At 36.9% G+C, this 72,089-nt stretch overlaps 2 long non-coding RNA genes across 2 annotated transcripts in view; one reads left to right on the top strand and one right to left on the bottom strand.

Moving 5' to 3' along the window:
- LOC141574869 (uncharacterized) overlaps nucleotides 1–3,713 on the top strand; it is a 7,368-nt gene extending 3,655 nt beyond the window's left edge. Inside the window, exons 2-3 of the long non-coding RNA XR_012501997.1 lie at nucleotides 208–316; nucleotides 3,160–3,713. This is a non-coding gene — a long non-coding RNA (uncharacterized LOC141574869). The remainder of the gene's footprint in view (nucleotides 1–207; nucleotides 317–3,159) is intronic.
- A 27,218-nt stretch (nucleotides 3,714–30,931) lies between these two features.
- LOC141574793 (uncharacterized) lies at nucleotides 30,932–33,829 on the bottom strand. Its single transcript, XR_012501942.1, has 2 exons — nucleotides 33,447–33,829; nucleotides 30,932–31,607 (listed from the first exon to the last, which is right to left on the bottom strand). It is a non-coding gene; the product is annotated as an uncharacterized LOC141574793 (long non-coding RNA).
- Between the last annotated feature and the right edge of the window lie 38,260 nt (nucleotides 33,830–72,089).

Genomic DNA, 72,089 nt, shown 5'->3' on the forward strand with positions numbered 1-72,089 from the left:
ATTCCAAATCAATATCCTTTCCTCCGTTAAAAACATATGTCTAATTTCCAGCTCACTTTACAAATTTTTTCCAAATCTTTCAAACCTCTATGGCATTCTTCTCTGGTGTTTCTATATGAAAAGCTTCCTGGATGTCTGTTTTATATTGTTCTAGTACTTATCCAAATATTCATTTTTAATTAACATTTCCTATCTCTATTTCCTAAGGCTGTTATGTAACTGTGTCTATGATACCAGAGAGATCACGGACTTTGCTTCTGTAAGTCACAAAACCCTTCAATTAATTGTCCTGCAATTAGCAATGCACAATGAAGAAGTAAGTTCTTAATATTTGCTTGTGGTTGACAAGTATAATGACAATGCAATTTTCTGAAAAGGTTATCAGCTCACTGGGAGTGTTTAACAACCTGGGGCCTGACATAATAGACCATATTGCATTCATATCTAACATCATGAGGCCCACTATAATATAAATGATGAAACTAAGCAAATAGCTAAACTGGTAGAGACTTTATGCATGGATTAATGTCTTTGAAAAATGTTTATTAGTGTATTTGTACCTCCAGTATGTCTGAAAAATGTAGGTAAAAATCTACCTTCTGGAACAGAACTGAATATATATATGTATATGTGTGTATATAAATATATATATGTATATGTGTATATATATGTATGTGTATATATATATATGTATATGAATACATTTACTTAGTTTCACATCCACACACCCACAAGCAAACATACAAAATATCCATTATATATATTTGTAAACTTATATAGAGGACTTCCTTTTTTATGTGTGAACTATGCACTTGGTATCTTATTTTTAAAACACAGTATGCGTATAAGAAACACTGCATTACACATATCCATATGTAGGAGCCTAAGCGATTGTTGATCTTTTTTTTAAATAGGACTATTACTCCATGATCTCTTATTTCTAAATCCAGAACTCTCTTCCCTACTGTCCTATGAAGGGGAAAGTGGCATGTGTGTTGAAGAGCAGAAGTAGATGAGAGGCCTTTGTAAATCAAGAATGAAAACTCATCATTTTGTCCTTAGATATGTGACATACAATTTAACCACATTCATCAAAGGAAAAACATTCAGGAAAAACTTTAAGTCCCCTAGTTCCATTTGTTAAAGGTGATATAAGTTGATCTTTTTTATTGCTTTATGCTTTTTTTTTTTTGAAAAATGAATTTTCCTCATTGAAGAAGTTTGCCCTGCCTTGGAAAACAACTTGCCATCAAACAAGTTCACAAGATATTTACAAGCTTGATGCATTAAAGGGAAGAATTTTTGTATACAAGTCTTTGCAAATTTTCTTGGATGAAATGCAAGAAGGGTTTGATTTGTATGAGATTCTACTTGATGGCAAACAGGGCAGAGCTATCACATGGTTCCCAGGAGGCTTAAACCCAACAGCATGAAAACTTGGAGGTCTGCCTGTATTACCTTATGTGATGACTGCAGAGCTCAATCGCATTTAAGATTTAATATCATTGGCAAAATGCCTCCAGCAGCCACTGAATAATATGGAGTAAAAATGTCTTAATCTCCAAAAGATTGCTGCCTTGTGAAGTAAATTACTCTAGTTACATTAACAAGTTAACTAGGTACAAGGTGAGAATATAAAATCTTAGAACTAAACTCTGGTTCATATATATTCAAAAGGTAGCAGGATAAAAGCAATGTATAGACTAAGAAGAAGCAGGGAGAAATTTGTGATGTTTGGACACCAAAGATGTCTGAAATTTATGAGAAAGAAGTATCAACCTAGTGTAAAAAGCCGGGTCTCCTTTCGCTCTAATACTAAGTTTGTCATTTCTAAGTAGTGTGATCTTGGACAAGTAACTTAAATTCTTAATATCTGTTTTCTTGATTGTAAAATTGGATTAATAATGAAACCTAGCTCATGGAATTATCAGGGAGGCTTTAAAGGATAAAATACATTAAATTATTAGAACATCTAGACTTTTATACTATAGTTTTATGTTATTATCATTATCAAAGTCATTAAAATTAGGAATTAAAAGTGATCATTTTCTTTACTTTTCTATATGTAACTTCTATTGTTACCACAATTTCTTTATTTCTTAATGCCTATATTCAGTTCAAGCTCTAAAGAGAAAAGACTGAAATTTTTCTATTATTTTAAAGGGTTAGTAACACATTCTTTAGAATGGAACAAAGTCTCTTATTCTTTATCCTAAAATGACCCACTAAAATAGTAACCTGTAAGTTACAGAGAATTTGGTAAATCTAAAAACTCACCTTGCTATTTATTTTAACATTAAATTAAGATGAATGCAAAGATTCTTTAATCTGGAAATAAAGATGAGAGATGCATCAGTACATATTTGGTGATTGAAGCCAAAAAATTAGTAATTTTGGACATTAGGAAATTTAAATCCTAGGACATTATTTAAGAATGTACAACTGCTAGACTGGCACCAAAACACAAACACTGGATTGGAGGCTACCAATTGTAAAGCTAGTATTCATAAACACTAAGGACTTCTCTCAAAATACTTTGATATTTTTTCCCCAAAATGTGACCAAGGATAGAGCATTTATCGAGACTTAATTGTGATAAGTATTAGGATTATGTGTTTGTCTGAAATACATCAATGAAACATAATGAAATAGTCTATAACCACGGATTTAATATTTCCCCTGTTATTTGATTGTGAATATGGGGGGTGGAGAATAAACTTTAATAAAATTTCAATCACATAGATGCAATAGCATTCAATCTCAATATCCCAAACAAGTGGTTCAAAACAGAATGTCATATATCAAATCACTGATATGCTCATCCAGGACAATGACATTAGCATTTGTCATCTTGTCACCCGTAAAAATCCTGAAGACCTCAAGAGGCTGAAATATCCATTTTCCTGCCCCCAAAGGCCAGTCTCAGATATGTTGATGTAAATTCTCATGTATTTAGAATCAATTGGAGACTTTTCAATAAAACTAAAATTTTATAGCAGTTTTAAAAAGAATTTTACTCTCAGAGGAAACACAGCAGTAATTAGAGAGAGAAAAAAAATAAAAAAAAAACCCTTGCATTTACTTGGCATTAGTTTTGGCTATTTAGATTCTGCTTTCAAAGGATGTCCGTGATAATTATTTTTCTTTATTTTCCTTCAGATTGGCCCTTCATTTGACAATGACTGTGTAAGCTCTATGTTTTGAATATGTGGCTGATTGACAACAGCAAAAGAGGAAGAAATGGTCACTTAACTTGAAACTCCACAGGAAAACAGGACACTCATATAAAGATGATTTTAAGAGCTGAATATACGTTATTCTGTTTGAAAATCATTGTACTGAGAGAATTTTAATAATAATATTGTAATTAATGTGTGATGAGAAGGAAGTCTGCATTTATGGTACTTGTACAATATTCACTTTGATTTCATGTCTTTTAAAAATATATTTTCTACAGTAACATATCTGGTTCATTGACAGTCATTTATACTACTCATTAGATGATAATACATGAATGAAATTGTAGTTAAATGCATAAACTATCACTACAGGAGGCAAAGATTCTAAAACAAATGCATTAAAGCTGTCTGCCATTCTGCCTGATGCTCCAGTTGATCGCTGATATTTAGGTTGCCACGACAACATGAAATGTGTGTACTACTTAGCATTTAAGAATTTATTTTAATTTTTATCCTTATTTGATTTTTTAATATATTAAATGATAATTTCTCACATATTTCTCTTATATATCAAAATAATAAAACACTTGAGCACCTTAAACTGTTCTAATGTTATTATAAATATTATTGTAATAAATTATATAGTTACTGTTTATGAAGTTACAATAAATTATATAATTAATAAAAATATATAGGTATATAGTTTTCTGACAAATTATTAAAATACTATAATAAAGGACACAAAAAATTATGGCAAATGCTTTGCCCTTATGGAATACTTCTTTATTCCTAGTAATACAAATAATTCTAAGAATTAACAACAGCCCTGATATTTAATAATTTAGTCCATACACACACATGCAGACACACATACACTGACACTAACACACAAAAATCATATACTGGCCAATGTTAAGGGCACCTTCTTAAGAAGGAAGTGTCATATCTAACACTTGTTTTGTTGTTTTGGTGGTTGAAACTCTCCCAGTAGGGACTTAGCTTTATTGGTAACCCTCTCTTCCCAAAATGCCATCACAAGGAAATGACTGATTCAACTGTGGCTAAAGAGTTTATGAGTGATTTGTTCACCACTTATTTCTATTTTTCATTTTGTGAAGATCAATGGAAGTCAGCAGTTATGATACTTACAAATCTAAAAAGCATTAAGTGCATCACCACATAGTAGGTCCAGGAATGTTCCCATGTGTGTTTATCAGCTTTACTTATACAAAAGCCTACAGCAAAACTCCAAAGAAGGACTCCATCTTTTCACCTCCTGCTCCTGGGAAGGCGGTGGGGATATTCAGCCTGAGGGGCCAATCATATTAAAATAAAAGGTAAAGAAATGGAGCACAACCTTATACAAGGCCAAAAATAATATAGACCTTGTTTAGAACTATTACCTATTAAAGGACGTGTGAAAAGCAAGAACAACTACAGATAAACAAACACCCTTTCATCCCAAAAGCCTGTCTTTCCTTCCCACTTCTCTGTTAAAAACCACAAATAAACTTAATAAGGTTATCAGTGTTTTCAGATGACACCTTAAACTCAGGAAATGACCAATATTCAGCCCAATTGGCTTAGTTTGTCAGGGATTGTCTTCAAAGAGAACATAAGAGAAAATACTTGGTGTTTCAGGGAACATTATTTCTTCCTGATGAAAAGGGAGAGTAGTAAGAAAGATCTCCTCCACACACTTCTTCCTTGCTGCTTTCAGATGTTGTTAACTGAGGATGTGATACTGAAACCTCAGCACCATCTGATGAATGGGGGAGTAGCCCGAATACTCAGCAGAATGCTTGAAAAGGATTCCATCATTCCATCACTGGAACACCGTTTTTGATATTCTCTTTTTCTAGAATTTCTATTAAAGGAAAGCACACAAGTGCCTACAGTAGAAGCCAAAATTATTCAGATTTTCTGCAACTTGAAGACAACACATCCTCACTGAATCAGATGCCCACTTGGAAATCAGATTCAGGATTACACATATTTGTTGATTTTCTCCATTCTCTTATTCCACTAGGAAGCAGTTTTGGTTAATTTGTGAAACCAGAAAGAATTTGAAGCCATAGGAAATATATAAATTATGATGGCTATAGAATCTGCTTGCCCTCATTTTGTCCACTTGTAATTTTATCTGGTATCCTTCTTTTCTCTATTTCACTTACTTTTACTGCTTCATTTTCATGTGCTTTATCCTATCAATTGACATCAATTCATATTACCATATTTGGTTGGGCAAGATAAGAAATTATTACCCATGCTAATCCAAATAGCATAACATTCAACTATCAGTGAGTACACATGTATAGCATATAATTTTGTGCCTTATGTTTATCTTTGCAATTATGCTCTGTTTACCATGATATCCAATTGAGGACAGAGAGAGGGCAAAGATAGAAAACATTCAGGAAAAAGTCAGAGCATACCACAAAAATGCAACAAATTAGAAAGCTAGAAGGTTAATAGTAACTACTTAATCCAGTTCCATTCATGATAAAACTAAGATGAGAGACACAAAGCAGTATCAATCCCTTGTGGTGGTATAGTCAAGAAATGAATCCAGGTTCCTATTTACTGACATGATCCTCTCTTAATTGCATTACATGGCATGCTTTCAAATGGAGCATCTTGGATGTCACATGATTTGCCCTGTTGATAAGCCAAGGCAAGTTAGCCTTACCTATGTAAAATATTAAATGAAGGATGGATGCAGAAATGAGCTAACAAGAGTGAAGCTAAAAGAACAATTTAATTTAATTCAAAACAGTACAGATAGATTTTCTTTTTAATCCTCTCTTCTCCCAATTCCCCTGTTTGAATATTTCTTCTGGGCATTATCTTATTTAATTATAATTATTTGTTGATATCTTCTTGCATCTGTATGTATATTTTTTAACTCTGGTCTTTCTATTCATGTATAGACCAGGCATTTTTTCTAGGATCTAGGAAGATTGTGTAAATAAACTGACAAATTGCCCCTTCTCACGTATCTTTCACTCTAATGTGAGAAATAAATAATAACAAATAAATATATAACCTAACATTGGGTATTTTCCATGTGCCAGGCACTGTTTTTAGCCCCTTAGATAAAGTAACATTATCACTATCAAGGTACTATTATTAGCCTCATTTTTAGGGTTATGGAAACCAGAGCACAGAGTGGTAGGTAAAATTGCTCAAGGTCACATAACTACTAAGAAGTAAAACCAAGGAATTATGGCTCCAAAATCTGTACTCTTAATCACTATGCTATGACAGTTCTCCATGTAAGAAGAGTTCTGAAAACAAATTAGAGTGTAACTTGTTAAGAGAAAATAGCATGAATGTGTGAAAGATGAGAGAGTTTTTAGTTAAGGAAATAGATACATGCACCCCAATGTACATAGCAGCAATATATACAACAGCCAAGACATGGAAACAACCTAAATGTCCATTGATAGATGACTAGATAAAGAAGTTGTGGTATATTTACACAATGGAATGCTACTCAGTGATTTAAAAAAAAGAATAAAATAATACCATTTGCAGCAACATGGATGGATCTGGAGGTTGTCATTCTAAGTGAAGTAAGCCAGAAAGAGAAAGAAAAATACCATATGATATTACTCATATGAGGAATCTAAAAAAAAAAAAGAAAAGAAAAGAAAAGAAAAGAAAAAGAGGGCACTAATGGACTCATCTACAAAACAGAAACAGATTCTCAGACATAGTAAACAATCTTATGATTACTGGGGGAAATGGGTTAGGAAGGGATATATTTGGAAGTTTGAGACTTGCAAATGTTAACAATTATATATAAAGATAGATTAAAAACAAATTTCTTCTATATAGCACAAGGAACTTTAGTCAATATTTTGCAATAACCTTTAATGGAAAAGAATATGAAAATGAATATAGGTATGTATATATGCATGACTGGGACATGATGCTGTACACCAGAAACTGATACATTGTAACTGACTATACTTCAATTAAAAAAATGAAATAAAATAAAAAAAAATAGGAGAGCCTCAATGAGAAGATAAGGGAGTTAGCCAAGTAACTAGATGAGAAGGAACTTCAAAGGGGTCTGCAAAGGTAAAGCCTTACTGTGGGATGTGCTTCCTGTGGTCAGGGCATAATCAAGAAAACACCTTGGATGATCTGCAGATGGCGGATGAGTCAACAGAGCGAGAAATGACCAGATCATGTCAGACTTTTGATTGCAGTATGTTTTTTATGATTAATGAAAACATTTTGAGGAACTCTGAGCAACTAAGCAGCACATTCAGATGAAAAGGATTAGTTAGCCTGGGAAATACCATATAGGCACTAAAAGTGAAAGAAGAAGAATCAATAAATATTTGAGCTTTAACAGCAAAGGTGGTGAATGGTGGTCAGTTTTTTTTTTTTTTTTTACATTTGTATCACAATTTCCTGGACACTGGATATGAGGGGTGGAAATAGCCTAGAGTTAAGTCTGACTTCAAGTTTTGACCTTAGCCCACAGGCAAATGACAGTGCCAGGTACTGTAGTCGGGAAGCCTAGGAGAGAAGCAGATTTGAGGGTAGGGTAAACATGCAATTTGTGAATCTGTAACTTTGAGACACCTGTTTTTCCTACATTGTTTTATATGGTAGCCTCTGGTACTTAGCAGAGACCAAATTTTACATTTTATTTAATCTACTGAAGTTAAACTTAAATTTAAAGCTGCTACTCAACTCACTGAAAAATTTTCCTTGTATTTGGATCAACTTAGCTTGTGACTCTACTTTCTGAATTGCAAATTTTATAAAATCCAAATACAGATCAAGTAATTGATGAAAATCTAGTATCTGAATTGGGATATCTTTTAAGTGTAAAATACATGCTAGTTTTCAAAGATTTGAGGTGAGTACCCCATTAAATATATTGTCTTCCATTCATTAGAGATATTGAGATTGGAGATACGCATTTTGAAAGCATCAGTAAAAACATGGTGTTGAAGCTTTGGAAATTAATGATTTGATTAAAGAGTGTGTTTGGTTAGCAAGGAGTAACATCTTCCTATGGGTTGACAATGTGACCATGGTGAGCACCTGGCTTCTTCAGAGGAGGTCTGGTTTGCTTATTTGTGTTCAGGAGTTGGAGGATGGGTGAGGAAGGAAGGGAGAGGAAGGAGAGCTTTTATCCTCTTTGTTTTCATACAATCATAGAAAAATAGCTAGATGCTTAGATTTCAGTCATTTTCACCCACAATTTTCAGTACATCTAGACCAATTTTGGCAAGATAAAACTAACCATCAAATCATTTAGCTAATTTTCAAAAATTTTCCCAGAAAAGTAGTGATTATTTAAGATTAGGATTTAAATACATTTCATTGTATAATTCAGCAATGATTCCATTATCCTCAGGGTGACCAGATGCCCAGGTTTTCACAGCCTGCTTTAGTTAGAAGTTTCTTGTTTGATTTAATTATCAATAGTGCTCCTTTTCACCCTAAACTCTTTCCTGATTCAGATGATAAATTATATATTCACCCAAATTATTCTACTGTTTTTCTTTAGTCTGATGAATCAAGGGTTTTTTTTTATTAGTTTATTTCATCTGGTTTTCTGTTTTTGCTTTTATCTTGTTTTTTGGTTTTGTGCTTTACTTTGTTTAATTTCATATTTTTATTTTATATTTCCTAATACCTGTCTTATTGTTTTCCGTTCATCTCCACCACATTATTTTATATCAGGTCAGCATCAATTCTTACTTGGATTATGCAATCAGATTTTTAACTAGAGTTCCTGAATCCTCATTTCATTACTCTAATCCTATCAACACTGCAGGACTGATCTTTCTAAACTACTATAAAGGAAGTAAATGTGAAGGATTCAGAATGGCAGAAAAGGAAGAGATTGATAAAAGAAAGACAGAACTGGAGGTGAGACCAGCCTCACAATGTGCTGACATTTAAATTTGACCTTGATAAAGAGACAGACATTTCCCCATGTGGGTAAAAAATGAAAAGAAAAGGCAGAGACTTTGATAAGAAGAAAAGAAGGTAAAACCAGGAGAAGGTTGTAGACCTCCCTGACATAGGACTGTTCAGCTTATGCTTTCCTGCTACAAAGCTCTTAAACATTTTTTATCTCTTCTCAGAAAACATTTTTTGCAGAATAATGTTTATTTTTTACATAAATGCATACTGAATGCACTATAAAATGTGATAACTCAACAATATGATTCCAAACAAAGACACACCCAAAAATGAAAAGAGGTTTCTAGTGACAAATTGTCTAGCTTGTACAATGTCACATGGGGCATTTTGAGTCACCTGCCATGTTTTGATGGACCCCAAGCAATTTACATTCCCCTACCTATGCCAATCAAGACAAGTAAAAATGTAGCATTTTCTGCAACTCCTCTATCTGTTTTGCACATGCAATATTTCCAAGTATTTTTAAATCCTCTCTAATATAGCCTTTATCTTTTCCTAAGCATGTTTTCTGTGTTGTAACAATATTTAAGGGCTGCTTGTTTGTTTGCCAGAATAACTGGCACACTAAAAGCCTGGAAACATAAACAAAGAATAAAGTAACTTTCTAAGAATGATCCCTTTGCTGTTTTTATCTACCAACAACAAGTCATTTATTCTTTTTTTAGTGAGACCAGCACACATTCAGTAGAATACATGTTATGGAAATAATTTTCTAATTAATAATTTGGTGTTTTAAATAATTACTTTTAGGACCAGAGATTCTTAGCATGTTAAAATGCTAAATGTAGCCAGTTCTTCCAAAAATACACACCAGGCTCATGGCATCAGTGAGGTCACTTTCATTAGGGCATGGGTGAAATGAGGTAGGCAGAGTAATTAGGAATTGGGAAATCGGAACAAGAACTTTAATTCTGCTAAGAAAATCCCCAGACTTTCTTTTATTTACTGCAGTGTTCTAGCATCTAGAACAAAGCCTGACTTTCATTAGCACTAAATAAACACTGATGAATGAACTCAAGGATACCAAGCACAGCAGTTCTTCAGTTTTCTCATCTGATGTTAAAGGGTCATATCAAAGAATTCTGATGTTTCTATTGCATCCTATATTCTATAGTTTAGCTAACAAAACAATGTTAAATGTTATTTTTGTTGCCTATCATTTTCCATATATCATTCTTCCTTCCTTCCTTTCCTTTCCTTTCCTTCCTTTTCTTCTCTTTGCTTATTTCTCTTTTGTCCTCTCCATCTTTGTCTTTTTTCTTTTTTTTTCTTTCTTATTAACATCTTAAAGATAGTAGAACTGAATCTTTTCAAGTTTAAATAGCATGAGTTATCTTTGCTTAGAAGCAGATGATAAGTAGTGGTCCAGAAAAAAGGAAACAAGAAGCCCTTCTCTGCCTTTCAGAGAATGCACAGAACATAGGAAACACTTCTTTTCACATAGAAAAGGAAAAGCTGTCAGCCCTGAGACACAGGGAGGTGCTGAGGTACAGGTAGAAATCACTGATTATTAACTCAATTTTTGGCCTATCTCTCCTCCCTGGAGAACAGGGGATGAGGCTGAAAGTTCCAAACTTCTGATAATGGCTTGGTCTGGTGACCAGCTCTGATGATGAAGCTATCCAAAAGCCCACCAAGAATTTACTCATTAGAACAAAAGATATTCTCATCATTCAGGAAGTTACAAGAGATTTAGAAGCTCTGTGTCAGAAATTGGTGGCAGAGACCAAATACATATCCTATGTTTCACATATATTCATATATTCAAGATAAGAAAATATATTTAATAATTAAAATAATATGCCTTCAATGAGCATTTTACTTATATTGTAGTATCAATTGCCATAATCACTCATTTGGAAAGTACTATTTTAATCCTTAGTTTTACAGATAAGGAAACTAAAGCATAAAGGCTTTAAGTTACTTGATTATATCTAGAACATGCCTGAGCCAGAATTCCAATCCACGCAGTTTACTCTAGAGTTTACTATTTTAAACATTTGTACATTTATGTAGTGATAGCTGCAATTGTTTGGATAAAATAATTTAGAAATATTTTAAATAAGATTCTTTAGATAAGTGGCTGTTCATGGTTCTACTGCACATAATCATATAGTGATGTCTGAGTTTAACATATTGAATGGAAAATGATATTGTTTTTTAAAATCATAAGTAGAAGGTTTGCCAGAAGTGTTAATAATTTCCTGAAAGTGCTATAACACTTGAGTAAAGAAATTGTTTTGATCTATATTCTATGTTTATTACTTTACAAGAAAGAACAATTCTGAGAATATCAGAGAGTGACAATTTAATATGGATATACCACAAAACCATAAATGAGTTTGTAGATTGAAACAAATTTATGTCTGGGAGACTCATTAAACTAATTTGTTATCTTTTCCTGTTAATGAATTATATGAATAGCAATAATTTCCTATCCTATAGTACTGCCATCAATGACAGTTCATTTTTTTCTATAAAGTAATTTAAGATAAAACAGCTGATCAAAATGTTCATAATGATGCAAAATATTTTTAATGTATTAATGTCCATATGCATAAAATAGAAACGCTCACATGGTATCATGTAAAGATTAAAACATATTGAAATCGGATGTGTTTCCCCCCCCCACAAGATTAGTCTCCAACATTTCTAATGAAATCATCAAGACATATAAAATAAGAAAATTTTCTATCAGCAAAATAGATTAAAATTTACTCACAGATTTGACATTTGAAAAATTACTCCCAGACAAAAACAAGTAAAGCCAGCTTCAAAAATTTGCCAACCAAAAAATCTGTAAAGCAGAATTGAACACATAAGAATCAAAGAATGACCACATTCATGGCCTCCAGTATCACACTAGATGAGAAATCTTATTATTCTTATTCAGATTTGTTAAGAAAATTCTCAAATCTGTAGGAATCCCTGTTGGGGAAAAAAAAAATGCATCCATTCAAGACACAAATCTCATTGAAATTCTTAGTCTAGCCCAGTCTTTCATATGCTTATTTGGCTGTGAAATGCACTATGGGATCATTTTCATGAGTTTTTGATAATGCAGGCCACTGGGCTATTAATCCCAGCTTGTGGACTTTGTTCTAGGTAAATTCATTGACTTTGTCTTCAGAAAAAGAAATTCTTACTGCAGGATGAATTTACCCACCTTGGCTACATCAGTATGCACCAACTTCCTTCCTGTTCATCAGCCATTAGCCTCATCTGAGGGCTGGACAAATCAAACACTCTGAGAATGGCAGAGAAGAAAGATGAGAAGAACTGGGTCTTTGTTGATGTCACTGCATGTCAACAAATACAGTTTCATAATGTCCTGTCTCTAAATGTCTTGTATACAAATAATATACATACAGTTAAATGCAAGTTGTTTTGGAGTCTTCTGTTATTTGAAATCTAACAATATGTACCAGCCTGTTGTGCTTGATTCTCTAGAAAATTTCCTGATGGACTTTATTGCCTTACAATGTTGTTTCTGGGATGTAGAAGGTTTGTATCTAACACTTGAATTTTATAAACTATGGCCTAAGGCTTAAAATCTGTACCTTAATATATTCTAACTTTTATTTTCAAATAGCAAAATTTTCAGTACTGAGAAATGCTCCTCTTATTTTTGTACCTTCTTTATTTATTAAATACTTAGTGAAAGGAGCAAAACAAGCTGAGTTAGTGATTTTCATGTTACACGTTGCAACATCAAGTAAAATATTCATTTGCAGCTTAGACTAATCATGAAAAAAAATCCAAGTAACCTTGGATAAAATATAATCCTTGCCATTCAGTGGTCAGAGATAAATTTATTATGGTTATTTTTGTTGTTATGTTTTATTTTATCTAAACAATCTTTCAATCCCCCAAATGTGAGGTTTTTTGCTTGTGTTTTTTCTGCAATCTGACACCTATAGGTGAGAGAGAAAAGCCCTACACTCATTTCTTTCTTTATACACATTCTCTGAAAGCATTCTCAAATATATATCATGTCTCTAAAGAAAAGCATAGTACATCCTCTGAAATTTTCCTGGCTCCCTCACTAGGCACATCTCCAGCATCATGTTGATGGGCCTTTTCAGAGTGTCAGCATCTGTGATTTTATGCTTGCACTGTAGGGAAAACTGAATATGTAGTTAGATGATGCAACCAACCTATATCCTTTAGCTTGACCATGATAATTTCAGTTAGACTTCATCAAAATACACGCACTTGGATTTGTTCATCTAAAGCTAAAGAATAACAAAGAAATACAACATTGAATATCTTTGTAGGACAATTTTTTTTTTCAGGAAAATATATGTGCTGCTTCTTCTTTTTTTGCCTTTTACAGCAGAGCCTTTAAATACTCCACAAACAATATGAACAAATGAAACCAATGGATTTGTCAATATCTGAAATGTTGTCATAAGGAGAAGCCAAGAACTTAGATATATTGGGAAAGTCTTTAAAAACATGAGGAAAATAGATTAAATGGAGACACACATCTTGAATAATCCTTTATAATAAGAAAAAAAAAAAAGAAAAAAAAGACTCTAGAGGGAATGTATGGAACTATTGTGTATACATTTTAAATGTTCTATTTGTTGGTTCTTTCCTTAAGACTCACTCCCTAGAATTCTAACTAGAGCACTCAGTTTTTCTTTTGTGAAATGGCATTCCCATTCCACTCTCTCCTTGAGTTCGATGGGAATGATTAATCTTAAGCTCCGTGAAGGACTCCTATTCTCCTAGCCACAGAATTCAGTTCTGAGATGACCACAAGACCTAATCCAGGTCATGTGACATTGAGAACACTTAGGTAAGGCAGTAAGGAAAGAAGCTTTGTCTAACTCCTTGAGAACAACAGAATTTTGGACTGGTTGGAGTAGCATAGGGATTTTAGGAACTCCTATATATATTTTACTCATCAGATGAGCTGTCCTAATGGTGAAAGTGACTCACAGAGGAAAAAAATGCCCAAAACATCACAGAATACACAGAAATAAAGCAAAATTTCTGAGGATGTGTGAATGTGGAAATTAACATTCAAAAGAATCCAGGGCTCTTTTTAAGTTTTCTGCTCTATGATCTAAACAGTTACCTTTTTATTTAAATGAGTATATATACATTTATTTACAAATATTTCATATATTAAATATATTATGTATATAGTTATATTTAACCATAAAACTCTTAAATTTTTCAAAGACCAAGTTCAAAATTGAGACTACCAATAAGCCTTAGAAGTAAGTGAAACAATGCTGAATTCAGATTTCTAATCACTTAATAATGAAGAAATAACATTGCAATATCATTTATTCTAAAAATTGTACATATTATAGCATACATATATTTTTATTTATTTTAAAATTTTTTTATATATATATAAACAATCAAATATTTCAAGAAGGCAATTTTGCTGAGCATTTAATATGTCTCAAACATTGTTCTAAATATTTTCACATATTAATTCATGTAATCTTTAAACAACACCATGAATTAGGTTTCTGTATTATCTTGATATTATAGGAAAACACATCCAAGATATTGGGCATCAGCATCCAGGAACTTAACGTTTATTTATTATATAAATAATAGGTTGATTGTGAAAAGAGATTGTAGGAGGTAAAGTATAAAACCAGTGTATCACAGGTTAAGATTTAAGTTTCACCCATTAGGTTAGAATAGCTCTATTTTTGTTTTTCCTCTCACTATTGCAGACTTGTAGTACAAGAATTAAGTACATATTTCCCCATTCTACTTTCTACATGCTTTCAATATCCCCAGTTCCCCCAACAGAGATATTCTAATGCTTTGGGCATGAATAATTGAATATATGTGTCTACACACATATGTTGAATATATATGTATGCTTTTAAGTATAATGTATTTTTCTTGCATATCTTCATTGTTTACATGCATAAATGTGATTGAGAAATGATAATACAATGACATTTTATTTTTCTTCTTGTTTGTGCTCAACTTCATGTTTTAAGATCCATCAAAATGCTCTGAGGGCCTCTAGTTTATACATATTTGTTTTGCTACCTATTATGGCATCATATGTATTACACATATCCTACATTTGCTACCTATTATGGCATCGTATGTATTACACATATCCTACATTTACATTGTTATTTTTAGTAATCAGTAACAAGGATGGTTCCAATTGTTTGCTTCCACATAGAATGCTGTAATAAACATCTTGAAAATATACACTAAAGGACATATCATGTACAGAGGCCCCTCTTTCCTTTGCTTATTAGTGAGCTTTGTCCTCTTCGCATTTGGTCTCTACTGTTTTTTATTATGTTGATATAAACTTGTACAGTGTAGATGTGAAATATTTTTCAGATACTAATTTTGCAAATACCTTCATATCTCTATTATCTCAGCTTATTTTTCAGTTGTGCCTTTGATTGAACAACAATATTAAATTTGCCAATACTGAACCAGAATTTTTAATTTTTGGCCTTGTATATGTGCTTTCAAATGCTTTATTAAAATCCCTTACTGAACACAATGGTGAATATAGTTTCCTTGGTTTTATTCTATTACCTTTACAATTTTACTATTCCCATATAGTTCTTTGTGTATATTGATATGTAGAGATCCAAAGTTATAATCTTCTCCATGATTCAGTTTTTCCAATACCTTCCTTTAAACAAGCTTCACTTTGTCCAATTTTTGTGATACTTTTACCATAGAATAGATTCATTCATATGTCTTTTATTTCTATTTTAAAAATTTCCAATTTATTCCAAGAAGCTGATTTGTTTACTGTGATATTTATACTACATTGTTTTGTTTCTTTAAAATATGACATATTCTCAGGTAGGAAAAGTCTTCCAGGATCTTTTTTTTTTTTTTTGAAATGATTGAACTATTATTAAATTGATGCTCTTGTGTATGTATGTTGAGTATTTACTAAAAATAATTTGTCAGGAATTATAATTTAAACTTCACTGAAGTTATGATGGTTTGGGTAGTGATAGTGGGTGACCTGGTCTTATTGTCAATCTTAAGAAAATATGGAATGATCAAATGCAAATTACAATATATAAAATAGATGAGCAATAAGGATTTACTGTATAACATGGAGAATTACACCTAATATCTTATAATAACAAATACTGGAATAAAATCTGCAAAAATACTGAATCACGATGCTGCATACCTGAAACTAATACCAAAAAAACCCATATAAATTTTTCTAGTACATTTAACTTTTACAGAAAGTTATATATCATTTACAATCTTAAAATAGCTACCCTCTGTTCATTGCATTAATAGGATAATATTCTTTAAATACTTTTATGTATCTATTTAAATATAAACAAATATAATCACTTCCTGAAGTTGGTGTCCCAATAGGATAGAATAGATTTGGACTACCCCATAGAGCCTTATTCCTACAGATATCTTTTATTATTATTTGGCATGGCAGCCCCCTGTAAAACCAAATTCAACAGCTGCTTTTTATTTGATACGAGTCAGCATGTAGAGTGGAAATTTTTACCCCAGGACACGTGTTAAAATCCATCAGCCATAATTGTTTAGTACCACAACTGCTTGAGCCAATAACAACACCTGGAGCAAATGGGAAGATGACCAAAAGACTTAAAAGGAAAAATTGGAAAATAGGACATCCATAGGGGGTTTTAAATAGCTCTGATATATTCCTGAGAATGTGGAAGGTCATGTATAGGGCAGTTTTTAAGCCCAGGAGGAACTAAGAAGGTCTTAATATCTCACTTCTGGCTGATATTGAAACTTCAAAGTGAGAGAAGAAGCATAGTGTAAACTGAAGGAGCATTAAAGATGTGTCTAACATGCACATAAAACCCCTCAGCAATATCCAGGAGACTTATTGGAACATCGCATTTAAGTAAAATATGTGCACTTATTAGGTGACCGCTAAGCTAATAAAAGAGGTAGTTCTGGTGACAAGTGATATAGAACACAGGCTTTACAGGTTTGTTCAGGAAATGTACCAAAAAAAAAAAAAAAGCAGTAAGAACAAAAATCTTATTTCCACAATTGCCACATTATATTACTTTAAATGTTCAGTTTTCAAAAAAAAAAAAAAAACAAACAAATTTATGAGACATGCAAAGAATCACAAAACTATGCTACACAATAGGGAAAAAAGAGTAAAGAAACTGTCCCTAAGAAAACTTAGATGTGGGATACACTTTACAAAGACTTTATATCAACTTCTACAAATATCTCCCAAGAATCAAATTAAATCATGTTTAATGAACTAAAGGAAAACATAAGAGTTATGCCTTGCTAAATATAAAAATGTTTCCATATACTTACAGATGACATGTGAGTGGATACAGAAATTACAAAGTATTTCACACACACTCAAACACAATTACAAGTAACAAATGAGTTTAGCAAGATTGTTGGATATCAAATCAGTATAAAATATTAGTTGTAATTCTATACAATAGCAGTGGACAAATTTCATACATTTATGATCTTGCATATAAAAGAATAAAATGTTTAAAATCTATTTATCAAAAGAACTATAAGACTTGTACACTGAAAACTGTAAAACCTCTTTTAAAGAAATTAAGATAAACTTACATAAGTGGAAAGGAATCTTGTATTCATACATTGGCAAACAATATTTTGGGGGGATCAGTAGTTCCCAGACTGATTTAGATTCAGTGAATTCCCTATTGAAATTTTACCTAACTTTTTCACAGAAATTGATAAGCTGACTGTAAAATTTATATGGAAATTCAAGGGTCCAGGATACCACAAAAATGGAAAAGAAAAACAAAGGTAGAAGACTCACATTTCCCAATTTCAAAACTTTCTATAAATTACATTATTCAAGATGGTGTGGCACTGTCAGAAGGATAGAGATCAAGTTAACATAACCCACCTCTTGATAAACAATGTTGGAGGGATTACAATTCAAATGATATTAAAAGAAAAACATAGTTACTAACAACTTGTGAGCCATGAAAGTATAGTGCAGAATCAAATATATTGAACAAAATACAAAACACTTAAAGGAGGGTATTAATTCTGAAAATGATCTGTTCCATATTTTGGAAAATGTTTGGGAAATTGATTTGAATTCTCAGAAGAATATTATTGATTAAGTGACATGGGGAACAATTTGAAAAGGTTTCCCTGAATTCACAGGACAAGATGAAAATTAACAGAAAAAATATGCAAGTATCTATAGAACCTGTAAACTGGTGATTCTAAAATGCAGATTACTGGTGATTACTGATAGAACAGAACAAAAAGGGAAGAAGTGGTAGCCAAAATTGTAGTGTGGATATGTTTTCTAGACAAATGAAAATTTTTAAAAATCATTGCATGTGCAATGAAATGCTCCCTATGTTACATGTAATATAATTCTTAAGACACCTACATGTAAACACAGAGGAGAGAGGAAGGAAATTCATCCCATAAAATATATAACAGAAAAGTCAAAGATAAAGGTTAGCTTCATACTAAAAATAGCAAATAAACAAACTCATATTCCTCACATTTTCTTTTGAAACACAAAATGATAGAAGAAAAAATAAACTCACAGCATCATCCATAGTTTAATATTGAAAATAAAAGCTCATGATCAGATATTCCTTTTTAAGATAAAATCCACTTAAATTAAACAGGACTCAAGAATAATTTAAACCTGTTTACTTTGCCTAAAAATAAATAAATAAATAAAGATCTATTTTAACCAATTGATAGAAAAAAAAATTAATACTCTTAAATAGAAAGATTCATTAAAATGTCTAACAATGAACAAGGCTTAATGGTAATTCAGAGATGATATAAATAATCGTTAACTTTATTACAACTGTAACAGCAAATTATAATTAATAACATAATATCTATAGCATATTGGACCATTAAAACTAAAACTGATTGTGATTATTATGTATTTATTTCTTACATGGTTGTAACAAATACATACACCCCCTTTTTTTGGTTATCTATTCTTCTACTTTGTGGAAATTTCTACCAAAATATGTCATTTACCATTCCCAAAATTAGGCACATTGAGGTTGTTTCAAACATGTTCTCAAATTCTCACAAGATATATGAGTCTTTGGAATATGGACTGGTTTATTGACTCATTTCTAATGAATATAATGTGTCAGAAGTTACATTGTATAACTTGTGACTCAAAGAAAAAGGAAATGCAACTTCCTTCCACCTGGATCTCTTGTTCTGGAACTTTTGAGCTGACACATTAAAAGCCTGGTTACCCTAAGCTTCATACTGAGGTCAGGTGATGAGATCACATGGAGTAAGGAAGAGATGCCATAAGATTCCTGTCTATTCTGTCCCTAAGCTGTCCAACTCCCTCTAACTTCAACCTGCAGACATATGAGTGAGAGAGACTTCAGATTACTTCAGACCCCTGCCTCTGAGATGCCCTGGCAGATGTCAAGTGAAGCAGACAAGGCTTCCCCTCCATTCCCTGTCTGAAACACTGACCCACAGAACCAACCAGTAAAATGAATTTTCACAACAAAAGTTTTGATAATTTGTCAAGAAGCAGTCACTGCAAAACACAGAGACCAACATTTCAGTTCGAATGAATCTTCCACAGATTGCAATTGGTTTAAGGATGATTATGTGGTTTAAGCTAAGCAAGACAGAATTGGGATTGCTTCCTTGCCTGATTGCTTGATTAATTTGATTTATCTTGATTGATTCTTTTTTCTGGGTGGTAGAAGTAGACATATGTGGAGTTTTCAACGTGAAATTTGGAAAGGAGGATATCTCTGCATGTGAGGTCCTGAAAAATAAGTTCTTTGTTAAACTGGAACTCTGAGCAGCATTCATAATGATGAAGAGAGGGTGTCTCAGAAAGAAGTCAGAAATGAGATGCAGAAAATGATACAGGTTGCTAGTTACATATTTGAAGCCTGGAATCCATTCTCACCTGAAATAAGCATTTTTCCCCTCGGTTGTCCTGCTCCCGATTCTCAGGAGTGTACTCTCTTTTAGTACCTTTTTACTTTACTAATAAAAACCTTGCTTATATCACACTTTCTATCTCTCATTAATTTTTTTTCAGTTCACTAAGAACCATGATAATTCTTATTTCCCTTATCACAGTATCTATCCTTCACAAAGTATGGACTGATAAGTAATTTTTTATGGCTTAAACTAGTTTGAATCAATGTCACTTTTAACCAAACGGTTACTGAATAATGCAATAGTAAAACATGTTTTATTGTCCTCTTTCAAATCTGATTCTCACAGATTTCTTCCAAACAGTATTCACTTTCTATCAGTGTTGTTCCTCAGTAATTCTCCAAAGGGGCATAATACCCTCTGAGAGCTGCCCTACATCAAAGAAAATAAAAAAGTCAGTTTATTTGGTTATAATACAAATTTGGGAACACTTTTTTCTAAGGAAGTTGCTTTTTAAAAAATTTGGATCTGTGACAATTGTGATTTATTACAAGTCAAAAAAACCCCAGACAATGTCAAAACTTTGAGCAATTGACAATGGATATTTGAAAATAGATAATTGAAAAGAGATATTTGACAGTATCTCATTTCCATACTCATAAAGGAAGACAAGAATTGTTGCAGATGATCTTTCTCATCTATTGATATTATGCTGTCTATCAGATCCTAATAACATATCTGATGTATATAGTTTCAAATGCATTTAAAGCTATTTTTAGGACATTCAAAAATTAATTGTTGTAAGATTATTAAAGGAATAAACTCAAAATATTTTCTTCTTTAAAATATTAAAATACTGTTTGAGAATTAATATTTTAAGAGACTAGTTATATTCTCCATTTCAAACTTGGGGATTGTAAATAAATAGAAACAAGTATGAAATTCAGTTTTAGAAAAAAATATGGATAACCATACATTTTGTTCTACTATTTTCTTTTCTTTCTTGTTTGAAACCTGAAGCTGCCAATCATGTTTTTCCATAGGACATATATTCTTCTGATTTTATTCCTTTCAAAATCTAGTTTTTCCCTTAGGGAAAAATGTTTATATTTTAAAAAATGATCTGGAATTTCTCAACAGAGTCAAGGAACCATGTTGTATGAGTCAAGGGTACAAATGGTGTCTTTTTCCCTGCACCGCTCCCACCCAATCAATCTGCATGAAACACTGATGCATGGCAAATTCCAGAATAAAAAAATATAGTGTCAAGAGGAATAAAGCATGACAACAAGAGTGATACAAGATTCACTTTTCTGATTGTGTGCACATTCTCCATTTCCCCATTGTATTGTCATTAAGTTCTCACACTATGTAACAGTGCAGAGTGGCCAGAAGTTGGTGAACTATCCTTTCCATCAGAAAGCATACATGCATAAACAAACAAACAAACAAACAAAGTACAATTGTAAAACACAAACCCCAAAAAATAAGGAAAGAGAAGAGGAGTAGAGGGGAGGGGAAGATCATAAGAGAGAATGCTGTCAAAAACCCACTAGCATAAATATTTAACACACAGGAAACAGAAGCAATGTAGCAGGTGTGACCCAGAAAGAGAGCAATTGACTTAAGATACAGGAGAAATTAAGCCTTGGAAGGATAACACAGAAAGAAGATTTTCCTGTCACAGATTTGACAGGATTGTTTAATACATGTTAATTCCTGTTTTATTCTTACAACTGTATCCTACACAGCAAAGAGTGAGAGACCATGGTAACCCTCATCCTCAAAGTCAGAGAAGCATTGTGTCCTGGGAATTGTGGCTATTCTGGACTTAAACGGACAATGGTGAGAAACTAATTTGAATATTCAAATTTTAGAATTAGAGTATTCCAAAATGTGTAAACGCAAAAAGAATATAACTGAAAGACAGCTGCATGGCCCCAAATGATGATTTTCATAGAGTATTTTCCTAAGGTCTGGCTCTATTACTACATGCTGCATTTGTTGCTGTGCACCATCTCTGGGTCTTGCCCAGAGCCTGCTGAGCTAAAGAGAGATAAGCTGTCAGATGTTGAAGTAGTTATCAAGACAAAAGGCTAGATGAATGTAACAGTGAAGCCTTCTATCACTTGTTGAGATGACACAGTTAGAGGTTAAACAGGAGAAAGTGCCAGCACCCATGGTGGTTCACTTTCCCCCAGGATATTGCCCAAGAAAATGGCCAGGTGGATCAATGAAAATATTTGTCTTACTTTCCAGGGAGCCCCCAAACCAAATGCTCCTGTTATGTTGGATCTGAGGTCTGTGGGGAGCCAAAGGGTAAGGGCTAGGATAGCACAGAGAAAAATATTTTCAAGGGTCCCTGATAAGGTTATCAGGGCAGAGGTGCCTGAGAGCCTCCTCTGCAGTGAGACACTGATGATGAAGCCTCCAAGAGGAGGGCCTGGGCCAGGAAATGAGGTAAGCATAAAGACATGCATGACTAGGGTCCCTGGGTTCTGAGACTGCAATTCATTGGCTGGGCACTGAGTCTGGGTGGGCTGAGCAGCTTTCCCCTGTGAATTTCCTCAAGTAAATCCTTTGCAATTGCCTATAGTTGGACTTAAATTAGACATAGGCTTTTGTCCTGGAGCCTGGCAAACTCAATTCTGTCTATGTGAATGACAGTAGTGATAGGACTTTAGCCAACTAGTTTGGATGCTTTCAAAAAGAGCAGAGACCTAAGATTGATGTGCTGAATAGATCATGTCAGGGAGGGAGTCTGTGTGTAGGGGAGAGCATTGTCTAACTTACCAGCCAGTGAAAGTCCCCAAGGGTCAAATGTAAAAATGCCAGTGTGGAGGAAACAGCTCCCTATTGAGTAAATTGGCTGAATAGAATAAATATTTCTCACCACATAAGGAAGAGGTGTTAATATACAAGTGGTTTGATTTAAGGAAATTAAAGCAACATAATATTTATTAACCTGAAATATATTCAGCAAAAATATACCCATTATACAACTATAAAAATATACCAGTGAGGATTGTATTCAGCAGAATATTACAACCTCATGTTCACCACAAACACAGGACTTTTTTTTTTTAAATTATTTAACAACATGCCAAGTGATAGATTTTACAAAGGGGACCTAATTTATGTTATCCCAGAAGAGACTTAATGTCTCAATGATATGCAGGAGATATTCTGAAAAGTGTATCCCAGGTGACAAATATGTGGACCACAAGATACCAAGGATCCTGGGCTGCTGGAGGGTCTGAATGAGGCCTCCCTGGGCCAAGTCTGATGGCAGGAGATAAAATTGGAGAGGCAATAAGATATTCTTTTCTGATATAAAATTTAAAACTCTCAAAAAAAAAAAAACCACTCATGACATTTTCTTTTATTGTACCATATGTCTCCCCCCTTATAACTGTTAACCTAAGATATGAAATATTTTTTAGTGATATGTACTAATGATTTCCTAGAAAGGCATTATAATATATTCAGTGTAGAAACCCATTAGAATTGCTCTTTTAAGATTTATGGTCATGACTTTTTACTGTATGATTTTTCATGATTTTAGAAATGTGTATAAATTTTCCAAATTGTGAAAATAGCTTGATTTCCAGTTATTCTTTTCCTTCCTAATTTTCTCTGAACGTGAAACTATCATCTGAACAATGAAGATGTCTGATCCCTCACAGCCAAAATGAAAGAGACCCTTAGAAAAGTAGTCCTTCCCTGAGAAAGCAAGAATATGCAGCTTCACTTATAAGGGAACCCAGAACATCTTAAATTTACCAACCTCACAAAGAATACAGGGATGTGATATTGGAATGAATGGCTAGAAGTAATTATAAAACTTTCATCCTTACAACCCTAACAGGTTTACTCCCATTTAGAAATCTCCAGTGCATGAGAAATCAAATATGTCAATTTATGAACTTTTAATTCCTTATCATTAAGAGAATATGCTTCACGTTTCATTGTAATTTACTAAGTTCTTTCTGAAACTGCATTTCATGTTCTCCTTACACCTATCTGTGAGATAAAGTGAGCAAATGTTTTAATTCCAATTTTGTACATATGGAAATCAAAACAGAGAGAAAGGAAATAATTTTCTCCAATTTCTTGAAACCAGTCAGTGACCAAATTGGGTTTCAAATCTAAGTCTTCATTTTTCAAACACTTAATGGCCTAAATAAATAATTGGATCTGAAGGGCTGTAAAGTTAACCCAAGCAACAATAGATTTTCTCTAAGAAGCTTAATTTTCATGGGAAAATTATTGCACACATGTGGGTAGATAATATCATCCAATGTAGCTCAAAGAAGCAGAAAGGATAGGTCAAAATAAAAAACATTTAGAGATGATAAATAATCATCATCCAAGAATACTGTAAGTATCTTCTTAGCTATATAAGCAAACATAAAATTGGAGAGTTGAAATTATTTAAGATTAGAAGTAGAATAAGAATCAGATGGCTTTTTTCAGGTCCTCAACATCAATTATATCTTTTCCTTTGTGATTAGTTAAAAGGAAATTATTTCTTCCCATTCAACTTCTGAAAGGAGAGTTAGGCAGTCTTTGCCTGTGACTCATATTAGCTGTTAAGATGAGGTGCTCAATAAACATTTCTCAAAAATATAGTCTTACAAAATGTTTATAGTGCTCTTCATTTTTAAAATTCTTGTTTATTCTTGTCTCCAAAACAGACAGACAGTTTAAAAGTAATAAAAAAAAAAAAGAGTCATTGTTTTGGAATATGATGTATGTTTTAGCTGTGGTGTGTGCAATTAGCAGAGCAACACTCCCCATTCTCTCTTGACTCATGAATCACAGCTGAGCCCAACACATGGCATCACCAAGTGACACACATATAAATCTTCATAAAATATAGTAATACATTTCTCACAGAAATTGTATTTATTGGCTATTCGTCAAGTCACAGGTTCTTTCCCTGAATTTTCACAATGATTCAGGACTTGGGACAGTTTGGTTTTGGCAGCTGTTCTCATATTTGCCTGATTGTCAGTCATTAAATTTGCCCTGTTTTTTAAATAACCTATGTGTTCACACACACTTGTTGTAACAATGATTAAGCCTACACTTATTCAATTATCACTTTTTTATTGTAAAATATTTCTAAATAATTTTGAAAAGAAATTCACTTAACTCTTGTAACATCTGTTAATGAGGGAATCAGATCATCAGTATTGTCTTTTTTGTTTTATTTTTGTTTGCTTGTTTTTGTTTTGACAATGACCAGCACCAAGAGGTTGCTGGCTTTATTTTATTTTTTTAAATTAAAGTATAGTTGATTTACAATGTTGTGTTAATTTCAGCTGTACAGCATAGTGATTTAGTATATATATATTATTTTTCAGACTCCTTCCCATTATTGGTTATTACAACAGATTGAATATAGTTCCCTGTGCTATACCTTGTGTGTCTGTTAATCCCAGACTCCTAATTTATCCCTCCACTGCCTTTTCCCCTTTTGTAACCATAGTTTGTTTTCTATGTCTGTAAGTCTGGTTTAGTTTTGTAAATATGTCCATTTGTATCATTTTTAGATTCAGCATGTAAGTAATATGATATTTGATTTTCTCTGACTTCAGATAATATGATAATCTCTAGATCCAAAAATAATTAATAAAAAGCATTCTTAGTTTCTAATCAATTCTCTCATTTGGTGGACTCAACACTTGTAGATTTTAACTTTAAACTTTTAACTCTTCCCAAGGAACCCTACAAGTTCATAGTATGTAATATTTTGTATCTTAGTTATAGTGAAATTTAGATTCACAATTTCTCTTGCTGGGTTGAAGAAAAATGTTTTTGAACTATAATAAATTCACATGACCATCTCATATAAGAATATCAGTGCTTTTTCTGGTTCTTAATTCCCTGTCAATGCATAAAACTCGAGAGGAGTGCTATGAATAATATTTCCTAAGGAACAAAAAACATTGTTTTTAAATTTTAAAACATTGAGTGAGAGAGAAAACTTCTGCCAGAAGTGAAAAGTTTTGCTATGTAGATATTTTCCCATGACATATCAAAATATAGTGACTTAAAATCACATCTACCTGTTAATTTTTTGCAAGGTTTTGACTCAGTTTGGAGGTCTTGCTAATCTGAATTGAGTTGGACTGACATTGCTGAAGGTTCTTTCTAATGTATAATAAACTTATGAGTCAGTAGTGAACTGACCAGACTTGGCTGGCTTCAGCTGGGGTGACTTAACCCAGCTTGATGGGGTCTCTTAGCTGCCAGGAAGCTAGTCTCAGCTCATTCTCAGGTTGATGGTGAGGATTCAAGAGAGAGTAGGTCATGTCATGAACAGGACAATCAAAAGTGCACTCTTCTATCTTCAATTAATTTTCAGCTTATATCACAATTGTTAACATTGCTTTGACCAGAGCTTGCAACGTAGAAAAGTCCATTGTCAAAGGGAAGAGCAGAAAATTACAAAGTAAATGACAGGATTTAGAAAAGAATTAATGAGACCATGAATGAAATTAGCCTACCACAAAAGGTGATTCACTTGTTAATAACACTGTTGAAGACCTGTCTTCTAAGACAGGGACTGATTCTCCATTGAAGGATGAAGACAGTAGTAATAATAATTTAATAATAATAATAATAATAATAATAATAATAATAATAATAATAATAATAATAATAATAATAATAATAATAATGAAGAAGAAGAAGAAGAAGAAGAAGAAGAAGAAGAAGAAGAAGAAGAAGAAGAAGAAGAAGAAGAAGAAGAAGAAGAAGAAGAAGAAGAAGAAGAAGAAGAAGAAGGAGAAGAAGAAGAAGAAGAAGAAGAAGAAGAAGAAGAAGAAGAAGAAGAAGAAGAAGAAGAAGAAGTAGAACAGATATAGCAAAGCAGAAACAGACTCACAGATACAGAGAATGGACTGTTGGTTGTCAGGAGAGAGGGGTGTGGTGTGGGGCAAAGCTATTATAGAGGATTATGGAATACAAGCTACTATGCATAAAACAAGATACAAAAAGACCTAATGGATAGCACAAGGAAAAGAGTCACTATTTTATAATAGCTTTGTATGCAGTATAATCTATAAAAATATAAAATTTCCATGCTGTACACCAGAACTAATATATTGTAAGTCAAAAATACTTCAGTTTAAAATAAAAGAACTTAGTGAATGAAATGAGAGTCAGTTGGTTTTTTACTATAAAATAATTACCATACAATAATTACTAGCTTCCTGATGGCATTTATAATTACTATAACTTTCAGTTAGAGGCAAACTAGGAACCTCTAAGAAGTCAAAGAAAACACATATTTTGCATGATTGACAAATCTTTCTTTCCAAAATACACTCATACTTCAATTTAAAAAAATATCTTTATTGAGAGCCTGGAAATACAGTTATGTTCAATTCAGAGTCCTTGCAGTTGAATTGACAATTGAAATATAAAGAAATCCATGTGCCAATAGAGCAAAATACATGAATTCTATGAAGTGCTACATAATCAAAAACTAAACTTTGCCACATATATGCTTTACTCTAAAAGTCTTTATTGAAATATATAAATGATAAGACAAGTGCATAAAACTTAAATTTAAAGCTTGATGAGATTTCACAAATTGAAAACACTGACATAACCAGCTCTGGGATGCTTTTGAATGTTTTCTCTGTGTTGTCTCTTTCTTTCCCCTTATTATTGGCAAATACTTAGAATAGCAAGTGCGTGTAGTGAAAAATTTGTGGCTCAAACTAGACCAGATAGCTGACCATGGTTTTTTCCAGATGCATTTTTCTTGAGAGACATTAAAATGTAATATATTTGTTATCAGTGCATTGCCTCTCTGCTGCAAACCACCCTTAAATGACTGCTCTGAAATAATATATTTGGACCCTGTAGATGTTTCTCCTGTGGCAGATGGCATGCTTTGTTAGTAGAGAGTACCAGAGAGACACTAGAGTAAGAAAGGGGTTTCTCTTCCAAGTCTGCTGTGTTTTCCTAGGCAGGCTCCTGCACCATGTCAACTTCCAAGCTCAGCAGAGGGCATAGCCCCTCCAGTCCCTTGACTCCAGAAGTACCTGACTTATAAGCAGCTCAGGATATTCCTGGGGGGTAGATTTCTCCACCAACTCCACAGTGGCTTCTTAGTGGGTATTTTCCAGCAGGGTACCTCCTATTAAAAATTTCTTCCTGTACTCCCTGGGAGCCTTGTGGCCTCGGTGAATTTCTCCACTCTCTCATGAGCCATAGATATACCCACCCTCTAAAAAGAGGTCTGGGTGTTCTCCACACTTCAGGAAATGAGTCTCTCCCTGTGGTTCATGATCTCATCTCTAGGAGATCTGGTTGTTATTTTATTTGTTATTTCTAGATTTTCTATAGGACCCTTTACATTCTAGTAGATGTTTCCCTGTTATAGTTAATACTTTTAATTAAAATGTCCACATTCAAGGTACCACATGGTTCCTGCCTCTGGATTAGTGCTTGACTGATGTGCTTGCTTTCTTCAGGGTCCCAGAGCTCTTCTGATTCAAGACATGATTCACAGTAGTAAAGTTGGGTGCATTTTGCATAGTATTATTTGTCAGTTGAATCTATGAAATTTAAAATATCTGTCAATGAATATTAAGCTCAACTTAGTAGAATATTAAAATCAACCTGAGATATTGGAAAGATAATTATTGAAATTACATTGAAAGAAAGAAGCAAATGTTATTGAAAAGCAAATCAAAAGGGAGTGGGAAGGAATAAATTGGGAGTTTGAGATTTGCTGACTCTGCTATGTATAAGATAGATAAACAACAAGCTTATACTGTTTAGCACAGGGAACTATGTTCAGTATTTTTCAGTGACCTGTAATAAAGAATATGAAAAGGGATATATGTATGTATATGTCTGATTGAAATATTATGCTGCACACCAGAAATTGATACATTGTAAACTGACTATACTTACATTAAAAAAAAACATCAGAAATGTATATTATTTGAGTACAAATACTGAGACATATTTTGTTTTATCATTTGAATATATAATAGCATCAGAATATAATTTTAAATTGTCTTTATTAGTTATTTATATATGTTCATACAGTTAATTAATTGATTCATTGATTTGTACACTATATATGACTGGGTGATCCAACTTCTAGCCAGGAAAAGCATACTTTACACGGGATAACTGACCTTGTTACCTCCCTTCTCTGATTTCTCTTAACCCCTTTGGCGGATCATTCACTCCTCTAAATTATACATCATTTTTTTAGGCACGTTGATAACTTTATTCTGGTTCAACCTGGTCTCAAACACCTGGGAGACACCCCATTTCCTAAAGATGATCATGTAATTTTCTCTGACAGAGTTTAATGCTTCCCTTCATCTTTGGCCTTTAGCAGTATGAATTTATTTCTAGGTTGTTTTTTAATTCATTATTTGTTGAAAATTCTTGACCATTCATTTTGCAATTTTTTTCCCTCATTCTTTTACTTTCTTTTTCCTTCTGGGACTTCAATTAAATATATTTCAGACTGATTGGCCTACATCTCTTGGATACTCTGTTCTTTTAAATTTAAATTATTAAAATTTTCCAAGAATTTCCACTTTTGTTTTCATTTGAGTAATGTCTGTTGACTTATATTCAAGTCCACCAACGCTTTCATTGAATGTGTCAGGCCTACTGATGAGCCTGTCAAAGACATTCTTCATTCCCTTTGCTGGGCATGTGTTTAAATTTATTCCTAGCCTGCTCTTTGACATTTTCTTATTGTTTCCATTTCTCTGCTGAAATGACCCATCTATTCATGAATGTCTTCAAGTCTTTTCACTGGAGCGTGTGATGTATTAATCATAGTGATTTTATATTCCCTGTCTGATTTTCACTTCTATTATTTGTTTTATCTTTCAACAGTGGATTCTTTTTTCTTTCCATTTCATAGGTCTCATAACTTTTAGTTGAAATCTACATATTCCATGTAGGGGGTCAGAAGCCTAAGTAAATAATGTTTAAGGCTGGAAATAGGCACACCTCTTTTCCTGCTAGGCTTTCATTGAGGAACTGAGCTGTGTTTCTGTTTTGCTGGTAGTTTCAATTACCTGCCATGCATGGCCAACCTCAGGTTCCTTCAGTGTCACCTTGTGGTTAGGGCGGGAGCTAGACAGATAGACTATCTGAGTTTTATTCTGGAATGTGCTTGGTCCACCTTCAGTTGTAGATGTTCCCTGTGACCCTGCATCTTGGTCCCTGTGTGCTCTTATCCCTCTGCTGGGGGTTGGTCTGCTGTTGCTTGTTTCTTGGTCCTGGTTACTCCAGGTGGTGAGGAACAAAGAGGCTTTCCACATTTTCCTCATTTAGCATCAGTCTTAGGTAGCTCACGTGTCTCTGAGTCCTTGGAGCCAAGTTTCCTTGGTGATCCTGCCCTGCCCTCCATGGTAAAAAGAAATCTTTAATTTTCTGAAACTAGGAGGATGTCTGCCTATCTCCATTAACCAAACTCTGAGTTTTCAACCCCCTGAAAGTGACAGGATTTACTGCCCTTTATTTTCAGCATCTTAAGACATTATTCCACTGGGGAAAGCATCCAGGTAAGAATTGTTTTCTCCCTCAGCAGTGCCATCCCAGGGCAACAGGAACACACCAACTGTGGGAGGCTTTCTCCACTCTTTCCTGCCCCCAGGCTTTTTCACAAGCAAACAGTGAGGTCCATGGAGAAGGGGCTGCGACCATCTGTGCTCCCAGGACTCCATACTCTCCCAACTGTGAGTGCTCAGCTTTGAGCAGTTCATTAAGGAGTTAGTTGATACTTTTGTATCTGTTTGCATCCCCACCTTGTCTCCTTCTGTTACCCCAAAAGGGGGAAGGAAAAGGCCCCAGTTCTTGACTTACTCAAAAGATAAGAATTCACATGGGAGATGAAAGCATTGTGCAGTGAAAGATTTTATTAGGAAAGGTGAAGTACCCCTCCAAAACAGGAGGCAGGCTGATCCAAGTGCAGACAGCAATGGTCTTTGCTCCTTCCTCTTGTACCCTCACTTAGAGGTGGTCTTTTGATTGATTGATGGCTCTTGCCCCTGGAGTGCTCAGTCATGTTTGTCCCCTTTTGTGAATGCCCTTATCCATGATGAACACAGAAAAACCCATGGAGGGGCCAGAACCTCAATGCTAATTATATTACAATGAGCACTGTGTCATGTCCGGTTAGGTCCTTGTCACTACCATGAAGTTCCAGCCTTTTAGTTCTAACTGGTTTCTTGCTGGCACTCACTTAGAAGAAGTAAAGCCCCTTTATGCTGGAGGCAGGCATGCCACCATCATACAGACCATCCTCTCTCTCCTCCACCTGTCTGCCTGGTGCCCCCACTTATCTAACTACCTAACACTTTCAGTGCTCTGGGACAGGTGAGGGATTGCCAGTGTCTTGAAGGTCTGGAGGCTCATGCCAGCGTTCCTCAAATTTTACCCTGATGGTAACCATTCAAAGTCAGCACTCTGATGGGTTCAGCAGCAGTGTGATTTTGCAGATTTCCCAGCTTCTTCTTATGGTTTGATAAGTATGACACTCTTTCCATGTGTCTATCCTTAGATGGAACCAGGTCTCTGTAATACATGTGATTAAATCACTAATTATTCATGGTTACCAAGATTCCAGGTATTTTTGGTTATTATGTTATTAATATTTCATGATGAAACCAAAATAAAGATGTGTTCTCCTTTGAAATATGCCAAAATATAGCTTAAAATCTAAATATTTTATTTTTATTCCATTAAATTAAAAAATACAGTTCCTGTCTATTTAAAGCAATAAGAAAGAGATGTGGGATTTTCTATGTATACTTAGGGGAACCTATGTACTTTGAAATATGTGACAATTTTTATTGAATTTTTTATACGTATTGCACACATGAGGGTATCTATAAGTTACATACGACTTAAAGTAAAATAATACTCTGATAACTGTAGAATTAATAATCATTTAAAAATATACAATGGCAAAGACACTTGAAGCCCTTGGAGGCTCCTCCCCACTAAATTCTCCTTTTTCTCTAGAGGTAACTCCTACCATGAGTCCTATGTTAACCAGTTCTTTGCTAGTCTTTGTATTTTTACTGTAAATGTATGTATCTGTAAATCATGCCATTTATTTTTGCCTGTTTGGAATTTTACATAAATTGAGCCATACCTCATACATGTATGACAGAGTCTGGAGTTCCATGTGTGTTAATATCTATGTCTATAAGTGTGGACTTTCAGAACAGGGACTCAAGAGCCAGAAGGCATTGTTTTGAATATTATATCATTAACTTAACAGCCTTCATATAGAAGTTCCTTAATTTTCCTGTCCTGTTTCTTTGTGTGTAAAGCATATTGTCATATTAATTAAACAAATTAATGCAGTCGATTCATATAGCTAACTAATACAGCTCAAGGCTATATGACCCTTTAACTTTTAAAGCCCCTCCATTTTGAAGCGGCTCTATTTAAGAAATAGAAGACAAATTATAAATAACTATCAGTCACAAAATAAAATATTAATTACAATAAGAAAAAAATCACAATTATAAATATATTTCTAAATGTAACAAAAATAACTGACCATATAAACACATTCTAGGACTGTTTTCAGGTCCCTGGAAAGGTTTGTACAAATGAGGTGCTCGGAAACAAATTCAATCAGCTTCATGGCAAGTCTGACTCCGCATATGTAAAACACTGAATAATAGTTCTGTAAAAGTGACTGATATTTTTATGTATTTTTATTATGCATGTTAATAGAAATTTTTTACGGTATTGTTTCCTTAAGTGAAATAAAATTAATCTAACTAATTACATGTACCATCAAATAATATTGTCACATAGAATTTTCATACTTTTGGTTTTAGTTTTCTTTTGTTGTTGTTCTCAAAGTTTATTGTTGCAGGGATTAAAAAGAAATTGAAACTAATGCTGTTATTCACTCGTGCAGTTAAATACCTTCAGACACATATGAGACACGGAGTGAAAATTTGAAGCTTATCTTTCTGCAGTCAGGGGTGGGGGACGAGGGAGGGAAGCACACTCCAGCTCCGGGGGAGGGGGCTGTTTGCGAGTGTATGCGGGTGCGCGGTCCAGATCCGGGGATGCCCGCGGGCAGCGGGGTTACCGAGGGGCGATCACGTCTCCCAGGTGCCCCCCTGGGGCTCTAGATCCCGCGCGCTTGGCACGACCAGCAGAGCGCCAGCCCCTCCCGCTCCAATTCGGACTCGCGGGTGGGCGGCAGAGGACGCACATCTGTCCCGCTGGAGACATTTTCTCTCTCTGACTTGGACACCAAGCTGGGCCCAGTCAGCCCAAAGCCCCAGCTCCGGGAGCTCGGCTTTGACACCGGATACTCGCCAGCCCTGCACTGAGGCCAGCGTGCCAGGACCTGAGCCCCCAACCTGCCTGGAGAGGTTTTACCTGGGGCCAGGGCCGGCCACGTGGGCAGTCCCCTCTTCCACACCAGGCCTTGATGCTGGATGTCCCCGCTCCGCGTGTCCCGCCGCCCCTGCCCAGGTCCGAATCTCGGCTGGGCGACTTTCTGGGCGTCGCAGCCACGTTAGGGACAGGGGTGCGCATCGATGAAAGGTGGCGCCCGCGCCGGGCTTACGTTGGAGCGGGAGCGGCCGAGCGGTCTCGGGCGCAGCCACGCCGCCTGTGCCCGCGGCGCGAGACGCTCCGGTCTCGTCCTGGAGTTACTTTCTCTCTCGGTCCCAACACTCCCCGCACCCCTCTCGGCCTGGCCCCAGCTTCGCGCGGCCCCTCCCCTCCCCTTACCGCCTCCTCGCCCTGCTCTCCGGCTGCCCTCCCGCCGCTCCCACCCCCTGTCCTCCCTCCCCTCTCTCCAGCGGCCTTCCCCGATGGCCTGCGAGAAAAACAGCCCCCACCCCAGCCGGTAGCTGGCGCCCCACGGCAGCCAGCCCAGGCGCGAAGGGCAGCGGTCCGGCTCCCAGTCACCCAGCGCGGCGCGCTCGAGCGGGAGCGCGCGGCCACTCCTGGCTGGGGGCTCAGCTGCGCCGCCTGGTGGTAGCTTTTCTACCAGATAACGCAGTTGCTTCACTTTTTGTTTGCTACCAATTTGAAATAAGAATTTTAATTCCTGTACATTTCGTTATCTGCTGTGTTTCTTTGAATTGATACATGAAATTTTTTACTTTAGGAAAGAAAGTTGTTAAGAGTAATGTATCTATCAAATTCAATTTATATATTTAATTTATATTTCACTGTGCTATTTATTGATGAAAGATTAAATATCTAAGTAAATAGGCCAGTAAGAAATTGCCATAATTTTTAGAAAATCACATAAATTTTTAGATAATAGTATTTCTGTGACCTTCAATAATTAGAAGCTTGCCTAAATTACTTTTATTGCTATTTTATAAACATATATTGTGTGCACATTAAAAGCTAGGAAAATAGTTTTCACAATATTACAAAGTAAAAAGCATACTGACATAATCAAACTTAGAAAGGAAACGACTTTAATGTCACTGTATATGAAGGCAATGTATGTTACATAGAAAACTGCATTTAAAGTGTACTAATATGTGGAGACCATGTAATTTAGAACCGTGAGTACAAACCTAATATGAAATGGGAAAATAAACTTAAATTTACAATTGACCACATTGTAACAGACAGAATTTATCTTTTACATCGTAACAAACGCCTATGGTTAAATACAGGTCTGAAATTCAGCTGCTGGAGTCCAGTGTAATCACACCTGATGTTCACTGACTTGTACATTCGGACTGAAAAGTGCTCATCACCTACAGGTTGTCAAACCTTGTGATTATTATTCTCACACAATATATTACAGTCAATTAGCACTAGCCATACAATTTTCAAAATTTTAGAAATGTACTACAAATTTTCTTTCCCCCCCCACCAGTTCCCTTCTGTGCTGTCTTGAAAATAAAATTAGCAATCAACTCAGTATAATACATTATTTTAGGTATTTCCTATTGACTTTCCAGATATTAGCACCCTGAGGCAACTGTTTAATAGTGTTGAGGCCTATAAAGTTTTAATCACTGAGAAAATATTTATGGAGTGTCTATTAGCAGCAAGACTATAGAGACGTTATAAGGGTTCTGAATAAGTCAAGATTTTGTCCCTGAATATAAGAAGTGTCGGTTCTAAGGCCGTAGCTCTCCCTGGTGACTAAACATCACAATCACACATTTGACTTCATCTGTTTAAGATTGGGAGAATGCTGAGAAAATCAAAGAGTAAAAGATCAGAAATGCTGAATCAGGATGGAAGTAAAGAGTAGAACTGATGTATCTGTGTTAAAGAAAAACTCAACAGATGATTTTGATGTTTCGCTAAAGTAGTGGAGAATTGGGAAAGAGGAAGATGGGTTAGCAATTGTAATATCACAAGAGCAGGTCAGTTCTAGTGTCTGACTGGTTGGATGCCAATCTTAGACAATTGCTTTGACGTATGTCTTATTCTGCTGGGCTGCTGTGACAAAATCCTACCACATTAGTGACATAAACAACAAAAATGTCTTTCTCACAGATCTGAGGCTAAGTCCAAGATCAAGGTATGAGCACGTTAATGTCCTGGGTGAGGGCCTCACCTTATGGCTCATAGCCAGTCTTCTCCTGTGTTCTCAAATGATGGAATGGGTGAGAGATCTCTGTGGGGTCTCTTTTCTAAGGGCACTGACCCATTCCTGGGGGCTTCACCCTCACAACCTAATCACCTCCCACAGGTACCAGGATTTCAAAGGATGAACTGTGGGGTGGGGCACACATTCAGCCCATAGCAGTCGATGACCCCCAAACTTAATTTAACATCAGTATATTTCAGTTTTCTTGTATATAACATGGGGCTAATAGTAGTGCATTTTAAAAAGATAGTTTAAAGGATGAAGTTTATTTATTTAAATTCTTAATCACAGTGCCTGACATATTTAAGTGATCAATAAATATTTATCGAGTTTTACTTTAAGTGTAGTGAAAAGATCCATGCTTTATTCAAAGTGGGGAGGCAATATTAAAATATGACTTATTCAGAAATGCTGTCTGGAATGGTGATTGTAAAGTTGAGTCTGGAAGATTCTGCTTCCACTTAGAAGAAAGAGGAAAAAACATGGAAAGATATATAAGTTAGAATTGATCACACAATATTCTGATTGAGACAATATCTAAATTAAAGGGATTTCCTGTTGCAGAATGACACAGATAGCAAATTAAGATACTTTAATAAACATTCTCAAGGTTATATACTTGGATAATTTTCACTTCACTGGGTGAAGGGATCTTGATTATAGCAGAGAGCGAAGGGCTGTGCTTTCTAGATAGCCATATAGGAAAACGGTGGAAAACTTGTTTATTTCAGGTTTTAAGGGTTATTTTTAAAAGATTATTTGAAAATAGACTTTAAAAACATGTATGCAGTTTGGGATAAAAGAATATATAAATGTAATTACAAATATCAGGTATACTTTGTGTTTGGATGATCGTTTCCAGTTATTCTCATCCAGCAAAGGGGCTCATCTTTGTTCTGATGTGGTCCCCTGAGCTGTTCTGCTTGTGAAAAAGCTTTCTCATACTTGCATCCCTGTGTGCTTGTCTATCTTACACACACTGGTTATCTTACTGTTACACTTCAGGTCATCGAGAATTCTTTTTGGCTTGTGAGATTTTTCAAAATATTTTTAACTTGAATCATCCTGAATTGGTATCTGCAGAAGTTTGACCTCTTCCTTATGATACCCAGCCATGTGTCCACTACCTGTCTTGGTGTTAACTGGAGGGATGGCTCTGGCCTTTCTGTTTGGAATCTCTGTTCTACTGCCTAAGTGCTCACCCAGGAACCCTGTTTTTCATGATAGCCCACGGTGGTGTTGGGGGTGTTATCACACAGTAGTGTTACACGGCGATGTCTTTGTTAGGGTCTAAGCCCCAGATCTTCTCCCATTGTCCAGGTCATGAGGCTTTTCCTGTAAGTCCACAAAAGCTCCCCCTGGGAGCTGCAGAAACATGATATGCATAATCTTCTATAAAATGACATTGAGAAATTTTATTTTGTTTGATAGTTATTAAGAATGTATTCTTCTTGAGCTAAATAATATGGAAGCCAGAACACTCAGGATGTTTCCCTTTCTCTTCAGCCCCTCCTCCTCTTCACCCTCTCTTTGACTTTCTTGATGGAGAGAATATTTTCATCTTTTGAGACCTAGATTCAACAGCCCCATAATAATTTTTTTTCCTTGATTGCCATCAATCTGTGTCTATCAGTTGGAGGGAAGCCATTTTTAACAGAAATGCACATGTTGTGAATACAGGTAAATTCAGAAACACAATAGAGAAATTTTTGGAGCCATGCTTTGTGGATATTGCTAAGTCCCTGAATACTACAATATTTTAAAGATACAGGGATAAAAAATAACAGATGAGGGAAAGTTTTCTTAAACAAATGATGCTGACACAATTAGTTACAGTTTAGAAAAAGAAGTAAAGATGGATACTTACTTCCTTAAAAAAAATTTGAAAGGAAATGTTAAAGGGTTTGATGGAATTGTTACAACAATAAGGGAATGAGTGAAATGTATTGGGAAATGTATTAAATTAGAATGAAAAAGGGTTTTCTAATCATAAAGTTGACATAAAGAATGAAAAAAATCCCAATCAAAAATGTTCTACACAAAAATTAAAAGATGAGTAATACATTAAATGTAAAATTGAAGAATAAACATGAAAAATAGTAAACTCAACACTTAAAACCTGGAAAAGATAATAAAGAATTCTTAGAGGGTACATCCTAATCATTAACAAATATATGAACAAAAACCTTTAAATAACACCTATAGTAAGAGATTCTGAAAATGTGCAAATCACAGCTTAAGAAGGCAGGTGCATCATCCCCTCCTGGTCATCCTCATTCTCTGCTGCTGAGACCGTGAAGACACCACTTTTGACTCTAGTTTACAGGTTGTTGTTTCTTGACCTCAGGAGATCTGTCAACTTTACTTCCCTTTACCCATGCATTTCCACTGTATTTCTAGCCTCTCGTCTTCAGCCCTATCAGGATATTTGACCTCCTTTGTTTTGGGCATTTTTCTCTCTGCTTGCTTCTTTGTTCTCCTTTCCTGTCTTTATTCCTATTTCAGTTCATGATTGACAAGGTCAGCAGTGTGTGTAGGGGCTTAAAAGCCCGGCCTCTGGAGGAAACTTACTGGTGTCTGAGCCTAGCTCTGCTAACTAGGGGCCAAGTGAAACTAAGAAGATGACTTGACTTCTCAGTATCCCCCGCTCCAAAATGGGAGGATTGTAGTAGTCTCTTGTCATTGGTTTGTTATAAGATCAAATATGTCAATATGTATGGATTACTTAGATTAAGTATCTGTCATATAATAGCTGCTATGTAAGTAGGATTCAAATGCACTGATGATCTGTTTTTTCATTTTGCATACATAGTTTGGGTTATTATATTTCAAGCTTACAGTGTTTTGTAATTCAGTGTTTCTTCTTTAGAGAAACATATTGATCATTCTTTCTAGATTTCTAATTTTTTAAAATTCATAAAGATTCCATTAGCCAAAGTGATATATGGCTTTATTTTAATAAACTTAATTTTTCATTTTTATGTACTCCATACATAACTTATTTTTAATAACAACTTTATTGAAATATAATTCTCATATGATAAAATTAACCCCCATAAATGTGCAATTTAATGGTTCCTAGTATATTCCCAACATTATTCAGTCATGAAAGCTATTAAACTTTAGAATAATAGGATTCCATAGCTATTAGTGGTTATTTCTAGCACCCCACCCCCTCAGCTCCTGGTAAGACTAACATATTTTCTGTCTCAATAGATTAGGCCATTCTGGACGTTTTCATATAAACTGACCCCTACAATTGGAGGCTGTTTTCATTATCATAATGTTTTCAAGATTCATTTATATTGTAGTACATATCAGTACTCTATTCCTTTTAATTGGTAAAAAAAAATTCTATTGTATATAGGTATTCAATTTTGCTTTTGCCCATTCATCAACTTGATAGCTTTTTGAGTTGTTTTCACTTTTGGTTACTATAAATATTCGTGTATAGTGTGTGTGTAGACATATGTTTTTATTCTTTTGGATATATGCCTAGGAATGCAATTGTTACACACAGAATAACTCTTTGTTTAAATTTTGAGGAACTGTCAAACTGTTATTTAGAGTAGGTACACCATTTAATATTCACACCAGCAAAGCTGAAGGTTCCAACTTTTCCACATCCTTCCAAAAGTTGTTATTGCCCTTTTTTTTCATTTTAGCCATCCTAGCAGGTGTGAAGTTGCATCTCATAGTGATTTTTATTTTCATTTCCCTAATGACTAATGAGACTGGACATTTTTTACTGTACTTATTTTTTATGTGCTCTCTGTAAATTTTATTTGAACAATATCTATTAAAATCATCCAAGATGTACTGCAGATAATGGTTATCGTGTCTCTTTTCATGCCAATACTTTTTTTTTTTTTTTTTTTGCCTGGCGGCACTTGCTAGAACTTGGGTGTAGCAGGCCCTTTTGTATTTCTGACTTAAAAAATAATGATTTTAGTGTTTCACTGGTGATTACTATAGGTTTTTGTAGAAATGCTTTTTCAGGTTAATACAGAACCTTTGCATTCCTAGTTTACCAAGAGGTATTTTTAAAAAAAAATTTATTATGAATAGATGTTGACATTTAAGGCTTTTTGTATATCTGCAAAGATGATTATATAGCTTTTATAATTAAGCTCCTAACATGGTGAATTACATTGACACATTTTCAAATATTGAACAGTCTTTTATTTCATTCTTGAGGTAAACCCTAATTGGTTATGAAATATCAAGTACATGCTAAATTGTATTTGCATATATTTGGCATTTTTGTATCAATATTCAAAAGTGAGAAAATTTTCCTTTCTTGTACTAGTTTATGAAATATCAAGTACATGCTAAATTGTATTTGCATATATTTGGCATTTTTGTATCAATATTCAAAAGTGAGATAATTTTCCTTTCTTGTACTAGTTTAATCCAGTTTGTATATCAGAATTTTACTGGCTTTGTAAAATTAATTTTTAGCTTTCTTTTTCTATTCTTTGAAACAGTTTATATAAGAAAAGAATTATTAATTCTGTAAAGGTTTAGTAAAATATATGACATTCTTTTGGGAAACATATTGGATATTTTTATTTTAAAAATTACTATTGTCAACTGCTGTAGCAGGTGTTCTTAAGATCCAGAATTTATATCTAAATCTTTAGATGAAATCTTCCTTAGATATATGGTCCCTAATAATCTTCTTTAGATTGCCCTCAGATGACTTTTTAGCACTTGGAGAATAACATGTCTTTTCTGGTTACACACATTCTATTTTTTAAAAAAAAATCTTCAAAATGTTTACATTGTTCTTTATTGAGTTTAATCTCATTAGTTTTGATTCATCATTACAACTAACTGAGGTGTTTTAATTTTTAATTTGTTTAAATCATTTAAAACTATTTTTTGTCTTTATAATATTTTATTTTGAAACAATTTTAGAGCCACAGGGAGTTGTAAAGAAAGTTTAGAAAGTTCTATTTACTCTTCTTTCTGTTTCCTCCAAAGGTTACATCTTACACAACTATAGTACAACATCATAACCAGAGGTTTGACATTGGTACAATGTAAGTGCAGTTCTCCGTTATTTCATCCCGTGTGTGGATTTCTGTAATCACCACTACAGTCAAGATACAGAACTGTCTCATAATCACAAAGATCTTTCCTACGCTATTTCTTTATAATTACACACTCCCCCTCCCCTCCACCATTCCTGATCTCTGACAACCACTCATCTGTTTCCATCTCTCTAATTTTGTTATTTTGAGGATTCTTGGTATATACTAGATATGAGTCCTTTGTCAGATGTGTGTAATTTCTCCTATCACATAGCTTGCCTTTTCACCTTCTTCCCAGGGTCATTTGCTGAGTAAAAGTTTTAACTTTTGATGAATTGTCTTCTTGATTCATTGATTTTTCTCTATTTTTTGTTTTGCATTTCATTAATTTCCTCTTTTTATTTCCTTTCATTTGCTTGCTTTGGGTTTACTTTTATCTTCTTCTAGGTTATTAAGGTGAGAACATAGATTATTGATTTGAGACTTTTTCTCTTTTCTAAAATTTTTCCTTTTGGCACTGCTTTAGTTATGTTCCACGCATTTTAATATTTTGTATTTTCTATTTTCATCCTGTTCATATAGTTTTTAGTTTCCCTGAGCCTTCCTCTTTGATCCATAGATTATTTAGAACCATGTTGTTTAGTTTCCAAGTGTTTGGGGGTATTTTCTCGTTACCCATCTCTTGCTGATTTCTGGGTTAATTCCATTGTAGTCAGAAAGCATTGTCTGTATGGTTTCAGTTCTTTTAAAGTTTTGAGGTTTGTATTATGATCAGTATTAAGTTTACTTTGGTCCCCTGTGCACTTGAAAACAATGTGCGTTCTGCTCCTGCTGGGTGGAGTACTCTCTTCGTGTTGGTTAGACCCTGCAGGTTGATAGTATTTTTGAGTCCTGTATCCTTGCTGAGTTCCCCTCTACTTGTGCCATCAGTTGCTGAGAGAAGGGATTGAAGTCTGCAGCTGTAACTGTGCACTCTTCTACTTCTCCTTTCGGTTTTTGCTTCATGTATCGTGCAGCACTCTTCTTTGGTACATGCACATTTAGAATTGCTATGTCTTCTTGATGGATTGACTTTTGATCATTATTTAGTATCCCTCTCTGTTAGTGGTAATTTTCTTTGCTATAAATTTTACTTTTTCTGATAGCAATGTGTCCACTCATATTTTCTTTGATTAATGTTTATGTGGAATATCTTTTTTCATCTGTCTAGTTTTAACCTACATATAGGCATACCTTGGAGATGTGGTGGTTTTGGTTCCAGACCACTGTAATAAAGCAAATATCACAAGAAAGCCAGTCATATGAAATTTTGGTTTCCCAGTCCATTTAAAAGTTATGTGTATACTGTGCTGTAGTCTGTTAAGTGTGCAATAGCATTATGTCTAAAACAACAATGTATGTACCTTAGTTTAAAAATATTTTATTGCTAAAAAATGCTAACCATCACCTGAGCCTTCAGTGAGTCGTGGTAGTTACATCAAAGATCTCTGATCACAGATCTCCATAAACAATTTAATAATAATAAAGCAGTTTGAAGTGGTGTGAGAATTACCAAATGGTGACCCAGAGACACAAAGTGAGCAAATGCTGTTGGAAAAGTGATGCTGATAGACTTGCTTGATTCTGAATTGCCACAAACCTTCAATTTGTAAAACTCAATTAACTGAAGTGTAGTAAAACAAGTATGTTTCTATACTGTTAAATTGAAGTGTTTCTTATAGACAACATAGAGCTCAGTCATTTTTTTTAAATTGACTGTTATTTAACTGGTGTGTTTAGACCACTTAGATTTATTGTGGTTATTGATTGGTCCTTTTTCTGTTTGTTCTGCTTTTCACTTCTCTGTTTTGCTTTACGTGACTTCTTGTGGATTACCTGAAAATGTTTTAGAACTTAATTTTGACTTATCTGTGGTGTTTTTGAGTGCTTCTCTTTGTGTATCATTTTTTTTTAAATTGAAGTTGAGTCAGATTACAATGTTGTGTCAGTTTCTGGTGAACAGCATAGTAGTTCAGTCATACAGATTTATTCATTTTCATATTCTTTTTCATTATAGGCTACTACAAGATATTGAATATAGTTCCCTGTGCTACAGCTATTTGTGTATCTTTTTAAGTGGTTACTGTAAACATTACATCATATACACATAACTTTTCTTAGTCTGCTTGTGTCAACACTTACCAGTTTGTTATGATAGTCTTGTATGTTTCCTCTTCACACACTGAGAAGTGCATCAGCATTATAATTTTTGCTTCAACTACCAAACAAAATTTAGCAAACACAAAGGAGTAAGAAAGTGTAATTGTCCATATTTGTACTATTTTTATTGTTCTTCCTTCCTTCCTGATGTTCCAGGATTCCTTCTTTTTTCATTTTCTCTTTGTTTTGTTCATTCTTTTAGAGTAGATATGTTGGTTGACAAATTCTGTTAGTTTTGTTCATCTGAGAATGCCTTATTTTGCTATTTAAAAAGTGTTTTTTTTAATTGACACAACATTGTAAGCTGACTATACTTCAGTTAAAAATACATACTTAAAGTAAAAACATTTTCTTTTGTTGAAGTACAGTCCATCTACAATGTTGTTACTTTCTGGTGTACCACAGAGTGATTCAACTTTTTATATATAGGCCATTATGAGGTACTGAATTCCCATGCTGTACAGGAGGACCTTGTTGTTTATCTATTTTATAGATAATAGTTAGTTGATTTGCTCTTCATTTTTGAAGGTTATTTTTGCAGAATACAGAATTCAGAGTGGGCAGTACTCTCAACACTTGAAAAATATGTAACTTCCTTTTGGGCTCCCTGATTTCTCATGAGAAATTTGCTGGAGGCATTCAGAATTTTTTCTTTGGTCTTTAGTTTTTAGGTGTTTATCTATAATATGTCAGAGTGGATTTCTTTGGGTTAAGATCCTGTTTGGAATTTGTTCAGTCTTAAATATTTAGGTTTGTTTATTTATTTATATTTATTTATTCATTCATTCATTCATGCATTCATTCATGACAAATTTGGCAAAATTTTAGCCATTATTTCTTTGAATACTTTTCTAGCCCTACTGCTTTATCCTCTCTGGGACTCAGAATGCATAAATGTCATATTCATTGATATTGCGCCCATCTGTCCCTGAGGCCCTGTTCATTTTTCAGTCTATTTTCTCTTTGTTTTTCAGTTTGGGTAATTTCTATTGTCGTGTCTTCAAGTTCAGTGATTCATCTGTTCTTTTCTGCTGTTGAGTCCATGTATTGAGATTTTTATTTCAGGTATTAGGTTATTTGGTTCTAAATTTCCATGTGGCCTTTTACTTTTGCTGTGATTTTGTGTTTCTTTGCTGACTTTTTTGTTTGTTTGTTTGTCTTTCATTTGTTTCAGGTGTGTTTGTAGTTGCTCACTGAAGCATTCTGTGATGGCTTTTAAAGTCTTGTTTGGTAACTGTTACCTGTGTCATGCCAGTGTTCTTATTTATTGATTATCTTTTCTCCTTTCACTTGAGATATTCCTGGTTCTTGCTATGTTGAGAGAATTTTTGTTACTCAGTGCTGGACATTTTGGGTATTATATTATGAGGTTCCAGATCTTATTTAAATATTATGTTTTAGTAAGTCATTTCTGTTAATGTTCCAGCAGGGAGAAGGGGATAATGCCAGTTAGGATTTGAAGCTCAGATTTTAATCTTGGCCTTTGCTGACACTCATCTGAGGAGGGGCTCCATGTTACTGCTGATTGTGGACCAGAGTTCGGGCTTCCCCCCAAGGCCTCTGCAGATACCTTCTTTCTGGGATGGCAAGGGGTGCCCTACTGTCATTGGTGGAATTCCTGATGTTCCACTGGGCCTCCTGTCATAACCCAAACATGGAGGCAGTGAGGGGGATGGAGGTCCTCGTTCCGCATGTGGTGTCTACATTGCAGGTGGGGGCTTGTCTTCCTGTAATGTTTGGCTGGAGTCAGGCAGTAACTGTGTAAGTTTTCTGTGTTTCCACTGTCCCTTCATCTCCTTTGGCTGGAGAGAGCAGGCTTTCTGGGGACATTTTTTATTTGCTCCCATTGGTGTTTCTGGGTTGTTGGCTTCCCTGGCACCTAGTGTGGGATGCATGAGACAAAAAGAAAACTCAGGAAGTCACCACTGTGTAGTTCCTCAGGTCCTGATCCCTGGGCAGTCTGCCACATTCTCTTCACCTCTCAGCATGTTTTTGTTTCTTTCAAATATAAAGCCTAGGGAGTCTAGCCATGCTTAGTGGGAAGAGCAGGGAAAAGTATGTTTATCCATCTTTCCAGAAGCAGAAGTCCAAATTTAATTAACTTTGAATGGGTAATACATTCATGTGACATACAAGTTGAGTGATATAAAAAGAAGTTACAGTGAAATTAACTTTCTCCCATCCACTTCCCCTCTTAGTTGGCAACAGTGCTTCTGGTTACTGTGCTTCCTTCTGAGGTAACTTTACAGATACCAGCAGACATACACAGATGCGTTGTTACCCAGGTGGTGGCATACTGCATACACTGTATCCTGTTTTTTTTCTCATAACACTGCAATTTAGTGAACCTTCTGGATTCATACAAGAAGAACTTCTTTATCATTTTTCATGGCTTCATGCTGTTCCAGTGCATGGAGATGCCATGTGTATGTAACCACTTGCACTGTTTAGGTGTTGGTCCTGTTACCTGGTATATTTATTTTCCCTTCCATCTTAGTGTCTTCTGCACATTTCTTGTGTTTTCTGTGTACACCTGAGTCAGGGTCCTGTGTAAGCTGAAGTGTGTTGGAGACAGGTGCTTGTGACTGAAGTCTTCATTTTATGATAAGTCATATGTATACTCCATAAGTATTTGGAGATACTCATTACAGCTGCTTTCCTAGACTTGGTTCTCCATCATGTTCACAAGGGCTTTTTGGTCCACAGCTTGCTTTTCATAGGTGTCAACAAAAGATTTTGGGTATAAGCTCTATATACCCTTATTCACTTTCATGGGTTTAGGTGTTTCCACATAACAGTTAACAGAATGTATGCACTTTGTTGTTATTTCTAAGGGGCATGAAAACACAGGTCTACTATGATTTGGGGTCAGATACTTGTATCTACCTTTTGGGAAAGATGAGATTGATTTTGTTATCATTTAAATTTTTGAGCATGGTAGTTTCATTCTCACTAAATTAGCACTTTTTCTTTAGGGTGGTGATTTTTTTCTTTTGAGTAGAAATATTGCCCTCAAATTCTTGGTGAACTTGAGTAAAGTCATGAATTGAAGAACCTTTTTGCCTTTGTCTCTTGATAGTCTTTCATGTTCTCTTGGCAGTTTAATGCTAAATCCATGCATAATTAAGTTTGATCTTGCACAGTGGATGGAGTCTGGAACTTGCACTGATAGACTGGAACTTGCACTGACAGACTGTGTGAGGATTTTTTTTTTAATTTCAATTTTTTAATTTGATATTTCAAAATATATAAAACATCAAGATTCTTACACCAGTTATCTCAAATGAGACCATACAAAGCAATTTTAAAGTGTATACAACAATCATTCCCCCCTTCAGTTTTGCTACTTTATACAACTATGGGATAGACAGAAAATTGAATGGCATGCGCCTAGTTGGAAAATTTCACCTGTTTACAAAAAAAAAAAAAGGAAGAAATTAAGAAATCTCAAAATCAAACATGTAGGATACTTGCTATTTTGTGTCTGCAAGTCAATTTACAAACTTTTTTTTTTAATTTAGTAGGCACTGGGGACTGAAAATTTTAGCTGCCCAGTTTTATCCAACTACCCAACAGAAAGCAGCACAAATGAAAGTCCCAACACTCTGTAAACTTTGAGGGACTGAGAGAGTAGACACTATTTTTTATGTGTAGTAGATTCAATTGTTGAGCCTGCAAATGTAGGCTTTTTTCTCTTAACAGAAATAAATATCCTCAGGGCCTTTCCTCTAGCTTCAGTGGGCTGAGTTCAAGAATAGTGAAGAACCCCTCATGTGAAATTTAAAGTGTGACAACTCTGAAGTATTCTGATGCATTATACAAAATTTTGCTAGTTGCATAGACCAAAGACAGATGTTTTGCTAAATGGCACTGAAGAAAATCCTGACCCAAGTGGCACTACTTGGTCCAAATGTTACTGACCAAAGAAAATGATACAACAATATTTATAGGCTCACCTTTAAGAAATGGTTGACATTAATACTGTACATATTTTACACATCAAATACATAGTCCAAGAGTTTATAAAAGAAATTCATGCATTATTACCTTTAAGAATATCAATGTACAACATACCCAGGCGCCCCAGTAATTGTGACATTTCAGGTGGACACAGTGTTATGTACAAAAACAATCAATTTATCTTCTGTGTTAAGTATATAATTTAAAGAAACTTCAGAGATTACTGAGGAAAAACTTAGTCCACTGAAGATTGATAACAAGTGTCAATCTGTGGGATTTTTAAGTATTTCCTTTAAAAAAAAAACACCCAGAAAACATAACCTCTGTACAAAGAAAAATATAAAAATTCTGGAAGATCATGTCTGATCACACTACATAATTTAGAATGAAATGTCAGTGGTTTAAAGATTTTCTGTCTTATTCCTTTGGCAGCCTTAATTTGTGAACTAATACTCGTATTTAGCTCAGCTGCTTTTATGGCACAAGAGCCCAGTTTCAAAATGGTGGCACTGATTTTCCTTATAACAGCACTATTTTCAGCAGCAATTATATTTTTAAAGGTTAACAATTTGTACAACAAATGTCTAACTATGCTTATTCCTACTTTTTACTCAACAGTTATGATCTTTACAAAAAGCTAATATCTACATAGAGAACCATCTTTTACTTGCCCCATCTCATCTCTGACTTGGTTGAGGAAGTACAGGCATTTCAGATTAGGTATTTATGTGTTTTAGATGGGATTCCTGGATTTATGTGAATATAAATATAAGACAAAATAATTCTTAGGTACATTCTAGTGTCCCAGTAATTAGTTACATGATAAATAGTACCTACCTGCTGACCACCTATAAAAGATGAGACATTCCGAGGCACCCTAAAAACCTAGGTCTGTAACAGGTGAACAAGAAGGCCATTTTACTCAATTCTGATGCAGTCACCACTGACTGCTATTTAAGGTGTTTACTGGTAACCAGCAAGTTTAACTGAAGAGATGTCACTAAATTCAAACTGAAAATATATATTTAAAAGCAGCAATTTACATTGAGGGAAATATGGTTCTTGTGTGTTCTGTGTAAAGAGAGATTATGAATAAAGGGAATTGGCAACTGAGCACCCTAATTCAATTCCATGAATACAGGTTCCATGATAAGATATCTACTACATGCATTTTGCTTAAAGTAACTGCCTAAATCTCACCAGCTCTATAGAGTTAAACTCTGTATTAAAGGACTATTGAGTTACAGGGGAATTGGCCATATCAGGTAGCTAGTGACATAGTACCAGTTGTGAAAATTTAGATAAATGAGTTGACAAATGGATTCATTGAATATGTTAATATTTTGAATGAGAAGACAATTCACCAGGATAATATATCCACATGTATGTTGATCTGACAAAAACCACAGACTGATATCAAATGGATAAAAAAATACTGGGGAAAAAGTGAAAATGCCAACCAAAATAACAAGGTGGGTGGGCTGGGTGGGAGAGCACATTTAAGGCATCAAAAAAAAAAAATTCCACATGGCTTTGGCTTATTAAAATATTTTACACTATCTTTTTTCTTTTTAAAGAAGATTTGAAAGCACCTAAAAATCAAGCAGATTGTTAAAAAAATCCCGCATGGCAAATTCAGTTTGTAAGCGTCATTCAGATATTTGTCAAGGAAAATAAAGAAGCCTCTGCCCATGAGATTGCACATGGTGGAAGAGGTCCTTCCAACCCTGTCTATCTTATGCTGGATGGCAGCCCAGAGGTTCGCTGTGCAGCAGCTACAAACAAGGTGTTACTCTCTGGAAGTGAAGGGACTGTGGAATTTCCACTGGTTGGCGAGCAACCCAGCTTTAATTTTTCCAGATACTCTGCATGTACAGGCTTATGACACTGGAGAACTTTGATGGCATCCTTTACTTTGAACCACTCTGTCTTCCTTCCTGTATTAACAGAATCTTCCCAGTCTTCTAATATTTCAGTGACATTAAGGACATAGACATATGCCCTGTGCTTTCTGTCTTGGTTCTCAAATATGCCCAGGAATCTGCCTGACTTTCCTTTGACTCCAGCCTCTTGGTAAGCCTCCCTCACGGCAGCACCGGCAGGCTCCTCCTGGGCCTCCAGTCCTCCTCCTGGGCCAGTCCATTTGTCCGGGACCGAAGCCTGCCCACCTGCAGCACCTCGTCCTCCTGCTCGCTCCGGAAGCACAGGGACGCCGCCCGCTTCTTGAAGCCCTCGCGGTCCTAGGTCCGCGGCCTAGGGGGGCTTGGACCTCATCGCAGAGGCGGGCTCTCGCTACCGCGGCCCCTGCGGAGGCCGCCAACCCGCCGGGGCGCGGGGGCGAGGGCGAGTCGGGGCCCAGGGCGACGCGGCCGGCCAGTCCCGGAGCCGACGGCCGCTCCGACGCGGGGCGGGGCGCGAGCGCTGGTCCCTGCAGCCCGGGCGCCGCGGAGGGAGCGCGGCCTCCGCCCGGGCGTCTGTGGCTTTCCCCGGAGCCCGCCGCCCGCTCGCCCCGGTTCCCACCGCTGCCGCCGCCTCCCAGGGCTGAGCGGGGCGCGAGGTGTGGGGAGTCGGCTGCAGGGGCTCCCGCCGGCCCGGCAGCAGCGCCGCGGCAGCGCGAGGCGTTTGGTGTCGGCTGCGGGCCGTCCCGTCAGGGCCCTCTGACGTGCTGCGTGTGCACAGGTGGCTGCGCGGTGCCCGTCAGTGCGCCGCCCGTGGCGGGGTCTGTGTTCGGGAACGGGTGTTTTTGTGGCTGCAGTTGCCGCAGTTCGTCCCGGCCCTCCAGACCTCCCGAGCCCCACTCTCGGCCTCGTGGTCCTGGCATGCCCGCTGCTTCTGCACCGGATGCTTCCTCTGGGCTCCGCCCCCAGCACGTCCACGTCACGCCTGCTGCCTTAGTCCTGCAGAAATCCTGCCCTTTGGGTTTGTGCCACCTTTTGTAAGTTGAAAGCTTCTGGACCAAGTGCGGCAGTGAGATGGAGTGAGAAGAGGAGGTGAGCAAAGTGATTTCTGTCCTGTACCTCTTTTTTTTTTCCTACCTTTTCAAGATATTATTTCAAGATGCCTTTCTGAGGGCAAGGTTTAAAATTCACTCCCTTAGCTTTGCTGTTATACTTCATTTCTAATAAATTGGGAACTACAAATACTCTACTTTTAAAAATGGTTGTATATGTTTACTCATTTGTTTTGGAATAAATTTGATGAAGATGAGTTTATGGGAAAGTAAAGTGTGACCAGGGGTTAGGAATTTAAGTGGAAAATTGAATCTTCATGAAGCTTTCCACATTTCATTAGATGTTAAATTCTACAGTGAAGTTTCATATGATTATTAACTATAAGTATATTCCTAAATATCGTGGTTAAACTGTTATTAAAATAATATATCATAAAGCCATTAATATTTTTACATAATACAGTTGTTTGATTATTGAATTTTTCTTGTGAGATATTAGTCAGCAACCTCAGTTTTTTCTTTTAGTGATTTTGTAACAAGAATAAAAATATATTTTAAATCTGTGTGACACAGTTTTATTAAAATGACTTGAGAGTGTATGAGCATTTTTCAGTTTATTTTCTTCTTTCACATTATATTTTTAATTTTGTGTCCTTCTACATTGTATTCTAAAATTTGGAACCGATTGATATGTGCTTTTCACTTCACTATCATGAGGGATGTTTTTTCAAATGAAACTGAAAAATTTAGTAATTCATCTTTTGTCAGTATTAAAAGCAGACCAGCTAGGCTCCTTTGTGCCGCACTAAAAATAATACCAGAACATAAGAAAGGTTTCTGTATTACTTTATGTGCTCTGTGATAGCGTCTTTTCTGTGAACACTCTCAATTCCAAATAAGACCCTGAAATTGAAAATTTACTTGTACATACACAGGGGTTATATTATGCTTCCTTGACCCTTGAAATGAGTATGGATGCAGACAGAAATCTTTGCGTTGTTCTCCCTAAGGTATTGCCATCAGAGAGTAAGCAAAAGTGGTTGACCAAGCCCAAAGGAGGGTGCTGAGGGGAGTTGATGACCTGGACTTTTTCATAGGGCATGAAGCCATAGATAAACCCACGTATGCCACAAAGGTAAACTCCCCACCGGGATTTGCTTCTGTAAGTGTATCACCAAGAACAGAGAGTAGGATGAATCATGCAAAATGGTAGATTTCATAGCAATTGTACTTGTGAGCTGTGTATTTTATTCTTGTGTTGGGAAAGAGGTTTTGTTGTTGTTGGTTTTGAATGGGGTATTTTTCAAAATTGAAGTATAGTTGATTTACAGTGTTGTGTTAGTTGAACAAGGTATTTTTCATGTGGGGAATCAAGTGAATTTAAGAAACCCCAGAATGCAGGATTGACTCTGGGAATGCTGGGCTTCATGTGAGAGCAAGATCTGCTTCTGTGGAAAATTGCAGGTTGACTCACTGACCTGTCAGATGTAGAAGAGCTGTAGACTGATTAATTAAAAAGAAGCACTAAAATTGTTTAACTAGGTATTTGTTCTAAAAACCTCCAAACACCAAATGGAATGGTATGGCAGATTAGCTGTACTTTTGCATCTATTACTCCACTTTTAAGATGATACTTTGTACTTAGAGATGTGAAGTAGAATATAAATGATAATATAACTTAATATTTCTGGTAAAGTGCCTGTTATTTCTTTACATAAATTAACATTCACCCAGTTCAAAGGACCTGTTTTCTCTAATAACTCAGTCTCTTCTGGGCCAGTGTTTTTAAAACTGTTGCTCTTACTGACATGGACTGAAGCTTGACATAGTTTGATTTCTCTTGCTTTAGTGGCCAATAAGACATGGAATAATTGAAGACTGAGATCTAATGGAGAGGTTCATGGAACAAGTTATTTTTAATGTTCCCTGAGCTGAACCTGAGGGCCATCACTTTTTGATGGTGAGTAAATGGGACTGAGAGAAGAGCACTGTGGATTCTTGGTTGCTTAGATTTTAAACCCAGGATATTCTTCCCTGGGGAGTTTTTAATTCCCACTAAAGCTCTTTGTATGAGTTGGAGTGCTTTTTGGGCAAATAACAGAAGGCTAAACCAAAATGTCCAAAACCAAAGAGGGCTTATTATCCCACAAAACAGGATGCCAGTGTCAGGCCACTCAGGACTGGTTACTTGAGCAGCTCAGAGATGGAGGTGAGAACCCAGCCTAATTCACCTGTTTGGCCTCTTGTGCTGGTTCCCCTCAGGCCCCAGGGTGGCTGCCTGAGTTCCTGTACTGACTTTTGGTGTATTTACTTTCAGAGTTTTAGAATTAAGACTCTCATCCTCAGAAACCTTCCTAGCAGATTTGCCCTGTCTGTCCGTGTACAGTGTGGGCCCTAGAGGGGAACAAAATTACTTTGGTACATTTTGATGAGTCAAGATTCTCTCCTGTTGCTGGTGAGGGGACCACATCTCATCACCTGGCCCCAAGAGGTATGTACCTAAACCGGCCTCCAGCAGCAAGGAATGAGGAGGGAGGAATGGGTTTGTGTAGGAAACCACCTGTGTAGTTAGGTGTCCTCCTGAAATAACTGGTTGGCTCTGACCTTTGCTTCTTACAGCAGAGGGAGCTGAGTCAAGGTGCTGTTTTGCCAAGGTTAAATCTCACACTAACACTGAGCTGAGTTACAGGCCCTGATATTGTGGATGTAATTGATCTTGTTCAGATGAAATAAAACAATACAGAGAAATGAAGAGAAGTGTCTCTTGGTTGTGGAGCCTGTTTTCATTGTTTTATGTTCTTTTTAAGTTAAAATTAATTACATGTATAAAACACTTACTTTATGGAGAGAAATTGCATGTAACATAAGCTGCACATTAAAACCTACATAATTTAGCTTTGCATTTTTTCCATGCTAGTGCATTGTCAAATGGTCCCTGATCCAATTATATAATTCTTCCTAATGTTAAATATGGAATATTCTTTAGAATTATCTGGCTTAAAATATGTTAAGTACAAGGCTGTTATGGTAGTTAGTGGAATCTATATATTTTGTGTCTATTAAATCAAGTCCTTGAAAGTGCTCTAAGCTTTTTCCTGGCTGTATCTTCACAACTAGGAATTGCCACGTCCAAGTACTGTGTTTTACAGGCCACTGTGTATTTTCTCTCCTGTGTGTCTACTATGGTTTATTTAAAATACATGGAGCCAGGAAACTGACAGTATGTCTGAGTGGCTTTGTCTTTACAGCCAAAACAAATTACAGACTCCCACCTGCCATGCTTGGCATGTTCCCTTCTCTCATACGTCACATAACTACCTGTTGATAGGACTCCAGGCATGGGCCTGGGGCCCAGCTTCCTCTCCCTGCCTGCCCCATCCCGCTCTGCTCAGATGGAGTCTGAGTCTTAGGCCCGTGGAGCAAATGCAATCACCAGGACACAGCCCACAGGAAATTTTTCCTACCAGGAATTTTTCTGCTCTAGCTGGCATATACACCGCAGTACAATAAAACCAATTGCTGGGAACGAACTGGAGGTGTTTGGTATGAATATGGAAAAGCTTAAGTCCTTTGCCAAAAATGAGTATCTGAAGAGAATTTTCAAAAATAATTGTTTATTACATTAAACATAAGAAAATACTGTGTTACATTTATTGTACTTTGAAGTTAGGAGGTGTGTTTGCTGCATGATGTGACAGAGGAAGTTATGAGAAGGGTGGTTTTATCTCAGGCTTATGTCCTTCCTCATCAGTTAATGGGATAATTGAAGGGGAGTGAAGCAGGTACAGGGATTTGTGGCCATGTCCAGAAATTCATTGAAGACATTTACTGAACCACTACATCAGCTAATGGCTTCTTGGTGTAAAAGAGTCTAAAAGTTTTAAATTAAAGTTCCCTCAGTAGCCTATGAAATTGTCCCTTCTGACTGCTATGACAGACATCTGCACATCCATGGTGGGAATGAGCTCAGTAGGGCTCATGTTTTTTAAGAAGTTTCAGAGACTCAACTCACGTTGGTCACGTGGACTAAACAGATAGCAAATGGGAACCACACTCTTTTCTCTAATACTGAATTGCCCAGAGTTCAAGACAGAATCATATATTCTAAAGAACTGCAGTGCTCTTGAAGGGAAATTGAATTGTAACTGTAGAGGAGATTTGCAAACCTTTTTGAATATGAATCAGGGGAGGAAGAGCAAGCAGCAGTGCTGCCCAAGGATGCTGGGAACCAGGAGCTCTGCCATCCACCTGAGAGCAGGAAAGATGTGTGTCCCAGCTCAGGGATGGAGGATCACCCTTCCTTCATCCTTTTTTTCCAATCAAGTCCTCAGTAGCCTGTGTGCTGCCCACCCACATTGGCAAGGGCAGGTCTCCTTTCTCAGTCTGCTGCATGCTAAGCTCTTCCAGAGACACCATCTCAGACACACCCCAGAAAGAATGGTTTACCAGCTCTCGGGGAACCACTTAGCCCAGTCAAGCTGACACATAATAATCACCATGACATGTGGCTTGTCCTGGCTTACCGCAGTAACTCCCTTCCTGGTTCATGAGGGTGGCTCAGACCTGCTTTGTCCTGTACACTAGCACTGGCCGGTGTGGAGCTGGACATCCTTGGCGCTACTGAGTCTGTTACTGCTGGCCCGTGTTCTTCCCATTTTCAGTATATTGTCATCTCCACTCCTACTTGCCCTTCCTTGAGGATTTATGCTTTTAAAAATGTTTCTTTACTGCAGTTATGGAGAGGTTTGGGACTGGAGCAATATTAGTTGCATGTGTTCAGCTTGCTTTCTTTATCCAGAAATATGGATTGATTTTTATAGTACTGACTAATTATTCATTTTTGAATTAATACTTGATGATATTTTACCATTATTATGAATACAATGCTTATGTAACTTGCATTCATGTGAAGTTTTAATCATATACTTCAGTATTTAAAAAATAAGAAAAACTTGATATCTCCAATTTAGATCTCGTTATATATAAATAATGGTTTTTGGAAAGTTTTATTTAAATTAGTCCTCTAAAGAACAATTACTGGTGGTAAACATAGGAGAAAAGGAGGATTGAGGAAAACATAGATTTATGATTATGGTTCTGAGAACCCAGAAGAATGTGTCTTTAATAATGCTGAATTTGATTCAATAGCCAGGAGAACCTAATTTTATTGTAAACATTCTCTTAATGGAAGTGTATAGATTTTAATGTTAGTTCTTCACAGATGGTGAATTGTTTGGCAGCAAGTACTAAAGTGTAAAAATCAGTGATTTAAGCAAGTTAAAGGTTTTATTTTTCTTAAAGTCATTTGTAGCAGGGAGGGCAGTGCTGGTATGTCAGGTTTCTGGTGTCATTAGGGATCTGTGTGCTCTAGTATATTTAGCATATGGCTTCCATTCTAAGATTGCCTTAGATCACAAGTTAGCTGCTGCAGCTCCAGTCATCACCTCCATATTCCAGGAAAGAAGGGGTTAAGAGCAGAAGTGGGCCTACTACATGAGTCTACCTCCAACCTTGTAAGGAGATTTCCCAGAAGACACATCCAATAACTTTTGCTTCTTATTGGCCAGAACTTACTTAGCCATCCCTGTACACCAGGAAGTCTGGGAAATGCTGTTTTCTGGGCCTGTGATTGATCAGTGGCCTGTCATTAAGGCAGAAGGCAGAATAGATACTGGGTAGGGAAATTGCAGTGCCTGCCATAATGATGTGACTACAGGTATGAAGACAGTGGCAGATCAAGTATTCAGCTGTCTTCACAACTGTGGTTGGATATGGAAAGTGTTTTCCACGTTACAGAGCCAACAGGCTAGGGAAAAGCCACACCAGGATGTGCTGTGGCTTCTGCCCTGGGGTGAAGTCTTTCTTCTGTTAGCTTCTCCGCCTGTGGAGAAATAAACCAGGAAGTTGTATTGGGAGTTTCTGTGGCCTTCGCACACAGGCTGTAACTCAGGGTTTCACATCTATTGTAATGAATTTTTTTTTTCTTATTATAGAACTATAAGTGCGATTTAGAAAATTTGGAAGATTCTTGTGGGGCTTTTCACACTCCTATCCCATTACCATAAATATTATCATTTAGTATAGCTATACTTAATCTTTTCACTCATGTTTTTATATGATTTTGCATTCAATATTGTGTCCTCCATCCCTCTCCCCCATTTTCTTGCACGGTTTTCATAATCCTCGCTTTAATGGTCATGCAATCATGTATCCAGTGGTTGTTTCCTGTCTGTTTAGCAGCCCCACTATTTTTAGATGTTTACTTTTGTTTCCAGTTTCTTGGTTTTGTAAGACATAACATAAATTAATATTTGCACATTTTTTTCTATATTTAGAGCATTTTTATATTAAGAATATAAAAATTATATATATATATATAATTTGGAGGTCCAGATGTGTTAATAATTTTGAATCTCTGGTATACAATTTCACACTGAAATCTTCAATGTACAAGGAGCCACATTATTTGAACTCTTAGGATTGATTAATATCATTTTTGATTATTTGACTTTTTAATTTGCAGTTTGAATACCTTTGATCTTAAACAGTTTTTCATGTATTTATTAGATATATTTTCTCCTTTGTGAATTGCCTATTCATGTCCTGGGTTTTGTACATATCAGTGTTTTATTGCTTTTATTGTTGCTATGATTTCTTTGAACTTTATTCTACTTAAATTTTTCATTTGTGATAAAATGCACATACCATAAAATTTACCATGTTAACCATTTCTGAATGTACAGTTTGGTGAGTTGAGTACATTGACATTGTTGTGCAACCATCACCACCAGCCATCTCAGGAACTTCTTCATCTTCCAAACTGAAACTCTGTCCACATTAAAGAATAACTCTCTTTCCCCCTCTCCCAGCCCTAGCCCCCACCATCCCCCCTCTGTCTCTATGACTGTAACTATTCTGGGTCCTCATATAAGTGGAATCATCCAGTATTAATCCTTTCATGACTGGCTTATTTCACTTGGTATAAGGTCTTCAGGGTTCAGCAACATTGTAGCATGTGTCAGAATTTCCTTCCTTTTTTAGGGCTGAATAATATTCTGTCGTATGTATGGCCACAATCTTTTTATGGTGTGAAATCTTTCATATAACAGATAAGAATTTTTTGTCATAAGCAGATACTTTTTCTCACTTGATTTTTTGTAGGTTATGTTTTTGAACATCTATAATTGTAAATTTTTATGTAAGTAAACCTACTTTCCTTTGATGTTTATATATATATTTCATTCATCTGGGATTTATTTGAACATCACTTGACACTGAAATTAAACCCAGGAAGAATCCAGAGCCAGGGTTAATCTACTTCTTGTTGGAATGCCTTCTATAGGCTCACATTTTTTTTTAATCCAGGCAGGAAGGAAACATTGCATGACAATGCTCCCACTTTGCATACCTTTCTAGCCTTCCTCTCTTCATCCTATTCCCCCCTCTAATCAGTTTAAATGTTATGTTTATAAAATTAACTTATTAAGGTGCTTGGATTCCTCTTCAAGGTAAGAGAAGACTCTAGGTCTCTGGAGATAATACATTCAATTTCTTCTGGCCTGAGATATATTCTTGATATTACAGTTGATTGTTGATATATTCAGCACTTGCTAAAGGCCCAGCCCTCTCCCCACCAAGCATTTGCATGAATTAACTCACTTATTTAATCCCACAGACAATTGTGGGGTAGGTAGTTATTAGGCCTGTTTTTCAGGTTGATAGGAGGTGCCATAAGGAGATATATTGTAACCTAAATATTGGAATCCACAGCTATTCTTCATGTGCTTTAAATGAAAGAATACTAAAAAAAAAAAATCTGATATAGTAATCACTAACACAGTGCTAAATGTGTACTGGGAACATTAAGGTATTAACTAATTTGATCTCAGCCCCTTGAGGTAGGCACATTAAAATAAGTAATGTGTTGTTGAATAACGTTTAGATCATTTACTTACAATCTGCTTTTGATGACTTTATTATTTCTTGTCTATGTCTTAAGATTGCTTTCTCTCTCCCATTCAGGGAGTGTATTGATTCTAATCAGAGTAATTAAAACTTACTTGGGGCATGATGTTTGAGCTTTGTATCAGACAGGAGTATAAACTAAAGCCCCCAGCTAGTTGATAGCCAGATTTGATTATTTGCTTGAAGAGTTAGCATACACACAGCACAGAATTCAAAAGGTGCAGTACGATTTCCAGTGCAAGAGTGTCTCTTTCCCACTTCTGTGCTGCCTTCCAGATCCCCTTCCTGGAGGAAACCAACTTTACTGGTGCTTAACCAGCAGTAATTATGTGCAGGCACATGGATTATACATAAGCTTGATTCATAAAATGGTAACAAAATTGACATATTATGGTACATTTTGATTTTTACTTTAAAAATTTTAGAAATTATAATTTGAAATATATGAAATTTACCCACTTAACACAGTTTTAAATGTATCATTTGGTAACATTACCTACATTGATATTGTGATGTAACAGAACTCTAGAACTTTTCCATCTTGCAAGATCAAAACTTTGTGCCCATAAACAGCTCCTCATTTCTCTCCTCATACACCTTGCTTTTTAAAAAAAATGTTGTAGATACAGAAGTATATTTAAGAATGTGTATGTATGGAGAGGCCTCTTTTCATGTAGCAAATTTATAGTAGATATTGTTTCATATCTGCAGACACACTGCCCATCCTTTTTAATTGCTTCAAAGTGTTACATTTTATGGATGTGACCTAATCTGTGTAATCAGTTCCTTGTTATGTGCAGTTATGTTTTTTCTGATCTTGGAAGCTGTGACAACTGTGCACCTCTCTGAGGCACCTTGTTTTAGATGTCCCTTGGCTTGACAATGGAATTTGATTTTGTCTCATAGTCTTTGTTCAGAGACTTTCTCTTCAGTAGGTGAGTTTCTCACTGGTACATGCTGATGATTTTAGTGATAATAATGCACTTTCACTGAGTATATTCCCCATGCCAGGTGCTGCCATGAGCACTTTGTTTAGACTCCTGTGAAGTCAGTGCTAATTATGCATGGAGAGAGGAAATCACTTTCCAAACTTGGTAAAATCGAAGGTGGGGTGTAGCTGGGCTGATTGGAGTTGGAGCTCTCCCGTTGCCCGTGCTGAAATGGCCTGGGCTGTGTGGCAGGTGTGTGTGGTCACAGCTGCTTTTCTGGTGCTGTGCTTTCTGGTTTTAGTGTGTTTTATTTATGTATGGATAATTTAAAACTCAGGCTTGGCTTTCTCTTTGGTTTCTATTGGGTGCATATCCGTTCTGATAATTGGTAAAACATATTTTAACATAACTGTACTTTTGTATAAGATATTTACCTGTATTTGTTTAGGGATGATTACTTCCTACTGTGCTTAGTGACCACGTTGGTACATGGCCACTTTTCTTACCTCCTCCTCCTTTGTCCTATCACCTGCTTTTGATTGTTTATGTTAGTGAACTTACTCTGATATTTATGTTTGTGACTTTATGTTTACTGGTGTCTCTGCTGCTCTACCAAGAAAACAATATCTTTTGATTCCATGACACAAGGGCATCAGTGTCTTTATATTTTCCTCCTTTCCATCTGTGCCTGTCAACTTGATACTACTCCTGTTGTTTTAATTTATAATATTTACATTCTGTTCTATAGCTATAGATTCTCCCAGAAAAGAAAAGCATTTATCCCTACATCTTAAATGGACTACATGCTCACTGTAAGTCTTTGGCTGTACTTTATGCATTCTTATTATTTGGCTAAAGCTTATTGTCTGATGGTTAATTCATGAAGGGTTCATAGAAACCAAATTCTCTCAAGTTGTTGTATGTTTAAAGATATTTTGTTTTTGCAACAGACTTGATTGGCAGTGTGGCCAGATATAGAATTCTGGGGTCATATTTTCCTGCCAGAAAAGTCTGTAAATGTGGCCCTGTGTGTCCCAGTGTCCTGCATGCAGCTGTGCCAATGGCCAAGACAGGCTGCCCATTTCCTGCTTTAAGACTATGTTGCTCTGCTCAATAAGCCTAACAAAACACCATAGGCTGAGTGGCTTCAACAACAGACAGTTGTTTCCTCACAGCTCTGGGGGCTTTAGGTCTGAGATCAAGGTGCCATCATGGTTGGTTTATGATCAGATCTCTCTTCCTGGGTTGCAGATGGCCTCCTTCTCACCAGGTCCTTGTGTGGCTCTTCCTCTCTGTGTGAGTGAGAGAGAGCTCCCAGATCCCTCTGCCTTATCCTGCAGAGATGTCAGTGCTGTCCTGTGACCTCACTGATCCTGGATTACCCCTCTAGGGGCTTCATCTCCAAACACAGTCACCTGAGGGTTGCAGCTTCAGCATAAGAGATTTGGGACACACAGCTCAGTATATAACAAAGGGTAATGTGGATTTTTATTTATTTATTTTTTTGCCAAAAGGCCTAGATATTTTTTCCTTTCTTTTTTTTTTTTCTCCTTTTCTCTCTCTTTTTTTTATTAGCTTAAATATGTGATGTAAATCCATATTTATTAACATGGAAAAATGTTCAACATATTGCTGAATGACAAAAAGCAGTTTTATTTATTTTTATCTTTCTGTAATCCTGTTAATTTCCTCCTATTAGATAATAGTTATTATTTTAAATAGACATTTTAAAAAACTCAGATATCTATGTCATGATATTCATCTGCTTTATTTTTATATTTTTCTGGGTACATGTTTTTTATCTGCCATTTGTTTTTTCCTATTTTCTCTCTCCACTCTCTTTTTCTATGAGTGTTTTTATTTGATGTTTGGCTAGTCTTTTTGTGTTCTTTCCTCATCTTTGAGTGAGGGGAGCTCTTTCTGAACTGGCTGTGTGTCTGGTTTAGGCTGGGTGGTGGGCAGTGTCTGGCTGAAGCAGCTTCTGTCCCAGGCTTGTCTTTCTCACAGCAGATGGTGGAGGTTTAACTTCTCACCTTGCCGCCTGTGCTCTGAGGGGAGCGACCTGGGGAGCGAGGCTCCTGCAGCTGTGCTGCTCAGACTGCTCTGACTCCAAGCAAGGGCTCTCTGCTTTTGCTCTTCTCTGGAGAACTGGATATTGCCTGGTATCTGAAGTCACTGGTGTTCTCTTTCCATGTCCTCACTCATCTGGTCTCAGTGGGGCTGTTATTGCCCTTGGCAGCTCAGTGCATGTCTCTTCAGATTCACGGTGTTTGGGTGTTCTGTTATCCGAGGTGGAGTTTCCTTTTCTGTAGCTTGTTCTTGTTTTGGGGTGGATTATTTAGAGCAGAAGTGTTTAGAGAGGCTTTACTCTCTCAAAGATTTTAAACCTCACAGCCAAAATATGTTTAATCAATCACTCTGGGTGTACTCTGTCTGTCAAATTAAGGAGTTGTACAGCATCTTAATGAACATGCTTTTAGATTAACATTTTGCTGTTCTGATGTAATTACATGAAATTTGGGTGAACACTAAATATAGTGAATATTTCCTTACAGACAGAACCTCCTCTGAATACACCAGAAAATAAAGAATATCTTTCAGAAATTATGTTCAAATTATTTAATGTACCGGGACTCTACATTGCAGTTCAGGTAAGGACAAGTGACTTTCATGATTCCCAAGTGACCTTAATTGTCTAATGTGGAAGAAATGGTGATTCTAGAGGCCTCTGTAAGATTGTGTGGTGTGGTTTCCTTTCCCATGCACTCAAGTGCACATGAACTCATCCCATTCAGGTCTGAGCTCAAACACTGTACAGAGCAATTTCTGTGATTTATGTTTTTACTGCTGGTGTAGAGTTTGTCCAGCTTTTGTCTGTTTACATTCATTAAAATCTAAGGTATCCTCAGGAAGACAAGATCAAGATGTAGGTGTGTTTCTTTGGCTTTTTTTACTTCTGATCATAAAAAAGAAAATATACTATAGAATCTGTTAAAACAAAACAAAATGAAACAAAATAAATGTCTTTCAAGGGTTTCCCTTTGTGGATCTGAGCTCCTGTGGTTCCATGAGTTTGCAGAACTTCCCCTGAAGCTGCTTGTTCTTCGTGGGGTGGTTTGTTGTTTTTAGGTGTAATGTATCTGCCTCTATATAAGGGAATTGACTGAAATTTGGGGGAATAAATGATAAAATTGTTTTCCAAAATGCTTCCTGCATATTCTATTCCCTTACTTGTAGGAAAAAAGAGGAGGAGTTGCATAGATGTTTAACTTGGAAGATTCCACATGCTGTGTCCTCTGTGTGGTGATTCTCAGTAGACAGTGATGTCTTAAAGGCTCTGAAAATGCCTACATTAGAAAACTCAGTTTATTCCACCACTTCCAAATTTAACCAGAAATATTCCCCCACCCCTAAGCTGTTTCTGTTCCATGGAGTAGGAGACACTTCAGGAAACACTGGCCCAGTGGTTCTCAAAGTGATCTATGCAGCAAGGTCTCCTCAAAAGGGTTTTTTTCAAAATACACATTCTCAGAATTTATATCAGACCACGGGTTTCCAGCCTCAAAATTTTGGATCGGGCAGTCCTCAGGGGAGGGGAGGGTACTGAGCTGTGTGTTGGATGTCTAGCAGCATCTCTGGTCTTGACCCACCAGGGGAAGCACCACCACCAGCCTCCCCTCCCTCAAGTGTGACAGCGAGAAATGGCACCAGATATTGCCAGGTGCTCCTTGGGGGCAAAATTGCCCCTGGTTGAGAACCACTATCCTGGTTCTGCCAGATGAGAATTTCTGGGTGCCAGGCCCAGTATTTTGTCTTTCTAAAGTCCCCACAAGTAGTCTTATTGCAATCCATCTTTGGACCCACACTGGGAACCAGTGGATTAGAAATTAAAACCTCCTGATTCTACAATAAAATTCCTTTCTCTCTGGCTTTTCTTTGCAAAGCTTTGATTTATCTTACTGAGAAGTTGACTCCTCCAGATTAAGTGTACAGAATTTACATGTTAGTTGTCCACTTTGGAATTTGGATTTGGGAGGAAGACGGAAGGTAGGGAAGGGAAAGGTCATTCAGACTCAGTAAGAAAGAAAGGGCTTATTGCTCCAACCTGAAGATAGGCTTGTGGAACACTTGAGAAAGTCCCCATGCTGATGGTCTCTGTGGTATTTGTGAAGGCAGTGCTGGCCTTAGCTGTGAGGTGGACATCAAGACAAGTTGGTTAACACACATTAACAGGAATCATCATTGACAGCAGGGATGGGATCACTCACACTCTCCCAATGGTCAGCAGGGCACTGAGTTCTGCTCTGTCTGTGGGCCTAACCTGATTTGAGGTGAAGGAAGCAGTGAAAGAAAAAACCCTTCTGTTAATTAAAGCACCACTTTTGAAGACATACCTGTACTTAGCAAAGGTAACAAGAGCCTTTAAACACAGTTGTGTGAGAAAGTGGAAGATGCCTAGTGTCTGTGGCACTGGCAGTTGGAAATTTGCAGTAGCAGATTTGTGCAGTCTGGTGTCAGCAGTCGTCTGATGTCCCTGGGCTCTGCTTGGCCCCGGTGTCACTTTGCCAGGAGGGTTTTCCTGGCTTTCATTCTTAACTGTAATCTGGGTATCAGTGGGTGTGGCACATGAACATTTGGAGAATGATTTTGTGTTCTGTGACAATCCTCTGGAGAGGATTTGTTTCTTGCTTTTTAAAAATTATTTAAGAGCCAAGAAGGAGAGATTGTTCACCTTGACTTGTAGGATGCTCTGCAATGTTACTTTTTGGTTTTAATTTTCAAAATATAACAGAAGTGATTTCTAATTCAGGCTTCAAGAGACTATATATATATATATATATTTGGTACAATGGACTAGTTAAATGAATTATTTAAAGTTAATTTTTTAATAAATTGAAGCTATCTGGAGGGGGTTACATTGGGAATTCAGACCTGCCTTTCCTTCTCCACGTCCCTTCTTGGAGGCAACCCCTGATACTAATGTTTGTTATTTTGTGTATTACAAGTATCTTTTGTGCAAATATAGGTTTGTGTGTTTATGTGCTAAGTTCCTTTTAAAAATGCAATAAATGAATCACTATGCTATACACTGGAAACTAACAGAATTTTGTAAATCAACTAAGACAAATTTAAAAAATGCAAACTAGTTTTTTTTAAAAAACAATTCATTTATTTCATTTAAAAATAGTCACTGTTTTATTTCAAGACATTGCAGAGATGAAGTACTAATATGCTGGTGCTTTAATACCTCAAAGTTCAGAAATCACTGCAGGGGGAGGCTGATGTGTCTACAGTCAGGAGGAAAAAGCCAAATCTTTCCCCTCTGTCATTGCACCCTGCCAGTGTCCCCTTTGCCCGAGGGGTGAGGAGAGGCAGGAGGCCTGCAGATCATGCTCTGTGCTTGCAGCCCCTTCATCCAGTCTCGGAACACTGCCCCATCCTGGGTGTGAGGTGTTTAGGTGCCACTTGCTGTGTGGTCCTGCCTGGCTCCTCTCTGAGGTCACGTCCTCAGAGGTCAGTGCAGGCCAAGGTCAGGGCCTGTGCCTGTGGGTCTGCTTCCTGGCCTCCCCTGTGCATCTGAAACAAGTTTCACACTACGTGCAGGCCCACAGAGAAAGTTGTTGTTCAAATTTTTCTCTGTTTCTTAATGCAGTTTTTTCCCCCTATTTATAAAAATTACATTTACTGTACAAAATTTAGGTAAAATGGAGAAATGTAAAGAAGAAAATAGAATGACCCACAAACCTGCCCAGAGGACTGTGCCACACTTTTTTGGTATAGTCTACTGAGCTCTTTTTCTTAGACAAACAACACACATTTTAAGCACAGTTGGGATACCCTCCATCTGATTTCATGTTCTAATTGTACAATGTGCTCCTGAGGTTGTATTTTGCATATTGACTTATCCCTGATGTATCTTTATGGTTAAATACTCTGTGGAAAGATATTTAGTAACTACCTGACAGCCCATCATGTGGGTGTAGCACAACTCACTTACTTGTTTTCCTAACATTGGCTGTGGTTTTTTTTAATATATTTAATCTGTGATGAAGCTGATACTCAACATGGGTTGAATTAATTTTAGAAAATATTATATGTAATGTATTGAGTATAGAAATTGTGAATAGTTTCTGTTTGTGAGAGCTACTGTTCTTATGATTTTTTATTTTAATAATGTGTACATATCTTTTATCTTGATCTTAAATATTTTACAATTGGCTTGGGCTCCTGAGAAAGGCTACACACTCTCTCACTTCTAGAAGTTGGGCACCTCAGAAGACATAAGAGGAATTCAGTCACCTGTTCTTGCAACTTCAGTGGTAACTGTGCTTGTACATAGTGGAACTGATCCATCTGTCAGATGGATGAGGATTTGCTCCAGCCTTCTGTCTCCATGACTGTGTGACAAGCAGCCAGTGCCATCAGGGAGCTCAGAGTGCCTCCTCTACCTGGTGCAGGTGGGGACATTGTCCACTCTGCACAGCTACTCCCACCAGAATGAGCTGGACCTTCCCAGCCTGTTGCCTGCATGTTGAGTCGCACCCCAGGGGGCTGGTGAGGACCTGGGACCACACAGCAGCTCCTGGCCCTCTCCTGCTGGTGATGGCTGACAGCCTGGTCACTGGTCCGGGAGGGCAGCTGGGTGAGCGGATCCAAACTCCCCCCAGCATGGATCTCACATAGTATAGGGTTGAGGGGTACCTGCCAGACTGTTCCTTCCTACCAAGTGCAGCTCTTACTAGAGTGAGCAGATCGGTTATTGAGTCTTTAATGCATGCTTAAACCATGCTGTGTACTTGACCCGCTGCCTGTCACTGGGTCTCTTCTGTGCACCCACTCACCGCATATGATGGGTGAAGGTGCCAAGGCTGAAACATATGTGTTAACAGATGTGGCCATGGTTACTCTGCCCACAGATGTGGAACCAGGATCTGAGTCCAGGTTGTCACACTCTAAGTCCTGCATGCTAGCCAGGTGGTTGACTTTTAAATGCAAGCCAATTTGTAGTTGGTTTAAAAATTAATAGTTAAACAGCAAAAAAAAAATGTGACAATGAATATATATATGTTCATGTATAACTGAAAAAATGTGCTCTACACTGGAATTTGACAAACCTTTGTAAAATGCCTATAACTCAATAAAAATGTTTATAAAATTAATAGTTAAAACTTTTTCCTTTTTGTTAGAGGAACAATAAAATGACCCATTGTTTGGACAGACAACAGCATTTTGGAAATTAACTGCCTTCTGTGGTTTTCTCTTCACATACCTAATGGAAATGCCACTTTGTTTGCTTACAGAGCATCTCAGGTTCTCCTAATGGAATTGCATGCATGGTCATTTTATTCCCCCTCCCCAAGTCCTGAGCTTTGCACAGAGTGGAGAGTCAGTAAATGCTTGCATTGCCAGGGCAGGTGGGGGCAGGAGTCTAACTTACATTCCAGGGAGGGCTTTCCTCCTGGAGTTACTCACATGGTGTTTTGCCTCTCTGTCTCCCCAGGTGGAAGGTTAGGTAATTGGAAGCTGCGTCAAACACATCCCAATTGCAGGTAGAGATATGTATTTCATTCAACAGCTGCCAAGTGAGAGGGAGGTGGGAATCCCTCCTGAGCAACCACTGGAGACCACAAAGGCCATTAAGGTAAAAACAGATGGGAAATGGGCCAGTTTGGTGGTGAGAGAGAAATAGTGTTTGCACACTTCCCCTTGTGGCCACCACCCCTGCTCCCACTGTGCCTTCCCTCCCCTCCCCATGAATGTGGGTCTCCATCTGTTTACCACTTGAATTAAGGGGCTGAAAACTTAGCCTCTTCTCTGAACATGGATGCTTGTGGAGTTCTCCAGCTGTAAATGAGAGCAGCTTGATAACTGGTATTGAGCATCCTGCCTAGTACAATGTCATTTAATTGGAGCCTGATTAGACAGAACCTTCAATTAGCCAATGTGTCTTGCACCTCTCCCTCCAGGCTTCATTTCCCGAGTAAGGAGCAGACAGTAGCAGCAGTGACTGTGAGGAATCCTGTGCAGTCAGCCAGAATTCAAACTCATTTCCAGCTCTTGCTGTGTGTGGTTCTGTACCCTGAGATTTACCATTCATAGTGATGCTGTTCTAGGGTGAATCATTGAACAGAGTCCACCTGTGTTTTCTAGACTCCGTTACCATGCTGGAGGAGTTACAGGAAGCTCTAAAATTAAATCAGTAAGATTCGGAGGAAAATGGCTCATTGGTCCTTATTTAAAATGCCCACTTGACTGACCCATCGGTTTGGTCTTTGTGTCACTCTGTAGGTAGCAGTTGACAGACCCCTTTCAAAGCAATTTTCTCTTCAGGTTGCAAAATCAGGACAAATTACTGTTTTGTTTTTGTTTTGTTTTAGTCAAAATGAAGAGATTCTTAGTAATACAAGGATAATTATTATATAAAGAGCAAATATTTTCTTTTTGGAGAAAAATTTAAGCATGGAAGTGACATGTGACCTTGAACACACAGTTTCTGAGCTGCAGGGGAGTTTAAGGGAGGTTAGCCTCCCCCCTTCCCTCCCACTTTTGCAACCAGTAACAAGCTGGTTGAAGGAAAGCTAGTGCCTGGGGGGAGTCCCACATTTTGCATGACACTCTTGGTGGACGGAGAGGTATTTTTAGGACAGGGTGCACAGGTGTGAGTCAGGGCCCGTGTGAGTAGGGTGGCTGGGTGCCCGGGTGTGCCCAGGACTAGAGTTTCCAGGGATGGGTCACTTCACAGCTTGGGTGTGTGGTCCTGGGCAGCCCATGGGAGTCAATCCTTTCCCCCTGGGGGAAGGTTTACAGAAGTAGCATAAGACTTTCTTTTTATGTTAAAATATTTCCTAGAACTTCCCCTAGTCCTTTCCTTGTGTTTCTTCAAGGAAATAAATTTGGATAGTTGACCCAAGTTCCCTCACCTCCCCATTCCTGTTACCAATATGTCTCACAGCCTCTGGCTCCTGACTGTCGGGGTGGCCATGCAGGTGAGAAGGGCCCTGAGTATGCTGACTGTGACAGAGGCTGCTCTCCTAGTCCTCGTGGTGGGCTTTACCTTCCTCACTGGCTCTCTGGGGTCCATCTCTGACCCTGAACCAGGTTTGGCCCATTTGGGCAGTGACAATGTATCACTCAGCCATGAAGGTAGGCAGTGGAAGAGCTCCTTGTGTTCCCTGCAGGTCAGCCACCCCATCCCTGCTGTCAGTTAGTTCTTGCCCCACTTCCCTCTGTGGGAGTGGGTCAGAGTTACCCTGTGTCTTGTTGCCCCTGTGGGCAGGAGTGGGCCTGTGGATGCGTGGATTCTGTTGGTGGGGACAGTGGTGGTCCAGGACTTGGGGCTGACACACTGCACACCATCAACACTGTGGAGGCACTTCCTGCCTTCAGTTAAGCCTCTGAGTTGCTGCAAGACATTAACCTGGTGTCTTAGGACAACTTACTGTTTCTGCCCTCAGCCTGGTAGATTTGAAGTTGTATGGGGTGACCCACTCACTCAGTTATCAGTGAGCACAGGGGTGTGTAGCAAGTCTGGCCCATCAGTCTTACAGTTGTGCAGAGTATACCAAGGTTGGTATTAGGTTTCATTTCAGGGATTCTTTGAAATTTTTAACTTAGTATCATGAAAATGCCTTCAGAGATCCTCCTGAGCACCAGCTTTGGGCCTGACAAAGTGCAGGCATTGAACAAAGCCCACCTGGCCCACAGGAAGCTGACTTTCAGAATCCGGTACCCAGGGGCCAACTGCTGTTCTTGTGAGGTTAGCTCTAAGGACAGATGATCAACCCAGAGACTCCCAGTCAGGCATCACCAGCTGAGGAAACACTTTGCACAGCACAGGCTGGGGCTGGCACTGAGCGGATTCTCATGCCCCAATGTGTGGCAGCTCCATCCTGTCAAAGTCGGGCTTTCCTTTGGTTCATGGTCCCAGCAGCTTATAAAGTGCTCTGCAATTTACTTATTTATCACTGTCACTTGTTACTCTGACTCTCAGCCAGTGTATGGGCCAGTGGGCAGGGGTCTGTGTGTGTTTTATTCACTTGTGCATCCCACGTGACTAGGCACTCACTAACTCTCTGTCATGGAGCCACTGAGTGTGCTGTGTCAGACCGCAGAGCAGGTTAAGCACCTGCCAATCGGATGTGGTGACCACAGGGCCAGATCTGCTGCCTTCAGGTCTGGGTTGGGCTGCGATGCGGGTCTGTTTGTCCCAGTGGGTGACAGCGAGTGCATGGGCAGGTGCCACGTGGGGGCATACAAGGAGTAAGAAGAGAGGAGATGGAGACTAGAGACTTCATAGGCACCGTCAGACATCATCTCAGATAGTAGGCAGCAACATGTGACACAGTGAGGCTGGGACTAATAGCAGAGCTGGAAAGAAAGCAGAGTACGTGGCCAGAGCATAGCTGTTAGACATCACTGAGCCCAGTAAGTGTCCCTTGGAGCTGTGGCATTGGGCAGGACTGATGTCGGGGGTTTGTGGTGCTGGAGTTACTGGGTGTTTGCCGGAGGGCAGACTGGGTGGCCGCTAATGCCTGGTGACATCTCTGTGTGTGTGTCTGCAGGAGAAGTACTGTCACATTTGCCCCAATATAGTCAAGAAGTTTGCCAAGTATGACGTGGATCAGCGGAAGTGGATCAAACAGCAAACAGGGAACAATGCCATAAGCCAGAAGAAATTCATTATCGATGTTGGCTAGGAATGTTTCCCAGGCCCTGAAATTTTCTTTCACCCAGAGGTAAGACGTTTGCTTTCTGAGTGTGCAGAGAATGACGTGTGTGGAGCAATGCTGTCACCTCGTGTGTGCAAGAGTGGCTCCCCGTTGGGCTCCCAAGTGAGGTGGCCACCTTTCAGGGAGGACCTTGGGAGTGTAGGCTGCAGCTTCAGTGGCTGCTCTGGCTCCTGCATGGCCCACGCACTTGACTGGGTGTTTCATCATGCTCCTCTTTGGGTCTGGCTATCTGTTAAACAGTTAATGGTTGGTAAAACCAAGAGTGGTTAGGAAGAAGCTTTAAGAGCAATAGAAGAGAATGGATTTGAAATTCATCTCCTACTGATATGAAAACTAGTTAATCTCGAGGATTGATTGGAATTTGCCTCTGTATAAGAGTACGATAGCGTACATATAACCTTCCCATCACACATGACGATCCATCCCCAGTCCAACATTTAACCCAGTACAGCTGGTCCTGCTGTGTTCCCTGCTGCAAGTTAGATAAAGCTTCTGTCTGAGGACAGCCTTGGAAAGAAGAATTAAAGATATCATCAGTTTAGCAAGTAGTCACAAAGAATTATTACTTCGTTTGTAAAAGCAGTAACTAAGAGGCAATATTTTAAGGTTTAAGTAAAATGGACTTTATTTGTATTTTGGTATATTTTTCTGCCTCATTCAGTTTACATTTAATAGGTAAATACAAACCACTGCCTGTTCTTCGATGTGTATGACTGTTCAGGGAAATGGCACACAATGTATGTCTGACAGTACCTGATATCACGGCACTCATTCGCTCATGATAGTCTTCAGTTAAAATAGACATAAACCAGCAAAGTCCAGTGAACAGCTGCAAGACACCTTCTTCTTCCCTCGAGCACATTGACACTTTTCATGATTTTTAAAGCATTTTTAAGAATTTTGTAATTGAATTACTTATACTTTAGCTTATTTCACTTATGGAATTGAATGTAAGATTTTTTAGTTAATAACATGGTTATTACCATATTGATTGTTTCACCTAGAAGCCACCACCATTCCCCATTCCCAGTCTTCTAGCTCAGATTTACAGTGTGAGTCACTGACTAGGTTTTTTCTTATATCCTGGCTAACTTTTTCATGACATTAGTGTCTATACATCACATGCTCATTATCTACAATATTTTTCATTACATGCCACATACACTGAGCACTTGCTTTTTACAATCTCATATAAAGTTTGAGTCACTGTGTATTCTAACGCAGGGCTGGTCTGTCTTTGTTACTGTTTGATTTCTTTTCCCTCTCTAAACCCACACATTTCATCTCTTGAAGGGACATGTCACCATCACTCCATGCACAGAGTCACTTGGATTAATTTGACACATTCATTCCAATGTGATGGTTTAAAAGGCATAGTGAATTCTGTATTTGTTAAAGTTACATTTTAAAAAAGTTGTTGAGAGAAATGTGTATTGTTTCTTTTATATCTGTACAAAATTCTGTTCACCAACCTGGATTTTATGCAATCCATCTCAGATGTTATTGACAAAGTAACACAGAACTGTCCCATTGATGTCCACCATCTGCTATATAAGGTATAAGCTGCTTGGGTAACATGCTTGGATTTCATTCTGAAATTAAAGGCCCAGCATTCTGAGAATAATAGAGCCTTACCATCAGTCTGCAGATAGTCCTATTTGACTTCTGTTTTATAAGATTTGTTAAGGGCCTGATTCCTGGTAAAATATTTTTCTTGGAGTGAGGGTGACTTAAATGCTTGGCAATATAACTCAGTTAGCCAGAAGTATTTGATTTAAATATTCTAGTATCTCTTATTCTTATCTGCCCAGCTGTATTTTTAAATTGGACAATTTTAACCCTCCATGTTGACTGAAAGATCAAGGGGGTCCTTCCCCTCTTGCTTTCTGTTAGTTTGCTGGTCTTGCTTCATGAGTATTTAGATTAGTGCCAGATGTGTTGTTGTCAGAGAGAAGGAGGAATCTGAAATGAACAATCAGAATATGCTCATGTAATGTTTCTCCAAAATTCTTTGAGTGCAGGGAATTTTGAAACTTGAAAGGAGAAAAAGGCAGTTCATGTAACTGTAGGATGAAGGAAGTGTCGCTGAAAGCCAGAGGGGAGGGGCAGAAAGTGGCAGTCAGCTGGCCCTGCTTCCCTGCCTGCTCACCTCTGTCTGCACATCCTGCTCTTCCCCCAAGACCACGTCTCCCCTTCACAGATGCAGGGGCCTGCACCTTAGGGGGGAGAGGACCAGGCTCAGTAGGGAGGGCTTAATACAGTTTATTTCATCTGGACAGTAGAATACTATTCAGCCTTTAAAAAGAATGAGGTAAAGCAATGTAAATTCAAATGAAAAGATGTCTACAGTATATATTGTCAAATGAAAAAGCAAGTTGTAAAATTTACACATAGTATTATTTCATTTTATTTAAAATATACTTTATGTATATATATATATAAGAAAAGGTATTGAATGATATGTGTTAAACTCCTTAAAGGAAATAAAATATATCTGGGCAAGTGATGGATAACTCTTACTTTCTACTCTTTGTGTTTTAAAATTATTTGAAATTTTATGGTTAATACATGTTATTTTTATTATTGGAAAACATTTTCTATATAGAAAAATTTGATGGGTAAAAGCAAATAATAATTTGGTTTTTATTGGTATATAACCTTAATTAAACACATCTCA

Source organism: Camelus bactrianus, chromosome 23 (assembly GCF_048773025.1).
Source record: "Camelus bactrianus isolate YW-2024 breed Bactrian camel chromosome 23, ASM4877302v1, whole genome shotgun sequence".
Classification (NCBI taxonomy): domain Eukaryota; kingdom Metazoa; phylum Chordata; class Mammalia; order Artiodactyla; family Camelidae; genus Camelus; species Camelus bactrianus.